The following is a 64,219-nucleotide window of genomic DNA, read 5'->3' as shown; positions in this document are numbered from 1 at the left end:
TTTGCACAATGGCTTGTTGGGGAATGGATGAAAAAATTATAATAGGTCCGTCTGGTTACTAAATAGTTTGCAACAATTTGTACAAATTGTTACAGAAAGTTGTCTGTTAACTCTTCTCTGTTCTTCATTGAGAACTTGCAAGTTTTTGCTGGAGAAATTTCTTCTAGCAAGAACTTGTAATTAACCAGACACACATAATATCAAAAAATTGCTCTGTTCCTTTACGCGCAAGAATCTTCAAGTTTTACAACTTTTTACTCGAAAAGCGTTCCTTTACTTCAGACACTATACAATTCATATGGAAGTAGATTACAACTTTTGCTACTTTTGCCAGTTTTACCATTTTCAAAAGTAAAGGAACAGACCAAATACATATGTATTAAAACCTTTTCCTTCTTATAAAATACAGAAGAAGATACATTCAGATTTTTTAGAAAGACTGCTTTTAACCATTTCTTGTTCATTTAAAAAGACTCTAGATGACGTCTTCTAACAATCGTATATCCTTGAATGACTGAAATGGTATTCTACCTTGGGAAATGGATTTTACTATTAGAACAACTTTTGATGGGAGATTTTGTAGTCTGCTAAGGGATATTTTTTTTATCGATCGATCTTATTTGGGGAGTCTTAAAAAATATATAATTCAAAACCAGTTGTTTTTATGGTGCATATATTTTTTATTTATTCTAAGAGTATATTTTTTATCGATCGATCTTATTTTGGAGTCCTAAAAAATATATAAGTAAAAACCAGTTGTTTTTATGGTGAAAACATATATTTTTTATTTATTTTTTCTTTTTCATTGGTTTAAATACAAGCATTTTTGTTGTTGATGTGGTACATTATTGTTGGGTTTTCTTTATTTTTTGGTTGTTTTTTGTTTTCTTTTATTACTAAACATTTAAAACATTTGATATAGTTTTTTGTTTTGTTTTGTTTCTTTGATTAAATAATTGATTTGTTTTATGATTTTGTTTTTTTATTTTTCTTTTAATAAAATTAAGCTACAATAAAACTTATACAATAAAGAACAAAATAAAAATAATAAATTAGAAAAATCTAATAATTTTTTTAAACATTCTTTTAATAATAGTACATAATAAATATAATGATAACATGTTTTTTTCTCTGTTATAAATAATTGATAAATATGTAGTTTATTTATGGCAGCAGTTTTATGTGTAGGATAAAATATGCATTGTATTTATGTATGTAATATATCTTGTTTAAATATGTATGTATGTATTTTTTGTCTTAAGATAAAAAAAGTGCTTAAGAAGGGACTTTTGTAAAATAATCATATTTGAAATCACAGCATAATTGAAATCAAAGTCTTCTGCCAGACTATGAAAATTTTCATGAAAATGTTTTGAGCTTATGGGTAAGAAGGGAGAAAGGGAGCTCCTTCAATTCCGCTCTCTCATAAAAGCTAAAATATTTTCATGTGTTATTTTCAGTGTCTGGCACAAGAGAAAGGAAATATGTCTTTAATAAATTAAAAAAGAGGTGTACAAATAACAAAAAAACTGGCAAATAAAAAACATTATAGTACGTTTACATTTACGAAATCCAGTGGTTTTCAAATATCAAATCCATTGTGTATACGTCAAATAAAATCCACTGGATTTGTGATGATGGTTTATTTGACATATACGCAATGAATTTGACATTTGAAATCCATTGTAAGTGTAAACGTACTATGATACTGTAAATAAAAAACATAAAATGCAATTTTTGTTTAATTAACATAACCAAAATATTGGATGGAAGGCCAAAAAAACATGGTTGACATTGCTTCAGCCGTCTTAAGATTACAATCATTGCAATTTTAAAAACTTTAATCAACACTAAAAAGTTTCTCCAATGTTTGTTAGGTTACTTAAGTGCCAGCTGGCTTATTGCATGTCACTCGTCTTGAGCCTGCATCCACCTATAGGGTATCTATAAGTACTCAACATATATGCTCTGTTCCAGAACCTGCAAGAAGCTACTATTTTTTACTACGATAACATTTTTTCCTTTATGTTATCGGAAAAGATAGTAAAAATTAGTAGATTCTTGCAGTGCTGGAACAGACCAATAATAAATACATACGTTTGGGCAGCAATTTTATTGCAAAAAATAACAACACTGTGTAAATCGACAATTAAGAAATTATTATAGCATGTTTACATTAGAGCTTTTTTGGCCGCCAGGGGTTAACCTCCTTTATGGGGATTTATTTGACGCAACGTAAACATACTATTATATTCGTCTGTGGTTGTTACTTTTCTTGTATAAGGTATATATTAATATGTCTGTCATAATTATTGGGATATATGTTTTAACCAACTTTTAACAAATAAACATTTATAAACAACTACTACACAATTATACTTTGTTTTTAACACTGAGGACTTATATTGGAGACTTACAGGAAAAAACTCTGTGTAACATATAGCAAGGTTAGCACGAGAAAATATATAGAACTACAAGATATATACTACCGTATCTACTGAGAGAGCCGCAACGATCGATAAGATAGGTCACAATTTTCCCCGGGTATGTCACAGTCTCATACAAAAGCTGCGACAAATAACAACTCTGAAGAAATACATATGAATGTAATGCCGATGCAACGGGTGCATTGCGGGCCAACCCAGTCGTACTAATAGACAATCAATCCATATATTCAAGGTAGATCGTCTCAGGAGAAGTTCGTAACATCAATATTAGTACGTTGAGTGCGTAAGAAAAACCTTGTGGGGGGGACCTCCTTTTCAATTGGAATGCTGGCTTCAAATTCCCCTTTCAGGTCACAGTCAACCCTGACTAGGTCCCATTTTCTTACAAAAGCTGTGACAAAGTTAAACAGAGAAGAACAACAGTGGATAGACTAAAACCCCCCAGGTAAAACTTTACAGAAACTTTGTGAGGCTGCTATGTTTGTGGATCACTACCACTGTAGGTAATAGAGTCTTCACTCTAGACATATCTTTGTAGAACCTTTCGAGACGAGAAATAAAACGTTAATCTTTGAATCTGGCTGGCAATCTCAGGACGCAGAACTACGTCCCTTCTCTCACTAAGCAAATCAGAGATTAGATTTGTTGTTGGGGTCATTACTGACCATTACAGCGTTAGTTCTATGATAAGTAAGTGGGAGGACAACATGGAGTAGAGACTGCAACATTCCATCCTAGACTCAATAATTCAATTAACCCCCTTTTTACACCCTCAGCATTTATGCTAACGAGGGTATATATTGTGATATTAATAGGCCAAATGGCTTCTTCGCAACAACAAAATAAATAAATAAATAAATATACACTTTCATACGGGCAAAATGTACCTCATCGAAATAATGGTTTTAGACCCAAAGTATGTTTGGACGAAATGTGTTTCAAATAATTTGGAGTCGATTGAGCAATGTCCGTCCGTCTGTCTGTCTGGCTGGCTGAAGCGCACTATAACTCTCGAACGGATCAACCGATTCGGTCCAAAATTTGGCTTTCGTAATATTTTGTCCAAACTTAGTTTAAGTTCGATGATGAGTTATATCGGTCCATTCTTTCCGGTACCTCCCCCACAAAAGTTCGAAAATGTTCGGAAAATTTGTACGAACGATAACTCTTGAAGGAAGTAACAGATTTGGTCAATACTTTGCAAATCGTGAAATGTCTACCAGACTTAGATGAGGTTCCAATGTGGACTCTATCGGTCCACTGCTTCGGGTACCTGCCACACAAAATTTCGGAAAAGTTCAGTTTAGGGCCATCTCTCGAATCGCTTTGATTTTTGTTTTAGGAACTTGTATTCACTGCCCCCCCCATACGACGGTTCAAGTTTCATTAGGGGCAAGTCCATACTTCCTGAGAAAATAGCATGAAAGTTTCAAAAAACCCCTATGACACCGCGTGAGGTGGTTGGAGAGCAAGATTACTTTAGAACGGATCTGCCGATTCGGTCCAACATTTTGTCTTAGTAATATTTTGTCCAAACATAGTTTGAGTTCAAAGATAAGCCATATCGGTCCACTCCTTCAGGTACCTCCCCAACAAAAGTTCAAAAAGGTTGGGAAAATTTTTTGTACGATAACTCTTGAAGGGAGTGACCGAATTTACTCCATACTTTACACATCCTAATATATCTACCAGATATAGACTATATTTGTCCACTCCATCCGCTACCTCCCACACAAAATTTCGGATAAGTTCACTTTAAGACCTGATATCGAATCACTTTGATTTTTGTTGAAGCCGCTTGCATTCGCTGCCTCAATTACAAAAGTAAAAATTTTTTTCAGGGGCAAGTCCATACTTCTTGAGAAAACAGCCCGAAAGGTTGAAAAAGCCCATAGGCACCATATGCAGTGGCTGGAGATCCACTTCCATAATGGTCAATGTCGATCCATTCCTTTTAGTATCTCCTCCGCAAAACTTTTGATCTTTAATCCTAATCAACATTTTTGTCGGTTCAAACGCCCAACATTTTTAAAACCCCGTAAATATTTTTTTTTTTTTTTTTTTTTTGGGAAATAATTGTTTCAATATAAACAGACTGAGGGTATATCTCTGTCTGCAAAGCCGACTGATACTTTTTTTACTTGTTACATATCTCTCTGTCACCTTTCGAGAGAAAAGTGGCTGCCTATAAACAACGGCAACTGCTCGTCCTAAAACCTAACCAAATCTTTGAATATATCATTGGAGAATTTGGACTAAGTTTTCGCAGTACAATTGACTTGTTATCATGTTTATCATTGAGAGATCCATAGAAGCCTAACTATGAAGTTGAAAAGAGAGGCTGAATGAACGTTGGCAATGCCGCACATCTTCAAATATCGACATCCAGAAGCATCACTTATTCTTTCTGATAAGTTGGTCTTAGAAACAACAGTGCATCTATAAAAGTGTTAACCAGCGGGACAGACAGTTGGAAAGTTGATTTGATAATTCCAAAATCAGAAAGCCTTTACAATGGCTACTGAGTTGATGAACTCGGCGTTTAAAATCCATGACAAAGTGTGGACTAAAGCAGTTTACCTGGCAGGAACTTACGGAACAAACTAATCGTCATTATAAACATCACTACACTTTCCATCTCTTAATGGGTTATGCAAGGCGTATTTAGGGTTACGATTTTTTTCCTCATCAATTGTATATACTCTTCCCCTATTGTTTCCTCGGCATGAGCCTACCAAAATAGGCGTTATTCGCTAGCTAATTCTTCTGAGGGTACTCTTTTTCACCATCAGATATGTGCAGCACTGGAAATTTTTCGTGAGGCCCCCACATATTAACACCAAATCCATTTCAAACAATTAGGAGTCGTTTTGTCCATTACCGTTGGTCTGGCTGGATGGTACACACGATAACTGTCGAAGGAAGGACTTGTACATCGATATATTTCTTCCAAACTTGCATAAAGTTCGAGGATGGACCATTTTGTTTTACTCCTTCTGGTACCACCCTCACCAAAGTTCACACATCTTTGATTAGGTGTAGTTTAAGATTTGTTTGGAATCGTTTTGGAACTTTTTCAAAGATAGTGTTCTTCTCCCTTCTAAATGTATTTCAAGTTCCTTGAATGTAAAAAATTTCCATTTATGTGGATTTTAAGGGCGGTTCGAGGATTGCGTTTAAATGTTCACGGAAGTTAGTCTATTCGGTCATTGTTTTAAAGATATACTTTTTTTTGTGGGCAAATCCATATCTTCATTACAAATGACCCGAAAATTTTTTATTCTCTTTTTCTTTCTCTCTAAATCCTACGATGACTAACTCTGGTAGGCATGCTAATTATCCATAGGAGTCACTCCCAAAATTTGATTGGTTCAAAGATGTACTACCGTCGGGCTATTGCAACAGGTACCTCCTCCATAAAAGTTCTACTCTTTTGCTCTTAAATTCAGTTTGGATGTCTTGAGCAGAGAAGTACATCTGAAGTTAACAGTTACAGTGTGTCAGTATTGGAAATGCTTTTTGTTTTTGCTATAAATATTTTGTTTTTGTAATAAATAATTTCTTTTTAAAATAGAATAAATTAGTGTTTAGTGTTTTTAAAAATACTTAAAAACTAACAGCGTGTTTTTGTAAAAACTTTTTGCCCATTCGTTCGTGGATTTCATGAACGAAGACACAATTTGGTTTTCATAGCGGTTGACGTTTGTATTCGTGTGACAAACAAATGAAAGCTTTTTATTTTCGTAATTTTTTTGGTTTTCGTAACAAAATCAGACGCACGAATACGTCAAAAATAAACGAATGGAAAAGACCCATCGTTTTGAATGAAAATTAAATAATTTGAGTAATAAATGGCACAAAACACACGAAAACTGGAAGGGAATGCAATTTTATTTATTTCCATAGAAACACACGCGTATATGTACATCCGTTTCTTCATATTATCACAATTATTTTTGGACACATTTGATTACATTTTCTTCTTATTTTTTGTTTTTCATCTGGTTATCGGGGTTGCCATCAAGTAACACATTTTACGTGCAGATGCCTATGCAATATTCACAAAATAAGTATAATGGAAACCCTGAAATATAAAAGCTTTTATGAAATGGACGAAAGCTTTCAGATAAAAACGAATGGTTCGTAAAATTTTACAAGAACCAAATTTTGAACGTATACGTTTTAGTACGAACGGTTCGTGTGACAGGCAAGCATTTTTACAAAAACACCCTGTTAGTCCCAATTTACATTAGGCAAGTTTACTTGCGGCAATTGTCAGTTTGATGGAGAGAGAGGTGAGGCATATGGTAACCCTTTGCCTCTCAGCCCCCTCTCTCACCTACAATCTGACAATTGCCGCAAGTAAACTCGCCTAATGTAAATTGGGACAAAAGAGAGAGAGAGAAAATATATAGGAATAAACATAGTTTTGTGACTCTTAAATAGGATATAGAAATTACTTAAGTTTAAATTAATTTAATAGATAATAATAATAATAGTTGTAATGATAAGGATAATGATAAGTTTAGTGTTGATAATGCAGCTTAGTGAGAAATGTATGATATTTGTTTGATGTGCTGATGTATAAGAGAATTTAAGAATTTCTTCTTGAAGTGAAATTATACCCTAGACAGATGACAGCGTTAATTTGCATTAAGTGCCTTAATCCAAATTAATTCGTGCATTAGGCCATGTTTATATTATAGTCTTTTACAGGGTTAACCTTCTTAATGAGGATTTATTTGACGTATAAGCAAAGGAATTGACATTTGAAACCCAGTGGGTTTGTTAAATACGGTTATATGTAAACGTACTATTATCCACATTCTTAATGCACAAAATCAAAGGAAATTTAAACTGAATTTAGGTATTTCAATATGGCAATGCTGTTAAAGGGAGCCCATATTCATGTAGGAGAGAGAGCATATTCATGCTCTGAGACACAATTTACATAGCAAACAACAAAAAAACAATTGTTTACCAGCAAACAGCTGTAAAAAATTAAATACAGTTCTTAATGCAAATTAACGCTGCCGTCTGTCTAGGGTATTAGTTTAAAAAATTAGATGCAAAAGGGCAAGTGATCATCAATAACAGAATGTGAAAAGTTTCAAAGTTTGTAGTGGCCAGCTAAGGAAGAAACACTTTTGAACAGTTCGAATGCAGACACAAATGGAAATTATATATGTTGTTGCCACAAACATTCCAAAAGGGATAAGGGAGAGTACGCCCCAATTCATATTAGCTCAATGACATGTAACCTAAGACGCCACTTGTCGAGTTTTACATGGCTGAAATACTCAGGAAATGTCGGCTACGCTCATAGGTATTTTTCACACCGTGTTTTGCCAAGGTATATTAAAGAAGTAGAAGTGACAATCAGTTAATCAAGTAAAGTGTTTCAAATGAATAAAAATACCTATTAAAATGTAAAGGTTAACATCTTTAAGGACCTCCCTTCATTAAAATCCATAGTGCTACGATCTTTGAAACTTTTCACATTTTGTCATTGTTTATTTTGTTTAGGTGTGAAGTTTGTATGATAAAGGTGAAGTTATAATTATATAAAAGATTTGTGTTGAAATGCAGGAAGATGGGACGATACATTACATTTAAATGTTGTTGTTGTTGTTTTTATAAAATACAAACTATTTACGAAAAATGCCACAATTGTTTTTTCTTCTTTCAATGTATTTTTGTTGGTAATGCTGTAAAGAAGAAAGCGGGAAAGGAGTTTATTAAAAATGTATTTAATAAAGAATCGAATTATCCGAAAATGTTTTTACAGAAAAAACAAATTTTGAAAAATGCAAGTGATAGTTCTTCGCGCTAAAATAAATATATATGGATTTTGTTAAATGGTGACGAGCATAGAAAGTTTTTTTTATGATGTCTTCTATTTATAGAAAGCTTCTTTGGGAGATCTTCTATCTGTAGAAAGCCTTTACGATATCTTCTAAGTATAGAAAGCTTCTTTATGATGTATTCTATGTATAGAAAGCCCCTTTAGGAGGTCTTCTATCTATAGAAAGCTCCTTTAGGATTTCTTCTAATTACAGAAAGTACTTTTATTATGTCTTCTAAGTATAGAAAGCTTCTTTGGGACTTCTTCTATCTATAGAAAGCTCCTTTATGATGTCTTCTAAGTATAGAAAGCTTCTTTATGATGTCTTCTATGTATAGAAAAGCTAATTTAGAAGATCTATCTTATGAAGGCACCTTCAGGATGTTTTCTATATATAGTAATACTCTTTAGGAGGTCTTCTATCTATAGAAAACTCCTTTATGATGTCTTCTATGTATAGAAAGGTTCTTACGAGGTCTTCTATCTACATAAACCTTCTTTTCTATCTATAGAAAGCTTCTCTAGGAGCTCTTATATTTATAGATAGTTCCTATGGGAGGACTTCTATCTATAGAATGCTTCTTTAGGAGGTATTCTATCCATATAAAGCTCCTTTAGGAGGTCTTCTATCTATAGAAAGATCCATTAGGAGGTCTTCTATCTATGGAAAGACTCTTTAGGTGGTCTTCTATCTATAGAAAGTTTCTTTGGCAGGTCTTCTATCTTTAGAAAGGTCCTTTATGATATCTTCTAAGTACAGAAAGCTTCTTTATGATATCTTCTATGTATAGAAAGCTCCTTTAAGAGATATTCTATCTATAGAAGACTCCTTAAGAATGTTCTCTATCTATAGAAAGCTCCTTTAGGGGTTCTTCTATCTATATAAAGACTCTTTAAGAGGTCTTCTATCTATAGAAATTTCCCTTAGGATGTATAGAAAACTTCTTTATGATGTCTTTTATGTATAGAAAGCTCCTTTAGCAGCTCATATATTTATAGAAAGGTCCTACGGGAGGTGTTTTATCTATTGAAAGCTCCATTATGATCTCTTCTAAGTATAGAAAGCTTCTTTATGATATCTTCTATGTATAGAAGGCTCCTTCAGGATGTTCTCTGTCTATAGAAATCTCCTTTAAGGGGTTCTTCTATGTATAGAAAGACTCTTTAGGAGGTCTTCTATCTATAGAAATTTCCCTTAGATTGTGTAGAAAACTTCTTTATGATGTCTTCTATGTATAGAAAGCTCCTTTAGGAGCTCATATATTTATAGAAAGGCCCTATGGGAGGTCTTCTATCTATAGAAAGCTCCTTTAGGAGGTCTTCGATCTGTAGAAAGTTACTTCATGATGTCGTCTAAGTAAAGAAAGCTCCATTATGATGTCTTCTAAGTATAGAAAGCTTTTTTATGATGTCTTCAATGTATAGAAAGCTCCTTTAGGAGATTTTCTATCTATAAAAGGCTCCTTCAGGAGGTTTTCTATCTACAGAAAGCTCCTTTAGTGTGTCTTCTATCTATAGAAAGCTCCTTTAGGAGATTTTCTATCTACAGAAGGCTCCTTCAGGAGGTTTTCTATCTATAGAAAGCTCCTTTAGGAGGTCTTCTATCTATAGAAAGACTCTTCATCTATAGGAAGCTCCTTTATGATGTCTTCTAAGTATAGAAAGCTTTTTTATGATATCTTCTCAGTATAGAAAGCTTCTGTATGATGTCTTCTATGTATAGAAAGCTCCGTTAGGAGATCTACCTATAGAAGGCTCATTCAGGAGGTTTTTTATTTATAGAAAGTTCCTTTAGGGATTTTTCTATCTATAGAAAGACTCTTTAGGAGGTCTTCTATCTATAGAAAGTTCTTTTATGATGTCTTCTAAGTATAGGAAGCTTCTTATGATGTCTCCTATCTATAGAAAGCTCCTTTAGGAGGTTTTATATCTATGGAAAGCTCATTTAGGGTGTCTTCTATCTATGGAAAGACTCTTTAGGAGCTCTTCTACCTATAGAAAGCTCCTCTAGGAGTTCTTCTGTCTATAGAAAGCTTCCTTATGATGTCTTCTAAGTATAGAAAGCTCCTTTAGGATTTCTTCTATCTACAGAAAGCACCTTTATTATGTCTTCTAAGTATAGAAAGCTTCTTTGGGAGTTCTTCTATCTATAGAAAGCTTCTTTATGATGTCTTCTAAGTATAGAAAGCTACTTTATGATGTCTTCTATGTACAAAAAGCTAATTTAGGAGATCTATCTTTAGAAGGCTCCTTCAGGAGGTTTTCTATATATAGAAAGCTTCTTTAGGGGGTCTTGTATCTATAGTAAGACTCTTTAGGAGGTCTTATATCTATAGAAAGCTCCTTTATGGTGTCTTCTACGTATAGAAAGCTTCTTATGAAGTCTTCTATCTACTTAAACCTTCTTTTCTATCTATAGAAAGCTTCTTTAGGACCTCTTATATTTATAGAAAGTTCCGATGAGAGGACTTCTATCTATAGAATGCTTCTTTAGGTCTTCTATCCATATAAAGCTCCTTTAGGAGGTCTTCTATCTACAGAAAGCTCTATTAGGAGGTCTTCTATCTATGGAAAGACTCTTTAGAAGGTCTTCTATCTAAAGAAAGTTTCTTTGGCAGGTCTTCTATCTATAGAAAGGTTCTTTATGATGTCTTCTAAGTATAGAAAGCTTCTTTATGATATCTTCTATGTATAGAAAGCTTCTTTAAGAGATCTTCTATCTATAGAAGACTCCTTCAGGATTTTATCTATCTATAGAAAGCTCCCTTAGGGGTTCTTCTATCTATAGAAAGACTCTTTAGGAGGTCTTCTATCTATATAAAGTACCCTTATGATCCATAGAAGGCTTCTATGTATAGAAAGCTACTTTAGGAGCTCATATATTTATAGAAAGGTCCTATGGGAGATCTTCTATTTATAGAAGGCTCCTTTACGATGTCGTCTAAATAAAGAAAGCTTTTTTATGATGTTTTCTATGTATTGATAGCTTGTTTGGGAGGTCTTATATCTATACAAAGCTCCATTATGATGTATTCTAAGTATAGAAAGCTTTTTTATGATGTCTTCTATGTATAGAAAGCTTCTTTGGGAGGTCTTCTATCTATAGAAAGCTCCTTTATGATGTCTTCTAAGAATAGGAAGCTTCTTTATGATGTCTTCTATCTATAGAAAGCTCCTTTAGGATATCTTCTATGTATAGAAGGCTTCTTCAGGAGGTTTTATATCAATGGAAAGCTCCTTCAGGGTGTCTTCTATCTATAGAAAGACTCTTTAGGAGCTCTTCTACCTACAGAAAGCTCGCCTAGGAGGTCTTCTGTCTATAGAAAGCTTCCTTATGATGTCTTCTATGTATAGAAAGCTCCTTTAGGAGGTCTTCTATCTATAGATAGCTTCTATAGGAGGTCTTTTATCTATAGAAGAATCCTTGAGCAGGATTTCTATCTAAAGAAAGCTCTTATAGAAGCTTTTCAATCTATAAAAGGCACCTTTATGAGCTGTTTTATCTGTGAAAGGGTTTTTTAGCAGGTTTTCTGTCTATAGAAAACAGGTTTTCAATCTATAGAAATCTGTCTGGATGATGCAAGATATTAAAGATGTCGTTAATTCATCAAAGTTCTCGTTAGTAGGCCATCTACTCCTTTAGGTAATGTTAGGAGCGAGCGGAATCTGCCAAGGGAGAAAGAAGACCTTAAATGGGGACGGTAATATCCTATAAGAGGCCTTCTGTCTATAGGGCCCTTCTTTAGGTGGCTTTCATCACCTTCTTGGTAATCTACCAGATGTATAAGACCCACTTAGATTTAAGATGTCGTCTCAATAAATAGAATTTCTATTGACATTTTCTTTCTTTAATAGAACCCCCCTGTTTGAAAGCTTAGGAGTTCTTCTGTATAGCTACATATTATGGTTGCTTTTTTATAGGGTACAAAAAATGCCACCGTTGAATATTGCAAAAAAAAAAAACGAAACAAAATAAATAAAACAAAGCAATTCTTTATAACTAGGGATGAATGATTCAATGAATGACACCTGTGATAAGATTGAATAAAGCAGCTAATAATGGAAGACTGATAATAAAGATAAGTTGGTGCTAACATAAATATACAGATAAATGACAATTGTTTATGGATGGGGGGGGCAGATAAACCCCAGACAACACCCTTTAACGTCATCAAACATACGTGAAGGGGTTCTCGACAATAGTACTTACATTTTGTTGGGGTTGTTTCCTTTGTTTTCTTTTTCATTTGATATTATTTTTTGTTGTTTGTAAAGAAATCCCTGTTTGTTGTTGTTTTTCTAAAGGATTATTATTGTTGTTGTATATTTAAATTTCCCACTCATTTAAGATTGTCTTTAAAATCTGTCATTTTTATTGCGATTAACATCAGCCATAGTATCTCCTCCTGCATTGGATTTTTGTTGAGTGCCGTGGCCCTGCTGTTGCTGTTGTCCTTCATTACCACCAGGTCATAAATCAGGAAACCGTCTTGAATCCTCAACATAATTCTTTGGAATTTCAAATAGCGTCGGTGATATATTATCACGAAATTCAAATTTTTGAAATGTAATCTTTGCCGTAACCGTGTGCAATACGGGTATTTCCACTTTAACTGGGAAGCCAGGGGGCAATTTCAAATTGACAAACTCTCGCAGCTTATTGATGTGTTTAAACGGTGCTATTACCTCAAGTATGTTCAGCAACATTTCGACGGATAGGGGGAAATCTTTGGACATGGCTACAGTGGCTTTCAGCGATTTATTGGATTGTTTATGGACGGGAGGTCGTCCCAACTGAGGACATTTACCAGTCTCGGCATTTATATATTGTTCCCATGATATGGAGGGCTTTGGTGGTGGCGGTAGCGATGAACGGCGTACAACTTCTATGGTGTGATTGGAACCATTTGTAGAAATGGCATCTGTTGAGTTGCTATTGCTGTTCGTGAGACTAGAACGACGACCTTGTGACATGGTGGCCAACATGGTTTTATTTTTTTGTATATCATCCTGGGTCAAGTGTTCGCGGCGTTTACGCTGTTTCAAAACCAAACCCTGTACTGAATACAATTCTGATGGATATTGCCCTCCAACCATTTCTTTGCGATCCTCTCGAAATATCCAACCTGTTTGGGCACGTGCAAATTGTATTTGTTTTGTGGACATGTGAGCTGCCAAAATATCACTAGACATAAGAATATCCACTTCATCGTCTATATCCGAATCCTCATAGTGGATGTGTTGATAACACTGATATTCATTATCCAGCACCGTAATGGAATGATTCATGGGATGATCACCGCGAAAAATAAATGAAATATCTCCACGTTCCCAGCGCATATCATTAAAATCCACCAAAGTAGTGTCTAAACGCAGAGAAGTACCACACTTGTGTATGCGACAAACATCAGAGGGTAACATTCTCGAAACCAAGGGCACCCATGATGTGAAGTCCCACTTAAGTTCCATATAGAAATCTTGTATTTGCTTTAAACCCTTAATCATGGAGGAGCGTCGTGACTCCAAATGAGCTCGAGATTGATGTCGCAATTTTTTCAACAACAATCCAATGGTATCTCTATCACCATATGAAATGGCCTCTGCCAGCACCGTCCAACCTTCATTGTTCTTAATTTTCACTGTAGCATCATAATCCAATAACAATTTAATACATTCCTTGCGGCCCAACATTACGGCCAAATGCAGCGGTGTATTACCATGTTTGTCTTTCAGTGATAGATTTTCCTTTTTACTTTGCAAAAGTTTCTTCAGCGTCTCGATGTCATTGAGGAAGATGCATTTATGCAACGGTAATTCTTCACTAGAACTTTTTGTATCGCCTTTTTCTTGGTGACCAGACTGTCTCTGGCCTTGTTGTTGCTGCGTGCAAAAATCCTTTAATGAATTATTTGATGATTTTGTAGGGGTGGTGGGGGCTGAATGGAACTGATCACTAGCTTCATCATCATCATCGTCTTCTTCTGTGTCCAAATCTTTGGCTAATTGCATGACATTCTCACATTTTTCCATTAATTTTACATCTGTTTTTTTCACTGTCGTCGATTCTTGGCCTTTAATACACTGTTTCATTGTGGTCTTGTTGGTGGTAGTTGTTGTATTGGTTTTATTCTTTTTTGCGTCTTTTGCTTTAGACATCGGGGAGTGTGTTGGCCTCGTCAACCACACAAAACAATAATTTATTAACAAAAACAAATATTTTTTATTTTATTTTCACTTTTATCTTTTGCCATTTATTTTTTTATTAGGTATCTTTACATCGATTCTTTAAAGCAGGCTAGACTAGAGCTGGCAAAGAACCGATGACATTTTCGACTATTTTTTAAAAATTCAATATCGATAGATAGTTTTGTCTATCGATATTGTCGGATTAAAAACCCCTAACCTAATGCCATGTTCATACCTAGACTTCAATTACGTTCACAAAAAAGTTTGGAAATACCCAGCAAAAAGTTTGCATCCGCGGATGCAGTTAAATCCCTAGAACAATTGCCGCTGGAGTACATCTTTTCCTATGAATTCACTTATGAATTTTACAAGAGAGCGCGCAGCTAGGATGCACTCCATTTTGCTTCCACGGCACACAGCTAGTATGCACTCCATTTTCGATCCAAATCACAGCCTTTGATGTAGTGTTTTGGATTGAATTTAAATGCAGTCTAAAGATGCTATAAAATGCAAGCCATTGCAAATATTCCAAAATAAATAAAATACATTGCTTATTCGTGTAAACAAGAATATTAACTTTATTACACTAAAACAAATTATAAAAACTCTCCATTAAATTTGATCATAACTGAGTTTACTTCCACTGCTCTGCTTTTTGTGACGCAACTGATATTGCTTCATCATCCAAATGGTTTTTCATTTTTCCTCCTACTTCAGTCCAGATTTCCAAAAAACTCCAACTCCACTTCAAAAATAATTTGCGTCTCGTGAATTACAGTAATGTTCATAACTTTAGTTTGCATTTCTTTATTTTTTATAAAACAAATTCTTCGAATTTTAATATGCTGTTAATATTAGAGCTTTTTGCAAGGTTAACCTTCTTTATAAGGATTTGTTTGAAATATAAGCAATGGAATTGACATTTAAAACCCAGTCGGTTTGTTAAATCCGGTTATATATAAACGGGGTATAACACTCTTTCTTGTGTTCATTGGCTTGCTTGACTAGGGATCTTTAAGCGAGTGCTTCCAAAATGTACAGAAGAAACGCCATTGATGAAAAGCTTCCTTGGCCTTTTTTCTTTCCTTTTCTTTTAACTTACATGGTGCCCCTAATTCTCGAGCAATGTTATCCCATATTGCCATACGTACAGGAGTTCGTCGATAATGAGGATGCATAACATCATAAATCGCTGGATTTGCCCGAACCAACTTTATTAAACGATCATCTAGAAGGGGAGATACAAGAAAAAAAGAAGCCAAGTTATTTTGCAATCTTTCCCCCGTTTCCCCTTCTTTAAGGGAGTTAATTGAGTTGTTCTCCAATATCTTACTCGAAAGCTTACTAAAATCTGGTCCACTATCTTCGTGACGAGCCATTGTTAAAGATTCCGTGAAATATTATGTGTTCTTTGCAATAAGAATAAAATTAGTTTCTTTTTTTCTCGGCTGATAAATTTCCTTTCCAAAAAGTCCTTCCTTCTTCAATCGACAGGCTCACTCACTTCCTTCTTGTTGTGCTTCTTCTTGGTTTTTTTTTATACAAGAAAAAAGAAGCCAAGTTATTTTGCAATCTTTCCCCGTTTCCCCTTCTTTATGGGAGTTAATTGAGTTCTCCAATATCTTACTTGAAAGTTAACCAAAGTCATGTCCAGAACCTTCTTTTTGGATAGGAGTTTTCTTAAGCTTTCGTCTGATATCCATATCGGTTCAGAAAAATCTGTTACGTATCCGGGTTTCTACCCGGACTTTCTGTTCAAATAACCGGTTGTGACCGCCCGCAAAATTTTACATTTTCATAATCGGGGCAACGAAATCTATGGTAAAAATTTCAATTCGGTCGGACCAAGACAAATTCATATAAGGTATACCGCATGAATTACAACAACTAACAGAATTACAAAAACAATATTGTTGTTATTGAAAATTAATTGTCAAAGATAAATATTGAATAATAGGGTCGTTCCAAATTTTTCTTCAAGGAAAACATAAATACATTTTGAAAATCATCTAAAATAGAACAAATTTGAATCAAAATGTAAATATAACGCATTCAGAACTCTCGTAGGTAATTTTTATTACACGTTTATTACACGAAATTTGGTAGCAAATTTCGAGGTATCAAATTTCACGAGTAGACCCTATTACATTTTGAAAACCAAATTTACAAAAAATGTAAAAATACATGCTCTGTTCCAGAACCTGCAAGAGGCTACTATTTTTTACTACGATAACATTTTTCCTTTATGTTATCGGAAAAAATAGTAAAAAGTTGTAGATTCTGACAGTACTGGAACAGACCAATTGCTGATTATCACTTCTACCTTCTATAAATGTGCCTTGGAACGACCCTATTATTCAATATTTATCTTTGACAATTAATTTTCAATAACAACAATGTTGCTTTTGTAATTCTGTTAGTTGTTGTAATTCATGCGTATACCTTATATGAATTTGCCTTGTAATAGTACGTTTATATATAAGCGGATTTAACAAACCCACTGGGTTTCAAATGTCAATTCCTTTACGTATACGTCAAGTAAATCCTCATTTAGAAGATTAAGCCGGCAAAAGGCTATAATATAAACATGGCCTAAATGTGCCTTGGGTCGGACTCATGGCAGAACTACCAGGTAGTGGTATCACACCAGCTGATCGAACATTAAAAGTCAAATCCCTTTATAAAAAAATATTTTTGTTGTAATTTCCCCAACAACATAAAGAAAGTTTTGACATAACATATTCAAAATTTTACGATGCCACTACCTGGGTAATTGTGCCATGGTCGGACTAGATTATCCAACTCTAATTATTGGTCTGTTCCAGAACCTGCAAGAATTTTACTGCGATAACAATTTTCCCTTTATGTTATCGAAGAAAATAGTAAAAATTAGTAGATTCTTGCAGTTCTGGAACAGACCAATAATTAGAGTTGGATAATCTAGTTCCTTGTACTAGTTCCAAAACGTATGAGTAACATCATAAAATGTTACGTGTGCTATTAAGTATACGCAGTTTGTTCATAGAAAAACGTGGGCCATTGGAACTGCGAAGTGAACTAGATAGTTCCATATAGTTCCTTTGGCACAACTCTAATTATAATGCCAGATCCAGAACCTACTAGAAGCTACTATTTAGAGCAGTACACATTGTCAGTTTTGAATGTCGATATTTCGCAGTTATCGATAACTGTCCAACCGTCCAGCAGCCACAAAACATTTTGTGGTTGCATGATGAATGACAAAAATGAACGGCCACACTAGCAAGCACCAATAAAGCTGTCATTCAAAACTGGCAATGTGTATTCAGCTTTTGTTACTACGATAACAATTTTTCCTTTAATATATCGAAAAAAATTTTAAAAATTAGTAGCAGTACTGGAACAGACCAATAGTTAAACTAGGAATGTTCCAATCCGGTTATGTACAAACGTACTATTAGGGCCATTATTATATGTCTTCTTTTACTATTGGATATATTTTAAAACGCAAAATAAACTAATTTGCAGTTATCAAAAATATATGGTCTGTTCCAGAACCTGCAAGATGCTACTTGATCTGTTCCAGTGCTGCAAGAATCTACTAATTTTTACTATTTTTTCCGATAACATAAAGGAAAAATGCTATCGTAGTAAAAAATAGTAGCTTCTTGCAGGTTCTGGAACAGAGCAACTATGTTTTACTACGATAACATTTTTTCCTTTATATTATCGACAAAAACTAGTAAAAATTAGTAGATTCCTGCAGTACTGGAACAGACCAAATGTGCTCCATGAAATTTAATGAACACATTTATCTTAAAGTTAACCGGAACGCTATAAATCTGTACGGAAAATCCAAACTTTAACAAAAGAAGACTTATAATAATGGAGGTTAGTGTATTAACTTAAAATTATTATTTATTGCTTTTACGCCAAATCGTCAATATACTTAATATTGCCAATAACTTAAATAATATAATTAGCAATATTCAGGGCACCTCTCGGATCGGGTTAAAATTTTTACCATAGGTAGCCCTTGGGACCTCATCAAAACAACATATAGTTTTCCGGGGGGAGCCCATGCTTCCCGAGATATGGGCCTTGACATTTCGGAAATGTCGTACTTGAGGTTGTTTATGGACACATCACGGATCGGGCTGAAATTTTTTTCCATAGGTAGCCCTAGGGACCCTCGCCGGGGATAACAATCTTGGCGCGATGCGGGGGCTAGACGTCACAACACTCTCATTTAACTTCTTGTAGTGTTGAACTGGGAGGTTGTGACTGACCAAAGGTTATCCACTCTCTGTCACGCACCAACACGATGCACTAGAAATTCATAGTGCATCTCTGGACTGAGTGACACATATTTGGTAGCGATCTCCTACCAAAATAATGGTGAGATCCCCTAACACCGGGGTGTTATGCGACCTCGTGCTCATCGGTGTTCCAAAGGTTTGCAGTTAGGGTACCAACTGTATTAGAACGGAGCCTCGCTGATACCTGGGCACCTCAGCGAGTAGTTCAGCTCTAGTCATGGTAGTGGAGGGCTATGCCATGATCGTCCTCATCTCCCCCATTTACTCCTTTTTCTCATGGACATCAATTTTAAAAACTTTAAACCCCCCAATTCTAATTCACCCTCGGTATCGACCAATGCAAATAACCCGGACAATGATGCACCTTGTGCTAGTACGACCCAATCCCTGGGCGGGGACGACAATAAGACACTTGACGCAGTAAGTGACGCCATTAACCAGCAGAGCAGGGAGTTGCTCGATCTCCTAAAGGATAGCGAGACCCTCCGACTCAGCCAGGAGAGCCCCCCTCCATGGGACTGGGAGAGCTGGGAGGACGATGAGATGGATATCACAATTATCCCGTCTCAATCGTCCAAAGTAGTTCTCCCATGTGCCTTGGAGAGCTCAAACCTCGCGGTTGGGGATCCTGCTCCCGCAGGGGATGAAGTGTCGGTCAATTCCGACAAACCTTCCTTATGCAGGCAAGATGCTTTGGTTGAGGAGGTTACGGAGGAGGAAACGACGACGGCCTCCCCCCTTTCCCCTTCAACCAAGTCAAAAAGGGCCAGGCTAAGGAAGGATAAATATAATTATCGGAGAGCCGTGTTCTACTGCACGAAATTTATCGGCAGGAATCCAACTGAGGTAACTCAGGCGGAATTCAGGGAGATTGGGTTGAAGATTCAATTTGTGAGGCGTTTCGAAAGGAAATATCCTCACATTGAGAAACTCTTCCTCCCAATCGACCGAATTCCAACCCCTGCGAAGGATGCTGTTTCCAGCTCAGCGGCTGTGAAAAGAGCATCTTCCTCAGGGACCTCGACTAAACCGATGGCGTCGAGTTGCTCGAGTCCTTTGCGGTCATCTTTGACTGCGGTAGGACCAAGCAGCTCGACCTCGTCGGCCCCTACCACGACGATCCGCTCGGGAATCACTGGTGTGAATCCTGGCGTTTCGAAGTTGGCGCAGGAAAAGACGCAGCCTCAAGCTAAGCAGCCGCTAAAGGCACCGCCTATATCGACTGCTTCGTCGGTGGCTGCGGCTGGACCTGCAGGGGATAAGAAGGGTGGAGAGCGAGCAGCGGCGACGATTGTGCAAAGGTCTGGTCAACAGACCATTGCAAAATCGTCTGCAACTGTCAGATCTCATTCTTCTGGAGGAAGGAAAGATGGAGCGTGGCACAGGGCTGACACGGCGAAGATGCATGTGGCGGGTTCGAGGGATGGCCCATCGACCTCAAAACAGGGCGGATCTTCGAGGACATCTGCGCAGGAATGCGTTAAGAGGGTTAGGTCCTCCGAAGATCCACATCCTGTTGCTAAGAGGGTGGTGGAGCATCAGTCGAACAACCAGGTGAAGTCCTTCGCAAAGGTGGCCGGTCAAAAGAAGGTAGAGAAGGCTCAACCGGGGAAGGCCGACCAAGCCGACCAAGGGCTGAAACCTTCTCAACCTACTGTTGAACGACCATCGGTGTCAGCGGGCTCCGAGGTGATGGTCGCTCCGGATGATCTTCGGGTAGCGATTATTGATAGAGCTGATCTGGACGGGAGGATCAGCGATTCACACTGGATAGAGGTGGAACGTCTTCTTAGGAAGATCATAACGTCCGACGAGGTAGACGCCAGGAAGACCGGCTTTGGCCGGGCAGTCGCTCATAGGGGCATCAAAGTCCTCTATTGTCAGGACGAGGAATCTAAGGACTTTCTCATCCAGACGATCGAGGGCGCTGGTGAGCTCTGGGAGGGCTGCAGGCTAGCCGCGGTTTCTGTGGAAGAGATACCTCGAAGGATCGTAGCCACAACATGGGTCCCCCCTCCAGACTCTGACGTGGAGGAGGTCATGAAGATGATCAGAAAGCAGAATAGAGGTCTCTTCATCGACGATTGGAGGTTGCTGAACTTCTTCAGAGAAGGAGAAGGCATGGTGATGAGATTCACCATAGATAGTGAGAGTGCTAACTACATCAGAAACTGTGGGGGAGTGCTGTATTTCGGTTCTGGTGGACTCCGGTTCCGGATCCCGAAGTCGCAGTGAGGTTGTTCAGCAGCATGGCCTGCGAGTGGTGCAGATTAATCTGCATCATTGCAAGGCTGCGGCTGCTGAACTCCTCCTCTCCCTCACAGTTTCTGATATAGATATCGCCTTGGTCCAGGAACCCTATTTATACAAAAATAGGGTTTCTGGACTAAACGATAAGCGCTTCTCACTATTCTTCGCCAATAATGGTGAGAAGGTAAGAACCTGTATTGTAGCCAAGAAAAGTCTTAATCTTATCCAACTCTACAATTACAGCGATGGAGATACGACTGTAGTGAGGCTAGACGAAGATACCGGTAGGGCTTTGGTACTAGCCTCGGTCTACATGCCGTATGATGTACCCGACCCACCAAACGGATTGGTGCGCAGACTGGTGGAGGAGACTACGGGCATTTGCAGGTTAGTGATGGGCTGTGATGCGAATGCTCATCATTTCCACTGGGGAAGCAGTAACACCAATGCGAGAGGTGAGTCCATATTCGATTTTATTTTAGCTAATAATCTGCGAGTATGTAATAGGGGTAATACTGCCACCTTCCATAATAGGGTAAGGGAGGAAGTCATTGACTTAACCCTTACAAATATGGAAGATACATCCATAGTAGACTGGAGAGTATCGGAAGAGTGCTCCTTTTCGGACCACAGGGCGATACACTTTCGAGTCTGCTATGAGTGTAAACGGCAACCGCCTCATCGCAACCCAAGGAGGACAAACTGGGAATACTACAACTCCCTTGTTTCCTCGTGGTTGTGCGAGTTCTCTGAACCACGCACAACGGAGGAATTAGATGGCCAAGTTGTAGATCTTACACGTGTCCTCAAGGGCTGCTATGAGAAGTCTTGCCCATTATCTTATCCTGGTAGGAGAACTCAACCAGTTTGGTGGAACGAAGAGTTAGCCAAACTTAGGAAGAATAGCCGGAAAGCTTATAATAAAGCTAATAACACTAAAGTTGATGCCGATTGGGATCTCTATAGAGAGAGCTTCAATAGGTATAAAAGTGAAATCAGGAAGGCTAAGAGAAATTCGTGGATTAGCTTTAGTGAGTCTATAGAGGGGGTTAATGCAGCAGCTAGATTCCGTAAGGTGATCTCAAAGGATCCTAAGCCCATTGGGAGCATCAAGCGGAATGACGGTACCTGGACTAACTCCGCTCTAGAGACTCTAGACCTGCTAACAGGAACCCACTTCCCTGGGAGCGAGGATGCCTGCTCGAGTAAACCCGGTGTGAACACGAGGAGGACCCTCACCTCAGAGGAGTTGGCACTTGTCGACAGGATAGTAAGCTATCACAGAATCTCATGGGCGATTAGCACTTTTCAGCCCTACAAGTCTTCGGGACCGGATGGTATTATCCCAGCGATGCTTCAAAACGCACCTGCCGTCTTGATAATCATTCTTCAGAAGATTTTTAGGGCATGTCTACGACTATCGCACATTCCGGCACTGTGGAAGGAGGTAACAGTGACCTATATTCCCAAAGCTGGGAAACCAAGTCACTCGTTGCCGAAGGACTACAGGCCGATTAGTCTCTCCTCCTTCCTTTTGAAGACTTTAGAAAGGTTATTGGATTTAGAAATAAGAACTTTCATAGGCCAAGACCTTATAAGCAACTCACAGCATGCTTATATTAAAGGGAAATCGACAGAAACAGCGCTACATAGTGTCGTAGGGTACATAGAGAAAAATCTGAATGATTCGAATTTCACTCTGGCAGCCTTTCTGGATATAGAGGGCGCCTTTAATAATGTGAAACTCGAATCCATTCATTCTTCTCTAGAATCATTGGGTGTCCCCTCTATCCTAATAAACTGGATCGATAGCATGCTTAGAAGCAGGCTAATCAATTCTAATATTGGGGAGAGCTCCATCAGGAGATCTGTTACCAGAGGCACTCCTCAGGGGGGAGTTCTGTCTCCCTTACTCTGGCTACTGGTGATAAATGGGATACTCACTGATTTCGACAAACTAGGAACTAAGGTAGTTGCTTATGCGGATGATGTAGTCATCCTCATTAGTGGGAAATTTTTGTCTACATTGTCTGATCTAATGCAGGGAGCACTTGCCAAACTCTCACGCTGGGCGCACATCAATGGCCTTGGTGTGAATCCGGCTAAGACAGAGCTGGTGCTCTTTACCCGAAAAAGGAAAACCGCCGAGTTCGTACCACCAACGCTGGATGGAGTACGGCTAAATCTCTCTAAGGAAGCGAAGTACCTGGGAGTGATTCTTGACCATCGTCTCAGATGGAAAAGGAACACAGAGGAGCGCACTAAGAGGGGTCTAGTTGCACTCTACTCCTGTAAGAACTCCATAGGTAAAAGTTGGGGTTTGAGACCGCATGTGATTCACTGGTTGTTTATGACAGTGGTCTGCCCAATTTTGACCTATGGATGTCTTGTTTGGTGGCAGGCCCTGAACAGCAAGCCAAACTTGTCTAGGTTAACTACTGTGCAAAGATCTGCTTCAATTCTAATTACAGGAGCAGTGAAGAGCACCCCTCAGGCAGCACTGAATGCAGTGCTGAACATCCAGCCTCTGGATATTCTTGTTCAGTACCAAGCATCCCGTAGTGCCTTGAGGCTCAAGGAGCTTAACCAGTGGCGCTCTTCAGGGTCTGGACATGCTAGCATTTTACAACAGCTAAGCAGTCAGATCGGACTAAGGGTTGGGAGGAGTGTAACCGATTACATTTCGCCTTCACTGGATTTCGATGTAGCGAAGGTGATTATCCCTGATAGAAGTGAATGGGAGCATGGCAGACCACTACCCGATAGCCTTTCCATCTTTACTGATGGTTCGAAGATGGATGTAGGTACTGGAGCGGGGGTGTACTGCGAAGAGCTAAACATTAAACGCTCGTTCAAGCTTAATGCAAATTGCAGTGTTTTCCAGGCTGAAGTCTTCGCAGTATTGAAGGCCTTAGAATTAGTAGCAGGAATGACGGACAACGCAGGCAGGACAGTTACAGTCTATGTAGATAGTCAGGCTGCCCTTAAGGCGTTAGGATCCTACACTATTAAATCTAAGATCGTTCAAAAATGTAGGTCCACCTTAAAAACTTGCAATTTAAGCGTCAACCTTTGTTGGGTTCCAGGGCACTGCAATGTTGAAGGGAATGAGATTGTTGATGAATTAGCAAGGCGAGGCTCCCAGTCCTCTGACCTTATGGTAGAGGACTATGTCAAGCCACCGCTCTGCTACTTCATAGGCAAACTCTGCCAGCTCTATGCAGAGAAAACCGTAAGAATTTGGCAAGACGCACCTGGTTGCAAGGTGTCGAAGTCAATCTGGCCGGCAATCTCAGGGCGTAGAACTGCGTCCCTTCTCTCACTTTGCAAGTCGGAAATCAGAATCGCTACAGGGGTCATAACCGGCCACTGTAGAATAAGATCTTTGACTTGTAAGTGGGATGATAACAACATTGAGTACTGTAGGCTATGTGAGGATGAGGAGGAAACGGAGACAATCGAGCACCTTTTATGTAGATGTCCTAGACTGATGATCAAAAGGCATAGACTATTTGGTGTACACGTGATTGACTCTCTGTCTTACTTCTCCTCTATTGACCCTACTATCCTGGTGGTTTACTGCAAGAGTCTAAAGTGGCTCTGGGGCGGGTCAGAACAGGCTTAGCATAGTATAGAAAAATAATCTCTTTCTTCTTAAAACAATCTGCTACTCTCCTTCACAATTACTCATCCTTCTTATTCTTGTCTCTTTTGTCTTAACACTTTCTCCTTCCCTCCTTTCCATCTTTCCAACCTAATCCACATTCTCCTTCCACTTAGCTCACCATATCATCATCATCTGAAGGCCCACAGCACCATTCAGAATACAATCTGCACTCTCGTAACATCGTACAGCATCGCCCATAGCAAAAAAACACACTACACCATCAGCACTCACGCACCACCGTATACCGTATGCACAAATCACCATATACCCATCAGTCACACATCACCACAATCTGTAGTGACGCAACATAACACATGCCCGCACATAGAAAGAAACACATCACACTTTCCGCTACACATCTACTGTGAATCTTCTTTTCAACACTATCCATCATCTATCCATAAAATCCACAACCGCACACTTCATCATCATCAATAGCCTTGTATCATCATATGCAGACAAAGGACAACATTCAGAACATACATCACAGCTCATGACTCCTGTACACCATCATCACACCACATAACATCATACAACCTCATCGATTACACACAACATATCACACTTCCACTTCACATCATCACCATCTACATTCACACTTCACCATATAGCCGCATCCATAATCACTTCATCAATAGCCGACTTAAACCCACATCATATCACAACAACATCAATAGTCAGGATGATCACAATGGACCTCAAGGTCTCCGAGTGGAGTGGCTGCCAGCACGGCAGCTGCGCATCCTAAACCTAGCCCTAGGGACCCTGGACACAACGATATATAGTTTTCCGGGGGGAAGTCCATACTTCCGAGACGATTCCAGAAATTCTTTTTGCATAAAATAATTAAATGTTGTGAAAGTAGACGCCAATAACTTACATTGTCTATTTAAAGATGCCCTCCTTTGGAATGGCTTCCAGCTATAGAAGACCGGTTTGGAGGGCTTTTATCTAAAGGAGTACTCTTGAGAAAGTCTTCCGTCCAAAGCAGTCCATATTACCCAACCTAAAATACGAGTTTTTATCGCTTATAAGGGAGGTATGTAATTTATCTATGTCCTCCCAAACAAATATTCAGTCCAATTATGAATGTCAACTCCCCGTGAGTTTTCTCACTTTCTCACAAGACTCTCGGGGAATTGACATTCATAATCACCCTGATTTTTCCCTGAAGAAATGTTCTATACTGATCTATTAACTATTCAGAGAAAAAGCAAATGAATTTATTTCTATGAAAATAAAATTTATTAAGTAAATTATTTTTTATGATTTGTACACTAATATTATGGTTGAAAATATCGGAAATTTTTTCTTACAATTATCTTAAATATAAGCATAAATATTTTTAAAAAGGAAACTTATTTATATGGCCATATATGTATATCTGAAAGTAAATACTTAAAATTTAAAGGAATTCCCAAAAATATATTTCTTGAATAGAAACAATAAGTTTTTTAGAGCATACATGATGTAAACTTATTGCTTTGTTCCAGAACCTGCAAGAATCTACTATTTTTTACTACGATAATATTTTTTCCTTTATGTTATCGGGAAAAATAGTACAAATTAGTAGATTCCTGCAGTTCTGGAACAGACCATATGTTTTTTTATACAATAAATGGTCTCTTCCAGAACAGCAAGAATCTCCTAATTTTTACTAATTGTTTTTTCGATATCATAAAGGGAAAATTGTTATCGTAGCACAAGTTTGAAGATTCTTGCAGATTCTGCAAAAAAACATAAAATTATACTTGCTACAAGTAATTTTGAGATGTGAATACTGATGAATTGAAATTTTGCGGCCTAATTTTATGATTGATCCATGTATTGAGCATCTTTAAGGATTTTGGAAAATTCAAATTTAACCCGTTCCCTTTCGGAACGTGACATGGCCCGCAAACAATCGACCAATGAAAGGCAATACAATTCTATGGCATCATTGATGGGTTGTAATGTGGGTGCTGCCTTTCGCTTGGCATAATGTTGCATTATTTCTTCGGGTCGTGTTGAGGAGGGGCGTTTCTTTAAGGATGTATTGGCACCCGATGAGGATGATGATGACGATGCTAATGGTTTAATGGTAACTTCTGATAAGGTAGGTGTTGCTACACCACCGTTAGTAAATTTTGAAATGCCATGTTTACCATCATTGTTGTTTGTTGTGTTGTTGCCATTACTATTCTCATTGCTACTGCTACCATCATTCATTGGTGTGAGTAGCGGTGATGAACGTTGTGAATCCGGTGAATTGTTTCCTCGTCCTCCTGTTTTTGTGTCTCGAGGACTTGAAGATGATTCATTTGGAGGAATATCAGGAGTTATTGTTATTTTAAAATCTTCATTGTTACTTGTTGTAGTTGTTGTTGGACTATTTCGTATATCATTTTTCGTTTCATCTAAATTATCTGGTCTGGCGTAGGGATCTTCGGGATCTGTTATATCATTCATTGGTGCCAAAAATGCCGATACATCAGGCATATAATCATTGTTGCCATCTTCATCATCACTCTGATCCAATTCAATTACTTCATAGCTACTGGACACAGCTGTATTGTAATTATCCGGGTACATATAACTCTTGGGATCATTATCACTGAAACGAAGGGAATGGTAAAGGTTAATGGACTGTTTAAGAAATTGAGAATCGGGTACATGAAGTAAAAAGATGTGACTTTAGTCATATTCTATAGTTAGAAGCTCCGTAAAGGTGTTGGTTCTATCTATAGAATATCAGTGTGGAGTAGCTTCTACCTATTGCAGACCCCCTTGGACAGGCTTCTATCCATAGAGGAGCCCTTTGGTGTGGCTTATATTCACAGAAAAATATATAAAAGAATATATATGGTAAACGTTCCTATTGTCGGCCGGTTCCAGTAGTCGGCCACATTTTTATATAAACGTAGATAGATAATAATACAGTTATTTTTATACTCAAACAAGATCACTTTTACACAAAAAAATATATTCCTCTCGTTCAACACAAATTAATAAAACCAATGATCTGAATGTAATGTAAATTTGTCTTATTTTAAAGTATGGTACAATAGGATCAGCAGATTAAGTGGCCGACTATTGGTGCACTTGCCATATATATAGGAGACCCCGTTGAATGGGCTTCTCCTCCCTTTGAAGGGACTTCTATCTATAGAAGACTCCTTTAGAGGAGCTTCTATCAACAGAAGACTTCATTAGAGGGTCTTCTATCTATAAAAGACTCCTTTGAATGTGCTTCAAACTATAGAAGACTCCTTTGGAGGAGCTTCTACCTATAGAAGACCCCTTTGGTTGGACTTCTATTTATATAAGACTCCTTCGGTGGAGCTTATATCTAAATAAGACCCCTCTGGAGGTGCATCTATATATGGAAGGCCCCTTTGGAGAGGCTTATATCTTTGGAATACCCATGGGAGAGATCTCTATTTATAGAAGACACCTTTGGAGAGTCTTCTATTTATAGAAGACCACTTTGGAGAGGCTTCTATTTGTAGAAGGCGTCTTTGGAGGGGCTCCTTTCCATAGAGGACCACTTCGCAGAGGCTTCTTTTTATAAAAACCCCTTGGGAGGGGCTCCTATCTATAGAATACCCGCTTTGGAGAGGCTTCTGGTTATAGATGACCCTTTGGAGAAGCTTCTATCTATAGAATACCATTGGGAGGAGCTTTTATCTACAAAATATAACTGCAGAAGTGATTCTATATTTTGAAGACCTTTCGTAGGGGATTGAAGACTCTTTGGAGAAGCTTCAATTTATTAAATACACATTTGAAAACAAAACGATTTCATTCTATACTCACGTCGTGCCAAGTTTATAATCTGCCACATTCGAATTTAGACTATCTCGACGATATGCGGTGTATTTCAAAAAGGATAAATCTTCAGTAAATCTTCGTTTCCGTATGTTTGTATTAAATGTTCCAGTTTCCAAACATTTTTGTTCCTGTAGATAATTGTAGCGGATATTCTTCCATTTCGTTTGCAGAAACCGAGCTATACAAAGAAGAGAATGCAAACAGAAAGATTAGAAACTACAAAGAAAACAAACCACCAAAAATTCAATCTGTATTTTGGCTGGCTAACAAAACAACAATAATATAGAAAGAGTGGACGGTTTCTTCAACTCCAATAGAACACAGAGGGCAGTCAGGCACACATTTACAAGCACACACACACAATCAAAACAATTTGTAATGGGCTGTGCAGGCAGATAAAGCAAACCACCCTCTTCTTATAGAGAAAGAATAGAATAGCGAACATAAATACTGCAGAAGAAACGCCATTGACGAAAAGCTTCCTTGGCCTTTTTTCATTGCTTTTCTTTTAACTTACATGGTGCCCCTAATTCTCGAGCAATGTTATCCCATATTGCCATACGTACAGGAGTTCGACGATAATGAGGATGCATAACATCATAAATCGCTGGATTTGCCCGAACCAACTTTATTAAACGATCATCTAGAAGGGGAGATACAAGAAAAAAAGAAGCCAAGTTATTTTGCAATCTTTCTCCCGTTTCCCCTTCTTTAAGGGAGTTAATTGAGTTGTTCTCCAATATCTTACTCGAAAGCTTACCAAAATCTGGTCCACTATCTTCGTGACGAGCCATTGTTAAAGATTCCGTGAAATATTATGTGTTCTTTGCAATAAGAATAAAATTGGTATCTTTTTTTCTCGGCTGATCCTTTCCAAAAAAGTCCTTCCTTCTTCAATCGACAGGCTCACTCACTTCCTTCTTGTTGTGCTTCTTCTTGGTTTTTGATTTTTTGCGCAAGCCCGATAATCGAATATCGTCGATAACAAAACAAATCGATGTAAGGAAAAATTAGTGGTCTGTCGACACGTTAGTTTTAGTATGTTTTAATTGTATTAAAAAAAAAGTTTGTGTCTGAGATAAATTAAGCATGAGCTCCGTTCCAGTACTTTTTTAATGGTAAAATGTGTTTACGCAAACATTTTTTTCCAAAATGTACGGGAACCATGGCACAATTACCCAGGTAGTGGTATCGTAAAATTTTGAATATGTTATGTCAACATTTTCTTTATATTGTTGGGGAAATTACAACAAAAATATTTTTTTTTTATAAATGGATTTTACTTTTTAGCAGCTGGTGTGACACCACTACCTTGGTAATTGTGCCATGGTGCAACTTTTGTCATTTTTGAAACACTTTTCTAGAAACAATAAGCTGTAGTGGAATTGTGTAACTCATATTTTGAGTTACCGACAAAAATCGTTAACACTAAAACGCAAAATTATGAATAAAAAAGTATCAATAAAAGTTGATAGCATTGTTGCTATCGGTAGAATTTAGCAACAGCTTTATTTTGGTTGTTAACTTACCGAAAAATTTCGTTAATTACCGAAATTATAAGCATTTTAATTTTACCGATATTTGTCGGTATCTCCAAAATTGAGTTACAGAATTGTACTACTGGAGCCTAGCTAAAGTATTTTTAACTTTTTACATTATTTGGTACTTTTAACATACATATAAACAGATAAGTTCTAAATTGCATACGTTTTTGTAAAAGGGGCTCACTATGCAGATACATCTACCTTTATTATTGTACCATGCAATTTGACGTTTTAAAGCTGAGTACACATTGCCAGTTTTGAATGACAGCTTTGTTGGTGCTTGCTAGTGTGGCCGTTCATTTTTGTCATTCATCATGCAACCACAAAATGTTTTGTGGTTGCGTGACGGTTGGACAGTTATCGATAACTGCGAAATATCGACATTCAAAACTGACAATGTGTACTGTACTTAAGCCATGGCTTCAGGGTTGTATTTTTCAGCGATTTTCATACCTGGGGCTGAATTCTTGTTCTATGAAAATTTGAAATGAAAAATCTCTATGCGTTCACCCAAATTCAATTTGTACCAAATTTAGTACCGTTTACAACTTTTCGTACCCATAAGTAAGAATTTCCAAAACTACCTCAATCCTTCACTCCATCAGTAGTCCTAATTCCAAAGTCCAGGTTTCCATGTCTATCTAAATCCAAATTGTACTAAATTTGGTAGCATTTAGTACTTTTCGTACACATAAGTATGAATTTCCAAAAGTACGTCCATATCTCAATCGTACGCTTTAACGGTAATCTAAATTCCAAATTTCAGGTTTTCAGCTCTATACGTTCACCCAAATCCGAATTGTACCAAATTTAGTACCATATAGTACTACTCGTACTATTTCCTTATATAAACACCACTTCCCAACCCTGATTTCCATACCAAATATGAACATTGTAGCTATATCCGCTCAAAATATACAATTGGTACCAAATTTAGTAACTTTTCGTACACTTAAAAGTCGAATTTCCAAAAACCCTTTGGTACATCTTTCTAAATCTACATCAGTTACCCTCATTCCAAATTTCAGAATTCTAGCTCTTCCCGTTTGCATAATACAAAGGGTAGTACTTTTCGTACGGTTCTAGTTCGAATTTCCAAAAACCGAGCCTTATCTCGCCCCTACACACCGACAGCAACCCACAGTCAAAATTTCAGGTTTCTAGCTTCAGCGGTTTCGTCTGGGCGATGATATACATGTCACTCACTCACTCAGTCATCACTAAGCTCTTTTATATATATAGATTTATTTATTTAGATAATTACTTACCACTGTTGGTATTGTCATCTGTCAACTCATCAAACTCATCATCCGATGTACAAGGCAGTTCAGGAGGCACAGCATTATATTGATTACCCGAGGTACAAGGCAGTTCAGGAGGCACAGCATTATATTCAATACCCGAGGTACAAGGCAACTCTGACTCAGGGGCCACAGTAACATATTCAATACCCGAGGTACAAGGCAACTTTGACTCAGGGGCCACAGTAACATATTCAATACCCGAGGTACAAGGCAACTTTGACTCAGGGGCCACAGTAACATATTCAATACCCGAGGTACAAGGCAACTTTGACTCTCTGGGCCACAGTAACGTATTCAATACCCGAGGTACAAGGCAACTTTGACTCAGGTGCCACAGTAACACATTCAATACCCGAGGTACAAGGCAACTCTGACTCTGGGGCCACAGTAACATATTCAATACCCGAGGTACAAGGCAACTCTGACTCAGGGGCCACAGTAATATATTCAATACCCGATGAATGCAATGCGAAAAAATTGTTCATTGCTTGGCATTGCTTTTCGAACGTGCTTTCCATTAAAGCCGTTTGGCTTCTAAACATGTTGTTTAGAAGGCCAGCTGCATTAGTTAAAAAATCACGAGTGTTCATTCTAAAATAACCAATGAAATTGAAGGTAAATTGTAAATATATCGAAATCTATTACATACAATTTAAATGCATTGTATAGTATAACATAAGAACATTTGATCACGGAAACAACCACTTGTCTCCCAAATCATTAATTAATTAAATTTGTATGACAATCCTTAAGTACAAAAACAATCTCCCCTCGGTTATGGGTGAAAATAAGTTAAAAAACAAAATTTGTATGTTTTCAATTTCAATCTCCACAGCAAACGCTATAATTACAAAAAAAAATCCCCCATAAACAACCAAATTATTGAAATCACTACGCAAACAAAAAATTCTGGATACTTGAGATATTTGTTTATAAGCGAGTCGCTTTGTTTACTTTCTCTTGAATGTTGAATCGTGGGAATAAAATAAGGCAACGTTTTAGTAACGTTTATACATATTTATTCAAACAAAGCAAATTCAAAATTATAAGTAGAAAAAGCATCAAAAGGGTTTTAGTAATCAAAGTTGGTGTGGAGACTTTTTTCACCGAATCGATCTAAGAAACGCGTTTTTTATGGTTGATCTGCTTTACAGCAAAAACAACACACGTCGTGCCATTGTCTTCAATTAGAAGCATTGTGGCGTTTTTTTTATTGGGATAGCGTTTGCAATTTTGTTTTTTCAAAATTATAAAGGAAAAATTTAATAAAATTTACAATTTTTGTAGTTTTTTTTATTTCCCCTCTACACCCGCGCCCATACTCTCTATTTACTTTCCCACACAATTTGTACGTGTGTATTCGAACTTAGACTAGGTTTACATTTACGAAATCCACTCGATTTCAACTGTCAATTCCATTGCTCAAACGTCAAATGAAATCTCATCTGAAATCCATTGGATTTCATTTGACGTTTAACCAATGGAATTGACAGTTGATATCGAGTGGATTTCGTAAATGTAAACCAAGCATTAGCTATAACCCTCATTTATGGTTAAAAGTTATATGTAAACGTACTGTTATATGAGGTAAAACACAAGAAGAAGAATGCAAAAAATTAGGAAATTACATTTATCATAATAAATGGTCCGTTCCTTTAATTTTAAAAATGGTAAAAGTGGCAAAAGTTGTGAACTGCCTCTTATACAAATTGTATGCTTACGTCAAGTAAAGGAACTCTTTTCTAGTAAAAAGTGGTAAAACTTGAAGATTTTTGCACGTTAAGGAACAGAGCTAAAGACTGCTAGTGTAATTGTCGTTTAAAAATGAATAGAATGAGTTAATAATAGCTTTGTTCCTTTACTTTTTTAATGGTTACAGTGGTAAAAGAGAAAAGTGTCAAAATTGCTCTCTCATGAACATTTTTACCAGAAAAGTACTTACTTACTTATTCCGGACCTCTTTTACCTTGCAGTGTAGAGGTTTTTGCAAAGATTTCTCCATTTTACTCTGTCTTGAGCCGCAGCTTTGGCTGTTGTGGGTTCTATATTACGTTTGGTTAATATATTGTTAACTGTGTCCATCCAGGTTTTCCTTCGTCTTCCTCTACTTCTTGTCCCAGTGGGTCTTGCTTCTAAAGCACGTTTTGGTAATCTTGTATCTGGCATTCTTGTCACATGGCCAAACCATCTTAGATTGTTTTTCTCGATTTTGTCGTTAAGGGGCTCGATTTCTAGGTTAGATCTGATTGTATCATTTCTAACCCTATCTCTCCTGGTTTTTCCTGCAACGCGGCGTAGGTACTTCATTTCTGATGTTTGGATTCTGTTCTGGTTTTTGGTTGTGAGTGCCCATGATTCACTTCCATACGTAAGTGTTGGAACGTAAGTTGATTTGAAAACTGCTAGTTTTGTTCCTTTTGTTACTTCTCTCTTACTGATGAAGTTTCGGTTGAGGCTATAGTAGAGATTTGCTGTTGCTGATATTCTACGGTTAAGATCTCTGTCGGCTTTCCCGTCTTCGCTTAGTATTGCACCAAGGTAGCAAAAATGTTTAACTTGTTTTAGGGGTTCAGTTCCGATGTGCAGTTGGTGTTCACATTTATTTCGGCTGATGACCATTGTTTCCGTTTTCTTGATATTAATGCGTAGACCACGTCTTGTCATTTCGTTTACGAAAATGTTTATATTTTGTTGTAGGTTTTCTTGATTGTTGGCTAATATAGTCACATCGTCTGCATAAGCTAGCATTGATATTTTAACAGGTTGCATTTTCCAATTTCCCATATTCAATGTTCGAAATGACTCCTTACACGTCTTTATAATGTCGTCCATTAGAATTATAAATAAATATGGGCTCAATATGTCTCCTTGTCTTACACCTTGGTTCGTCAGAAATTCTTCCGAGGTAGAGTTTCCCGTTCTCACGTAATTTCGGCATATTTTATAAAAACTTTTTATTCTTCTTATCAAATTACCGTTGCCCGCAGGGGCATTCCTAAAAAGGGATGACGGGTGTAACGACCTCGCGGACCCCACGTTACCGACCATGGGCGGTATAACCCTAATATACCTGTGAGAGCCAACCCAAATAGGTGGGGAATAGGGTCTCTAGGTATCTGCGTTGTTACGGCGGACAAGGCAGTAGGGATGGCAGCGGATGAGCCTATATAGGTCAACGGTGGCGCCCACAGACTTCCAAGAAGTGTACGCTCGTGCTTAGGCAAAAGGTTAATCCTGGGGAACCTTAATTGAGAGCAGCCCTCTCAACCAGGATAGGAGACAGTGGTCCAATCACTCACTTCTCCGAATGCTAACTGATTAAACCGAACACGCAAAGAGAAAATATAAAAACCAATCCGAAAAACAGATCACCGAACTGGCGACGAAATAGGACTATCGAGTACGGAACATGGAACATAAGAAGCTTAAATTGGAAAGAAAACGAATTGGTTGATTAAATATTGGGAACAAATGTTAAATACCTAGCCATAACCGAAACAAAGAAGAAGGGGTGCGGCTGTGAAATATTAAAAGACGGTTTCATTCTATTATATTCTGGAGTTCCGAAGAAGGAAAGAGCCCGAGCTGGCGTAGGCTTCGTAATTCATAAGGAAATGGAAGACTCTATCTGCGAATGGAAATTCATAAATGAAAGAATAATGGCTTTAAAAGTTAAAGAGGACACTTCACATACAACATTAGTTGTTGCGTATGCACCAACAGAAGACGCATCTGCAGAAGAAAAAGATACATTTTTTGACAATCTTCAAAACACTATTGACGACATTACTACAGATGTGATCCTAATGGGGGACTTCAACGGAAGAGTTGGAAGAAGCCCAGAAAATTATGAAAATGTTGTAGGGAAATACGGGGAGGAAGAAATAAACAACAACGGTACCCGATTGTTGCAATTCTGTATTGCCAATCAGCTAATAATTACAAACACAATGTTTCCTCATAAACACATTCATAGATACACGAGGGAGGAACCCGCACGACATGAAAAATCGGTTATAGACTATATAATTATTAGGAAAAACCAACTACCTAGATGCCGGGACGCCAGAGTCAAAAGAGGTCCGGAAATAGGCAGCGACCACTTTCTGGTCGTTTTGCGCAGAGCAATAACAAAAACCCCGCGAAAAGCAACCAGACAGAGAAATCTGCGAACAAAGATTAAAATTTCAAAATTAAAATCCAGGGCGGTCCAAGAAGAATTTGCTCGAAAGGTAACAGAAAAGGCAAATGAACTTAGAACATCGGCTCTAAATGAAAATGTAGATATCTTATGGACTAATTTTAAAACCATAATGATAGAAGCAGCAAAAGAAGTATGCGGCGAAGCGAAGTGCGGAGGACGACACGTTAAAGCAACCAAATGGTGGAACGACACTATTAAATGCGAAGTTAGAGAAAAGAAAACAAGATGGAAACAATACCTCAACAACAGAACGCCATCAAACTACAACCATTACAAAGAACAACGAATAAGAGTCAAGGAAATTGTCCGCAAATCGAAATCTGAATCGTGGGAGGAATTCGGAAAATATATGGAAGAAAACTACAATCAGAACCAAAAACTGTTTTATAGAACTTTAAAAAGCCTCAGAAGACCAAAAGAGTGCCCCATTAAATTTATCCGAAGTAAAGAAGGAGAGCTACTGAGGGACGACCAAAAGATAATGGCACGGTGGAGAGAGTATTTCAACGAGCTACTAAATGGTGATAGTACACCCGTTACGGAACAAACACCAATAACTCAAGAAGATGAAGGTGTAACAAATATAATAACAACCAGAAAAGTAAAGGAACGAAAAAATGGTAGATCTGGTAGCAATATCAAAAAAGAAACATAAAAAATCAATGTTCGTCTTTTATTTCAGTGTTTTTAATTTAGTTTTGTCAGCGTTCGACTTTTTCTTCTGTTTTTCGTCCATTTTTTTCTTCATTGTGAAATAATCGTCAAACAAAAGTCGAAAAATCAGTTCTACCATTTTTTACCTGCAGAAATTTTGCTGGTAGCCTGTGGTAGAAGAGAAAGGCATATGAGCTCTCTCGCCTCTCTCACTCTCTTAAAAATTGCTGCCAGTTTTGCCACTATTTGGGGTTAAGGAACGCTTTGCAGGTTAAAAATGGTACCCTCAGGTAAGTAAAGGAACACAGCTGTCAATTGTATGCTTACATCAAGTAAAGGAACACTATTCTAGTAAAAAGTAGATCTGGTAGCAATATCAAAAAAGAAACATAAAAAATCAATTTTCGTCTTTTATTTCAGTGTTTTTAATTTAGTTTTGTCAGCGTTCGACTTTTTCTTCTGTTTTTCGTCCATTTTTTTTCTTCATTGTGAAATAATCGTCAAACAAAAGTCGAAAAATCAGTTCTACCATTTTTTACCTGCAGGAATTTTGCTGGTAGCCTGTGGTAGAAGAGAAAGGCATATGAGCTCTCTCGCCTCTCTCACTCTCTTAAAAATTGCTGCCAGTTTTGCCACTATTTGGGGTTAAGGAACGCTTTGCAGGTTAAAAATGGTAAAAATGGTACCCTCAGGTAAGTAAAGGAACACAGCTGTCAATTGTATGCTTACATCAAGTAAAGGAACACTATTCTAGTAAAAAGTAGTAAAACTTAAAGATTCTTGCACGTTAAGGAACAGAGCTAAAGACTGCTAGTGTAAATGCCGTTTAAAAATGATAGAGGATAGAATGAGTTGATAATGAAAAGCAACGACAAAATTAAAATTAACGAATTTAACATGACAAGGTTCATGGGTCCTCTTCTTTTTTATCCCAAGTGAACATTGTATTACCTATCAAAAGAGCTAGTATAACCCTGCGTTTACAAATGACAGGACAGTTGACTTCATGTATTGATTGTCAAAATCCCACAACTTGCCTGTGTGACGTAGGCGTCCCGACAACTGCAAAAACAGTTGTAAAATTTTGAATGAAAATCGTCGATTTCTTTTTGTTTTCCGTTCACATATTTTGTTTTTGTTCATGTTCCTTTGTTTTTAACACATTTTAATTATTATCTCACTTATTTTTACAAAAATGTTAAAAATTTGTCTTCCCTACTGTCTGTTAAAAATGATGGACAGCTGGGAGACAAACGACAAATGTATGTATGTGTTAGTAAATCAGGGTTGTATTTGAAGACAAACTGTCTGGTGCAAACGCCTAGTAAGGAACCTCGATCATCGGTTCTCTAGTTGTCAAATGCATTACTGCGAATAAAATCACATTCAAATGGTAAACAAACTATTCACAGTAATGCGTTATTGTGAATAAATTTTGACGTTTGGTATGATTTGATGTAACACCTTATGCCGCCATGGGTTATTCTGAACGAAAATTCCCTGTGAGTTTTTCACTTTCTCCCTTAAGTTGAAATGGCGGAAAGACAACTCACGTGGAATTTTCGTTCAGAATAACCCCTATTATAGAAGTCCAAAAGATTTTCCAACAGACCTTATATGAAAGAAAGGTCTTCATATGGAAGTGTAGAAGGTGTTTTATGCCAGACCATTGTGTTCTCAACTCCAGTTACGATGGCAACAACAAATTTAATGAGAGAAATTTCTATTTCTGCTTTGAAATTCAAACTTTTTACAATTAAATTAATAGCTTAAGTTTAAAAACACTGATATTGAATGAATTTGACAAACATTTCCGTCGTTTTACTTATTTTAATTGTATGATTTTCTCTTCTGGCAACGCAACTACAGTTGAGTTGCTATCCATAATCGACCCCTAAGGCAACAAGTTTCCGGTAGAGGACGACAGGGGTTTCTCATAGCAGATTACAAGGGACATTTTTAAAGACTACAGAGAGTTCGTTCTTATAGAAGACCTTAAGGTCGTCTATACAGCTGCCTTCAGTTCGTCTATAAGGACTACCTTCAGCTCGTCTATAAAGACTCACTTCAGTTCGCCTATAAAGACTCCCATCAGTTCGTCTATAAAGACTCCCTTCAGCTCGTCTATAAAGACTCCCTTCAGCTCGTCTATAAAGACTCCCTTCAGCTCGTCTATAAAGACTCCCTTCAGTTCGCCTATAAAGACTCCCATCAGTTCGTCTATAAAGACTCCCTTCAGCTCGTCTATAAAGACTCCCTTCAGCTCGTCTATAAAGACTCCCTTCAGCTCGTCTATAAAGACTCCCTTCAGCTCGTCTATAAAGACTCCCTTCAGCTCGTCTATAAAGACTCACTTCAACTCGTCTATAAAGACTCACTTCAGTTAGTCTATAAAGTCGAGCCCATCTATAAAGACTGAATTCATTTCATCTATATAGACTCCCTTCAGCTCGGCGATAAAGACTCCCTTCAGCATGTCTATAAGACTTCCTCCCTTCAGCTCGTCTATAAAAACTCCCTTCAACTCGTCTATAAAGACTCCCGTTAGCACGAATGGAAAGACTCCCTTCACTTCGTCTATAAAGACTCCCTTCAGCTCGTCTATAAAGACTCACTTCAGCTCGTCTATAAAGACTCACTTCAGCTCGTCTATAAAGACTCACTTCAGCTCGTCTATAAAGACTCACTTCAGCTCGTCTATAAAGACTGACTTCAGCTCGTCTATAAAGACTGACTTCAGCTCGTCTATAAAGACTGACTTCAGCTCGTCTATAAAGACTCACTTCTGCTCGTCTATAAAGACTCACTTCAGCTCGTCTATAAAGACTCCCTTCAGCTCGTCTATAAAGACTCACTTCAACTCGTCTATAAAGACTCACTTCAGCTCGTCTATAAAGACTGACTTCAGCTCGTCTATAAAGACTCACTTCAGCTCGTCTATAAAGACTCCCTTCACTTCGTCTATAAAGACTCCCTTCAGCTCGTCTATAAAGACTCACTTCAGCTCGTCTATAAAGACTGACTTCAGCTCGTCTATAAAGACTGACTTCAGCTCGTCTATAAAGACTGACTTCAGCTCGTCTATAAAGACTCACTTCAGCTCGTCTATAAAGACTCACTTCAGCTCGTCTATAAAGACTCACTTCAGCTCGTCTATAAAGACTCACTTCAGCTCGTCTATAAAGACTCACTTCAGCTCGTCTATAAAGACTCCCTTCAGCTCGTCTATAAAGACTCACTTCAACTCGTCTATAAAGACTCACTTCAGCTCGTCTATAAAGACTCCCTTGATTTCGTATATAAAGGCTTCCCATATTTCCCAAAAATCTTTGTAGTTTATTTTTATTAAAAGCTAAAAAAGGTTTTTTTTATAAATTTTATAATTTTTATTTTTCCATTATTTCTTTTTAAAACTAAGATTTTTGTTGTTGTATTATTTTTCACATATCATTATTATATATAATTAAAATTAATATTGTTTTTTTATGTTTATATAATTAATAATTAAATGATTATTCAATTATCATTTGTTTATATAATATTTTGTTGTTTGTTGTGTGGTTGTTGTTCTTGGTTTTATGGATGATTGAAACAAAAATGAGAAAAAAAAAACTATTTTAAAGCAGGGAGAAATTTGAAACACAAAAATGGAAATAAACGGAATATGTTCTTTTATAAATAAATAAAATTAAAGAATGAAAATATCTCCAATTTGTTATATAGTAAACTATGAATACAAATTAAATATATAGAGGAATTATTAAAAAAAAATTAAAGTAAATTTTTATTTCTTTTTTTGTTTTGTGTAAAGTAAATTAAATACTTCATAATATAAAATGTTTTTAGAAAAATGAGAACCAAAACTAAAAGCAAAGAAAAGATGACGAGTTTTAGATTGCAAATTGATGGGAAAAGAATAATTTCAGAATATTGCAAAAAAATATGGAAAAGTTATTTTCAAAGAAAATTCAAAGCTAAGGCAATTTATAATATATGATTGGAGAAAGGAACAATAAAGAAAATAAATTCTAAAAAAATGTATTTTAAATTTAAAAGAAAAAAGAATTTCTTTTATTGCATCCAAAAAAATGGCATTGAAACGATGTCTTGTCATGATTACTTAAAAATGATGGTCGAATCTATCAATAAATATTTCTAATTTAGTTCCTTATTTTCCATTGCAATGGGATGGAGGGAGGATGTAAAAGAAAAAGTCTAACATAAATTGTTTGAAGGAGGGGATGAAAATATTACAACATTACATACAAATGTATATTCAGGATGTGGATAAAGAGAGAGTAGCAGTAGAGGGGATCTAGGATTTTATGAAATTATTGTTTTTATTTTTATTTGTGTGGCTGTACTTAGTGTGTTGTTGTTGTTGGCTTGATCAATAGGGGTATGTTTTATTTTATCTCAATGCGTAGCACAGAGTGTTCTGTTTATTTTGTTTTTTTTTCCTCCAAATGGATACGAAAATTTAAATTAAAAATAGCGTGTTTTGTGTTAATAGTTTTATGTATGTATGTTTTTGTTTGTTATGTAAGATTTTTTATTTAACTTAGTTTACCACCATCAACCCTCCCGCTTTATAGAACTGGGTGTGTTTATAGAACTGGGTGTTTCTGCCAGACCTTTCACTTTTAGGCGATCAGCTGTCTTTAGGAATGCAGGTAATTGCTCTTGTGACACATTCACTTCACCGGCATACATAAATTCTAGAATAGCTTGCAGATGGATATAGGAAACGTCCTTTAATATGATGATGGGATGTTTGGAAGGATTTTCCTGAAAGAAAAACGAATGCAAATTTTATTTTCAATATTTATGTGTTGTAATGTTGCTTAGTTACAAAAACACACTTACCTCTAACAATGCTTTGAAGTACGGGCTACAGGCTGATAGTACCATTTTGTGTGCTTTACATGTTTGTCCTTCACAGGCAAGTGTTACCTAAAAAAAAAAAATAAATTGTGAATAAGAGATGAAAAATTTTCTACGACAGGGGCATCTTTTAGGTCTCCAAAAAGGGACTTTACGTCGTCAAAAAAAACCCCATTACGTCGTCTCTAAAGACAGCTCTAGGTCATCGACAAAGATTCCATTCAGATCGTCTATAAAGACTATCTTCAGCTGGACCACAAAGACTGCATTTAGCTCGTCTATAAAGACTCCCTTAAGCTAGTCTAAAGACTCCATTGAGCTCATCTAAAAGACTCCCTTAAGCTCGTCTAAAAGACTCCCTTAAGCTCATCTATAAGACTTCCTCCAGACGCCCTTTAGGCCGTCTACAAAAAAGGACGTTACGTCGTTTATAAAAGACACCATTACATCGTCTCCAAAGACCTCTCTAGGTCGTCTACAAAGACTCGCTTCAGCTCGTCTTCAAAGACTGCGTTAACCTAGTCTATAAAGACACCCTATAGCTCGTCTATAAAGACTCCCTTCAGCTCGTTTATAAAGACTCCCTTCAGCTCGTTTATAAAGACTGCATTTAGCTCGTCCATAAAGACTCCCTTCAGTTCGTCTATAAAGACTCCTTTAAGCTCGTCTATAAAGACTCCCTTAGGTTCATCTGTACAGACTCCCTTTAGCTAGCCCATAAAGACTCCCTTCAGCTCGTCTATAAAGACTCCCTTCAGCTCGTCTATAAAGACTCCCTTCAGCTCGTCTATAAAGACTCCCTTCAGCTCGTCTATAAAGACTCCCTTCAGCTCGTCTATAACGACTCCCTTCAGCTCGTCTATAAAGACTTGCTTCAGCTCGTCTATAAAGACTCCATTCAGCTCGTCTATAACGACTCGCTTCAGCTCGTCTATAAAGACACCCTTCAGCTCGTCTATAAAGACACCCTTCAGCTCGTCCACAAAGACTGCCTTTAGCTTTTCTATAAATCTGCCTTCAGCTCGTCTATAAAGACTCCCTTCAGCTCGTCTTCAAATACTCCCTTCAGCTCGTCTATAAAGACTCCCTTCAGCTCGTCTATAAAGACTTCCTTCAGCTCGTCTATAAAGACTCCCTTCAGCTCGTCTATAAAGACTCCCTTCCGCTCGTCTATAAAGACTCCCTTCCGCTCGTCTATAAAGACTCCCTTCAGCTCGTCTATAAAGACTCCCTTCAGCTCGTCTATAAAGACTCCCTTCAGCTCGTCTATAAAGACTCCCTTCAGCTCGTCTATAAAGACTGCATTTAGCTCTTCTTTAAAGACTCCCTTCAGCTCGTCTTTAAAGACTCCCTTTAGATCGTCTATAAAGACTCCATTCAGCTCGTCTATAAAGACTCGCTTCAGCTCGTCTATAAAGACTTCCTTCAGCTCGTCTATAAAGACTTCCTTCAGCTCGTCTATAAAGACTCCCTTCAGCTCGTCTATAAAGACTCCCTTCAGCTCGTCTATAAAGACTCCCTTCAGCTCGTCTATAAAGACTCCCTTCAGCTCGCTTATAATGACTCCCTTCAGCTCGTCTATAACGACTCCCTTCAGCTCGTCTATAACGACTCCCTTCAGCTCGTCTATAACGACTTGCTTCAGCTCGTCTATAAAGACTTGCTTCAGCTCGTCTATAAAGACTCCATTCAGCTCGTCTATAAAGACGCCCTTCAGCTCGTCTATAAAGACGCCCTTCAGCTTGTCTATAAAGACTCCCTTTAACTCGTCTATAAAGACTTCATTCAGCTCGTCTATAAATACTCCCTTCAGCTCGTCTATAACGACTCCCTTCAGCTCGTCTATAACGACTTGCTTCAGCTCGTCTATAAAGACTTGCTTCAGCTCGTCTATAAAGACTCCATTCAGCTCGTCTATAAAGACGCCCTTCAGCTCGTCTATAAAGACTCCCTTCAGCTCGTCTATAAAGACTCACTTCAACTCGTCTATAAAGACTCACTTCAGCTCGTCTATAAAGACTGACTTCAGCTCGTCTATAAAGACTCACTTCAGCTCGTCTATAAAGACTCCCTTCACTTCGTCTATAAAGACTCCCTTCAGCTCGTCTATAAAGACTCACTTCAGCTCGTCTATAAAGACTGACTTCAGCTCGTCTATAAAGACTGACTTCAGCTCGTCTATAAAGACTGACTTCAGCTCGTCTATAAAGACTCACTTCAGCTCGTCTATAAAGACTCACTTCAGCTCGTCTATAAAGACTCACTTCAGCTCGTCTATAAAGACTCACTTCAGCTCGTCTATAAAGACTCACTTCAGCTCGTCTATAAAGACTCCCTTCAGCTCGTCTATAAAGACTCACTTCAACTCGTCTATAAAGACTCACTTCAGCTCGTCTATAAAGACTCCCTTGATTTCGTATATAAAGGCTTCCCATATTTCCCAAAAATCTTTGTAGTTTATTTTTATTAAAAGCTAAAAAAGGTTTTTTTTATAAATTTTATAATTTTTATTTTTCCATTATTTCTTTTTAAAACTAAGATTTTTGTTGTTGTATTATTTTTCACATATCATTATTATATATAATTAAAATTAATATTGTTTTTTTATGTTTATATAATTAATAATTAAATGATTATTCAATTATCATTTGTTTATATAATATTTTGTTGTTTGTTGTGTGGTTGTTGTTCTTGGTTTTATGGATGATTGAAACAAAAATGAGAAAAAAAAAACTATTTTAAAGCAGGGAGAAATTTGAAACACAAAAATGGAAATAAACGGAATATGTTCTTTTATAAATAAATAAAATTAAAGAATGAAAATATCTCCAATTTGTTATATAGTAAACTATGAATACAAATTAAATATATAGAGGAATTATTAAAAAAAAATTAAAGTAAATTTTTATTTCTTTTTTTGTTTTGTGTAAAGTAAATTAAATACTTCATAATATAAAATGTTTTTAGAAAAATGAGAACCAAAACTAAAAGCAAGGAAATGATGACGAGTTTTAGATTGCAAATTGATGAGAAAAGAATAATTTCAGAATATTGCAAAAAAATATGGAAAAGTTATTTTCAAAGAAAATTCAAAGCTAAGGCAATTTATAATATATGATTGGAGAAAGGAACTATAAAGAAAAGAAATTCTAAAAAAATGTATTTTAAATTTAAAAGAAAAAAGAATTTCTTTTATTGCATCCAAACAAAATTGGCATTGAAACGATGTCTTGTCATGATTACTTAAAAATGATGGTCGAATCTATCAATAAATATTTCTAATTTAGTTCCTTATTTTCCATTGCAATGGGATGGAGGGAGGATGTAAAAGAAAAAGTCTAACATAAATTGTTTGAAGGAGGGGATGAAAATATTACAACATTACATACTAATGTATATTCAGGATGTGGATAAAGAGAGAGTAGCAGTAGAGGGGATCTAGGATATTTTGAAATTATTGTTTTTATTTTTATTTGTGTGGCTGTACTTGGTGTGTGTTGTTGTTGTTGGCTTGATCAATAGGGGTATGTTTTATTTTGTCTCAATGCGTAGCACAGAGTGTTCTGTTTATTTTGTTTTCTTCCTCCAAATGGATACGAAAATTTAAATTAAAAATAGCGTGTTTTGTGTTAAGAGTTTTATGTATGTATGTTTTTGTTTGTTATGTAAGATTTTTTATTTAACTTAGTTTACCACCATCAACCCTCCCGCTTTATAGAACTGGGTGTGTTTATAGAACTGGGTGTTTCTGCCAGACCTTTCACTTTTAGGCGATCAGCTGTCTTTAGGAATGCAGGTAATTGCTCTTGTGACACATTCACTTCACCGGCATACATAAATTCTAGAATAGCTTGCAGATGGATATAGGAAACGTCCTTTAATATGATGATGGGATGTTTGGAAGGATTTTCCTGAAAGAAAAACGAATGCAAATTTTATTTTCAATATTTATGTGTTGTAATGTTGCTTAGTTACAAAAACACACTTACCTCTAACAATGCTTTGAAGTACGGGCTACAGGCTGATAGTACCATTTTGTGTGCTTTACATGTTTGTCCTTCACAGGCAAGTGTTACCTAAAAAAAAAAAATAAATTGTGAATAAGAGATGAAAAATTTTCTACGACAGGGGCATCTTTTAGGTCTCCAAAAAGGGACTTTACGTCGTCAAAAAAAACCCCATTACGTCGTCTCTAAAGACAGCTCTAGGTCATCGACAAAGATTCCATTCAGATCGTCTATAAAGACTATCTTCAGCTGGACCACAAAGACTGCATTTAGCTCGTCTATAAAGACTCCCTTAAGCTAGTCTAAAGACTCCATTGAGCTCATCTAAAAGACTCCCTTAAGCTCGTCTAAAAGACTCCCTTAAGCTCATCTATAAGACTTCCTCCAGACGCCCTTTAGGCCGTCTACAAAAAAGGACGTTACGTCGTTTATAAAAGACACCATTACATCGTCTCCAAAGACCTCTCTAGGTCGTCTACAAAGACTCGCTTCAGCTCGTCTTCAAAGACTGCGTTAACCTAGTCTATAAAGACACCCTATAGCTCGTCTATAAAGACTCCCTTCAGCTCGTTTATAAAGACTCCCTTCAGCTCGTTTATAAAGACTGCATTTAGCTCGTCCATAAAGACTCCCTTCAGTTCGTCTATAAAGACTCCTTTAAGCTCGTCTATAAAGACTCCCTTAGGTTCATCTGTACAGACTCCCTTTAGCTAGCCCATAAAGACTCCCTTCAGCTCGTCTATAAAGACTCCCTTCAGCTCGTCTATAAAGACTCCCTTCAGCTCGTCTATAAAGACTCCCTTCAGCTCGTCTATAAAGACTCCCTTCAGCTCGTCTATAACGACTCCCTTCAGCTCGTCTATAAAGACTCCCTTCAGCTCGTCTTCAAATACTCCCTTCAGCTCGTCTATAAAGACTCCCTTCAGCTCGTCTATAAAGACTTCCTTCAGCTCGTCTATAAAGACTCCCTTCAGCTCGTCTATAAAGACTCCCTTCCGCTCGTCTATAAAGACTCCCTTCCGCTCGTCTATAAAGACTCCCTTCAGCTCGTCTATAAAGACTCCCTTCAGCTCGTCTATAAAGACTCCCTTCAGCTCGTCTATAAAGACTCCCTTCAGCTCGTCTATAAAGACTGCATTTAGCTCTTCTTTAAAGACTCCCTTCAGCTCGTCTTTAAAGACTCCCTTTAGATCGTCTATAAAGACTCCATTCAGCTCGTCTATAAAGACTCGCTTCAGCTCGTCTATAAAGACTTCCTTCAGCTCGTCTATAAAGACTTCCTTCAGCTCGTCTATAAAGACTCCCTTCAGCTCGTCTATAAAGACTCCCTTCAGCTCGTCTATAAAGACTCCCTTCAGCTCGTCTATAAAGACTCCCTTCAGCTCGCTTATAATGACTCCCTTCAGCTCGTCTATAACGACTCCCTTCAGCTCGTCTATAACGACTCCCTTCAGCTCGTCTATAACGACTTGCTTCAGCTCGTCTATAAAGACTTGCTTCAGCTCGTCTATAAAGACTCCATTCAGCTCGTCTATAAAGACGCCCTTCAGCTCGTCTATAAAGACGCCCTTCAGCTTGTCTATAAAGACTCCCTTTAACTCGTCTATAAAGACTTCATTCAGCTCGTCTATAAATACTCCCTTCAGCTCGTCTATAAAGACTCCCTTCAGCTCGTCTATAAAGACTCCCTTCAGCTCGTCTATAAAGACTCCCTTCATCTCGTCTATAAAGACTCCCTTCATCTCGTCTATAAAAACTCCCTTCATCTCGTCTATAAAGACTCCCTTCATCTCGTCTATAAAGACTCCATTCATCTCGTCTATAAAGACTCCCTTCATCTCGTCTATAAAGACTCCCTTCAGCTCGTCTATAAAGACTTCCTTCAGCTCGTCTATAAAGACTCCCTTCAGCTCGTCTATAAAGACTCCCTTCAGCTCTTCTATAAAGACTCCATTCAGCTCGTCTATAAAGACTCCATTCAGCTCGTCTATAAAGACTTCCTTCAGCTCGTCTATAAAGACTCCCTTCAGCTCGTCTATAAAGACTCCCTTCAGCTCGTCTATAAAGACTCCATTCAGCTCGTCTATAAAGACTCCTTTCAGCTCGTCTATAAAGACACCCTTCAGCTCGTCTATAAACACTCCCTTCAGCTCGTCTATAAAGACTCCCTTCAGCTCGTCTATAAAGACTCCCTTCAGCTCGACTATAAAGACTCCATTCAGCTCGTCTATAAAGACTCCTTTCAGCTCGTCTATAAAGACACCCTTCAGCTCGTCTATAAAGACTCCCTTCAGCTCGTCTATAAAGACTCCCTTCAGCACGTCTATAAAGACTCCATTCAGCTCGTCTATAAAGACTCCCTTCAGCTCGTCCATAAAGACACCCTTCATCTCGTCTATAAAGACTCCATTCAGCTCGTCTATAAAGACTCGCTTCAGCTCGTCTATAAAGACACCCTTCAGCTCGTCTATAAAGACACCCTTCAACTCGTCTATAAAGACACCCTTCAACTCGTCTATAAAGACACCCTTCAGCTCGTCCACAAAGACTGCCTTTAGCTTTTCTATAAATCTGCCTTCAGCTCGTCTATAAAGACTCCCTTCAGCTCGTCTATAAAGAATCCCTTCAGCTCGTCTATAAAGACTCCCTTCAGCCCGTCTATAAAGACTCCCTTCAGCTCGTCTATAAAGACTCCCTTCAGCTCGTCTATAAAGACTCCCTTCAGCTCGTCTATAAAGACTCCCTTCAGCTCGTCTATAAAGACTCCCTTCAGCTCGTCTATAAACACTCCCTCCAGCTCGTCTATAAAGACTTCCTTCAGCTCGTCTATAAAGACTTCCTTCAGCTCGTCTATAAAGACTCCCTTCAGCTCGTTTATAAAGACTCCCTTCAGCTCGCCTATAAAGACTCCCTTCAGCTCGTCTATAAAGACTCCCTTTTTAGCTCCTCTATAAAGACTCCATTTTAGCTCCTCTATAAAGACTCCCTTTTCAGCTCGTTTATAAAGACTCCCTTTAGCTCGTCTATAAAGACTCCCTTTTCAGCTCGTCTATAAAGTCTCCCTTTTCAGCTCATCTATAAAGACTTTCTTCAGCTCGTCTATAAAGACTCCCTTCAGCTCGTCTATAAAGACTCCCTTTTCAGCTCGTCTATAAAGACTCCCTTTTCAGCTCGTCTATAAAGACCCCTGTAGTTTTTTGTTGTTGTTATTGTCATTAATACTTACATCTGTAAAACTTTTCTCATCCCTTAGGTGTCGAAACGACGTAACCATATTCGTCTGGAAATCGTTCCATTTTAAAAAGAACTGTTGATCGGACGACATCATTAAAAAGCCGTTTGTGTGAGATTTGCGCACGCGCTTTTGTTGTTTTGGTTAAAATAGAAGAGGAGTTTGGTGTGAAAGACGTACGTCTGTGGCTTTTGTTGTTGTTATTTTTTGTGTGAATATCGCACGGTGGGAGAAAGTGTTGACGTCTCTTTCTCTGATCTGCTGGTTAAAAGTTGACGCGGTTGTTGTAGTTTTAGTTTAGTGCTTTTGTTTTAGTTGAATTTGGCCAAAAAAGAAGATGAAACGAAAAAACGCAGACACACAACCACTAAGCCGCTGCTGTGCTATCGAGGCCCTTTTTCTGTGTCAATTGTAGTAATAGCGAAAAAACAAGGCCAAAAATACACAATGGTTGTTGCTTGTTGTTGTTGGCGATGATGTTGTCAGCAGTTTTTTTAGTTTTTTTAGAAGTAGTTTCTTTTGTTTTTTTGGTGTACTTTGTAGATGTCACGAAGAAGTAAGCGGCTTCATCAATTGCAAAAGAAAATCGTTGAGAAATGTTGATCTTTGGTTTCGGGGCCTTTTTTGGCAAAAATATTAGTCACCAATGGGAAATGCTAAAAAAGATAGAAAAATTTGTATATATTAGTTTTTGTAAAACTATTTAAGATCAAAATAATTAGGAAAATATATAATCGGCGGCTTTTCAATGTAAAACTAGCAAAGTCCATTCACAATGTAAACGGGCGGAACAAGTAAAGAATAAATGGAATGACCGATATTGATCATTATAGAATAGATCCAATAATACAAGGGGGAAATCTAATTTAACAGGCTAACCAAGTAGTGTTTAGTTGATAAATCTGCCACAACAAACAAAAATGATACCCACTGTAACCTTTTAATAATGAGCGTTATAAGTATCGTCGAGCCAACCGTGTGACCTTAGAGTTAGGGAGCTAGTTAATAGGTTGGTTGGTGAGCACAAGCGGAGCAAGTGGCTAGATCATCTAAAGAGTTGCAACATTGGAGCCTGAATAATAGAATTGTACGCAATGACTAAGTCACTCTCTTACCCTAGAAGAAGGAAGGTCACGTTTGGCGACATTACACTGACTGATCAGAAGAGATGATCAAGTTATTTTAAACGACAAAAGTACTCTTCTTGCCGAGGAAAAACCTGCACAATTTACAATGGATGATACTGCAAATTCCATTGGGAATGTTTCATCATCTCAAGCGTTAGGCCTGTTATCTCTATAATGCTGAAACTGAAGGATGAGCCGAGTGCTGAGTATCTCGTGAAAGTTACCAGGATGGTGGGCTACTAAAGCCAGGAAGAGCCTTCTCTCCAGTACAGAAATAGCAAAAACTCCTCCCCCGAGCATTTGAAATAGCTATCCAGTTGCCCATCATCAGCATGAGTTTTCGTAAGCAGCACAGCACTACAACAGAGCTGCACATGTAACCTCTACCTTTCCTGTATTCCGCCCCCTCCAGACGACATTGAGATCGTAACGTATGCGGATGATTGTATGATCCTGGCGTCAGGTACCTACCCTGATGACATCTGTGAGAGACTGGACTCCTATTTAACCGATCTTACCACCTTTTTCTACGCTAGGAATATGCAGATATCCGCCACGGCCACTCTGTTCACCACATGGACGGCGCAGTATAGAAGAGAGTTGAATATCAGGGTCGATGGTAGCAGATTTCCGACTACAAACTGCCCTAAAATTCTAGGATTCATATTCGACACCACTTTCACGTCGTCCTCGCATGCCACAGATATCTGCGATAAACTGAAATGTAGGAACAAGGTGTTCAAGTCCCTAGCCGGCAGCACTTGGGGTGCAGATAAAGAAACCTTCTTAACTACGTACAAAGCGATAGGTCGGTCTGTGGTAAGTTATGCGACGCCAGTTTGGTCCCCGAATTTATGTGACAAGCAGTGGGATAAGATTCAAATTCGTCAGAACGCCGCCCTGAGAACAACAACAGGGTGCCTCCTCAAATCTACAGTGGACCATCTACATGAGGAGGCAAAGATTCTTCCAGTACGGCAACATAATGAGATGCTATCGTTGCATTACTTGCTCGGGTGTTACCGTGAGAGCTATCCCAATCACCATCTGCTGGCCACCGATAGATACACCCAGGCATATCAGGAAGGATATTCATGCTCTAGAGACGGAGGTCCAACAATATAGGAGAGACCTCTAGATCAACAGGCATATCAGGCAGGTTTGAACAGCATTCACACGGACACTGTTGCCAAGGCCATAAGCAATGCAGAGCGTCAGCTGCCACGACAAACCAGAGTAGTTTTGATTCAATTACGCGGAAATAGACCGCGCCGTGCAAGATATTTGCCCAGTATGCGGCATGGGTCCGCACGATACTAAGCACCTATTCAAATGCCCCGCCAAACCTATTCATCTAATTACAGTGGATCAGTGGTTACATCCCATTGAAGTAGTCACTTTCCTGGAACTGGAGATAGACCCAGAGCCAGATTGAACAGGAGAACGAACATACAAACATAACAATAAAACACTGTTACAACAACAACAGCGCTACACGTCATCTCCACGCATATTAGCGGAGGACTCAGCCAGAACAGAACGCAAAAGCTATATGTATTTATAAACAAATGCCTCGGAATCATATGCAGGATATTCTGGCCGAACACCATAAATAACATAGAACTGTGAACTTAACAAACCAGGAACCCATACAAAAGCAGACGTAGGAAATGGAGTTGGATTGGTCACACCTTAAGAAAAAATGTTCATAGCATAAACAGGATGGCGCTTGAATGGAATCCACAAGGATCACGAAAAAGAGGTCAGCCAAGAAACACATGGCGATGAACAATAACCCAAGAAATAAGACAAAATAACCTTACATGGGAAGATGCAAAAACAACAGCAACTAACCGTGTAATATAGTGCTTTGTGCAAGCCCTGTGATCCCAAGAGGAGTAATAGAAAAAAAAACCATGCGATAGGGCAGTCTTGGTAGTGCTCGCCTTATCGAAAGCCTTTGATAATTTTATGCACTCCACGTTGTTTGAGGACATTGAGCAGAAACGTCGGATAATATTTAAATAAATGTGTGGATGCCAGTTGCAATTGGAATTCAGGAACAAGAAGCTGAAGCACTGTAGAGCGAAGGGGAAGATTTTCTGTGACTGTTTAACCTCTTGCTTTCATGTTTTCCATTCCGCCAGATGGCATTGAAATCGTGACGTCGTATGCGCTTAATTAATTGGGGTCAGATACTTTTCCTATTGCCATTTGTGAAATGCTGAAGTAACATTTGATCGACCTTACTATTTTGCCCGAACAAGGAATATGCAAATATCCGCCACTAATTCTGTTTACCACATGGACTACAGAGATGAACACAGGATTTAATATCCTGGTCGATGGCAACAGAATTCCGACCAATACATTCGGCAGTATATGACAAGCTGAGATAGAGGTACAGGGGGTCCTCGAGTCCCTGGAGCGCCAGTACGCGAACATGAGTGCAACGCGAAGGAACAATATTCAAACCTGACAGAACTCCACCCTGAGATTTGCAACAGGGTACCTCCTCATGTCATCAGTGGACCATCTACATGAGGAGACAAAGATTCTTCCAATACGGCAACACAATGGCATGCTCTTGTTGCAGTACTTGCTCGTGTGTTACCCTGTGAGTCATTCTAATCACCGTATGGTGAATAGGACTCTCCCACCCAGGCATGTCAGGAGAAAACTATATTATCTAAAGAGAGAGAGAGTGAGTCCTTCGATATAAAAAAATAAGGCTTAAATGTTGTATTCTGGATGCCAAGGGCTGTCTACTGTAAACATTTCAGCCCGATCCGAGAGGTGCCCCTAAACAACCTAAAGGTGTGAAAGTACAAATTTCCGAAATGTCAAGACCCATATCTCGGAAAGTATGGACTTCCCCCCGGAAAATTATATATCGTTGTATTCAGGATGCCAAGGACTATCTACTGTAAAAATTTCAGCCCGATCCGAGAGGTGCCCCTAAACAACCTAAAGGTGTGAAAGTACGAAATTTCCGAAATGTCAAGACCCATGTCTCGGGAAGTATGGACTTCCCCCCGGAAAATTATATATCGTTGGAATCAGGGTCCCAAGGGCTACCTATGGTAAAAATTTAGGACCGACCCGAGAGGTGCCCCTAAACGACAATTGTTCCAAAAAAATCCCTAGATCAGTAAGCCTAAAGAACCAATAGGTCTGCTGTAATTCAACTAAAATTCCTGTGCTCTGGGAAACCTGCCAAATATGTTTCGATTAAATGTCATCTATAACCGGCTCAAGAACACAATTCATTTACGTCTCCATTCTCACATTGGCAAAAATCTTGTGAATACCCCTAATACAAACACTTATGAAGCAACAAAAATAATAATAATAAAAATGAAATGTCATACAAATGCACACACAGCATTACTTACGAAGAGAAATAAGTAACAGTAACAACAAAAACAACAACAACATCAACAGAGTTTAGCACAATAATAACATGCCTTTCACTTTTCAAGGCAATTTCTGCACACACATTTTGATTTTAAACAGAGAAATAATAAAATTTACCTCATGCTATAGAGAAGGAACACAAATGAGCAGCAACGAACGAGCGCTGTTATGTTTTCAATTTACTTTGTAAGAAGGTATGAAAAAGAAGCATATACAAAATATCACACATGGATATAGCAGCAACAGTAGTACAACGTACCATCAGTAGTCGTAGAAGGGGGGTCTAGCAAAAAGACTTTTTTGCTTTTAAGTTTATTTCTTTCATTACGGTTGAGAATCTCAACATGCAAAAAATAAGAAAATAAATGGAGTTTTTTTTACCAAATCCAACAAGCAAGGCACAGTGGGGGATTTTATGATAATTTGAGGAGCCACAGAGGAGGCCAAAATAGTAAATTGCAAGTTTCTACATAAGAAGTTTGGGTTTAAATATCGTTTAGAGCCAGTTCTCGGGTCAGGTTAAAATGTTTACCACAGGTGACCCTTATAAAGGTGTTTAGTTTTCCGGGGGAAAAGAATAATTCCCATGATATGGGTCTTGACTATTGCACAAATGTTTAACTTTTTCAACATTACGTTTTTAAGGGACGTCACGGCTTAAATGTCGTTTAGCGGCAGCTCTCGGATGGGGTTAAAATGTTTACCACAGGTGGTCCTTATAAAGATGTTTAGTTTTCCGGTGGAAGAGAATAATTCCCATCATATTGTTCTTGACTATTGCACAAATGTTTATCTTTTTCAACATTACGTTTTTTATGGACTCACACTATCGGTCTGAAATGTTTAGCATAGATTTTCCCTTGTTATCCTGATAACAACTATATATAATTTTACCGGGGAAGATCATACCTCTCCCGGGAAAGGTCTTGGATACTATTTTTTACATTTTTAACGATACCCATAGTTTTAAAGCTTTCCTCCGGAAAACTACATATGGTTGTGATGAGGATACCAATAGCAGCTACCTATGGTTTATATTTCAAACCGATTTGATTTGAGAGGTGCCCCTAAACGACACTTGATTCGTAGTATTGATAATGCTATTTTTTGGCCTCTTTAGTATGGGATAAATAAAATAGGTTATTTAGAGAAACAGTACGCTCTATAGGTACCTCAAAAATTCATATTGAAATCTTACATCTGTGGTATCAAAAACTTTTCATTAATGTTTAAAATACCCAAAATCCTCCAAATCACAAAATTACCGATTGTTTTCATTGAACTTTAACATTCTTGAAACGTGTATAGAAACAAACCAACAAAGCCATCTTTTATGCTTGGAAAGACATTGCCACACACACCAAAAAGAAGTTAACGTAAATCGTATACACAAAAACAACATTTGCAAGTAAGCTGTATGGAAGTCTTGCTGGCAGGCAGGCAAGCAAACAAACCTACTACTTCTTCTCTACTCCTACTAATCTCTAGAAAAACATTTGAAGTTTCCTAGAATATCATAGTTTGAAATTTAAAATGGAATTTCGAAAAGAAATACAAATACTCTAGCAATATTATAGAAGAGATAGATAGCAGTAGTAATTGTATTGGATGTGGTGGCGGGCGTTGCTGTTGTTGTTGCTTTTTTCGTCATCGCGCCCTCGTCACCATCATCATAATGGTAGACGGACGTTAATGTTCTGCTGTTGACTATGCGGATGATGATGATGATGGGTAATGCTGATTTTGTTTGTAATATTGTTTCTTCATTTGGGTTGTTGTTTGTCAAATCTTGTCTTCTAGAGAGTCATGACTCTAGGAGTCATAGTGGAAGCGGTTTATGTGTTTTCGTTTTGTTAGTTTGTGTGTATAGTTTCTTTTTTTTTTTGGAATGATGTCTTCTACAATTTAGCTATGCATGCACACAACAACAATGGATGATGGTTCCTATGTGCGAAATTGTTACGTTGAAATTTTTGGTCTATGGAGAAGATGTGGTAGCGGCATTCTTTTGTTGTTTCAATTTTGTCTAGGTATGATTTTTCTACGTTTTTTATTTTCATGATTGAATATTCATCATTTATGGCAAGATTTCTAAAATTTGTTGCTTTCATTTGCATCATTGACTAAGGGATAAGTAAACGGTAATAATTATTTGAAAAAAGAAAAAAAATGTTATGAATTACGATTATAGAAACTATATATTTGAATCAATTTACCAGATTTCTCGGTTAAGAACTTTGAAAGCCCATATCGGGAAATATGGAAATCCGCAACAAATTATATAAATAGCTGTACTCAGGATCCCCAGGACTATTGATAGTAGAAACATATGTCAAAAAGATCCGCTAGGGGGGGAGGGGTTAGGTTTTAAATTGGGCTTGTTCCAATTTCTATATTTTCTTTATGTCACCAATGTTTTCCTTATGAAAGTACGGCATAAATAGAATACTCTACCAGCTGGCGGAAAAATCTGAAATGTTTACCACAGGTAGATCTTTACGTCCTGATTACAAAAATGTAAAGTTTGTTGGGGGGAAGTCCATACTTCCCGAGATATGGGCCCCTGAAGTTCCGAAAATTCCCTTGTTAAAGTAAGAAAAAAATTTAAATTAAAAAAAATGTTGTTTTCGTGCCCTAAATTGGCTCCTGTCCATAGGAGAAAGTCTTAAATCCCCGGCCAAAGGCCGGCAACTTAGAAAAAACTTACAATTTAAAAAAAAAAAATCAGATTTTTTCCGTCAGCTGGTAGAGTATTCAATTTGTTCCGAAAGTACATACAACTCTTTAAATATTTTCCGATAATCCATCAGCATCAATGCCAAAACTATCAAATTTACTGATACGACAGCAGCTTGTTTTTCTCATTTCTCCAAAAGTACCTATTAATCTGTCAATCTTTCAAAAAAGAGCTCAGTAATAGAGCTGCTTGATCGAGGTGATCTTGTCCAATTATTAAAATTGCTCAACATTGATTTAAAAACTAATTCTTATCACTTTGCAAATTTATAAAAAAAATGTTTTGATTAAACAGCTGTTTGTTAGTATCTTCTCTTAGTCTTCTTTTACCTCAAAAAACATAAGTAAAATGGAAAAATTAGCGAAAATTATTATCTGTTTTAAATATTACCTGTATTGGGGTTCTTTTATTAAGATCATCTTATAAAAAGCTTTGCTTTTCTACATTCCAAATTTGATTTTGTTTATTACAGTGGACAGATATAGTGTAAAACACAATTTCTCCCAATGCACTACACCATTTTCAACTGTAATTCAGAAAATAGCAATTGTATTTCAGAAATTCAGAAAATGGTGTAGTACTATTCACTACATTTTAAGTTTTGTTCATTAATTACAACAATAATTATCTACTTTTTTCCTATTTCTTCCAAAAATTATTTGATAAATTGTAAATTTTTTGCTAAAACAGCTGTATTTAGCTCTCTTCTCTCCAAATAATACTCATCTGTCAAAGTCTCCTTTTACATGAAAAGTAAACATAAAATGAAAATATTTATTTAAATTTTAAATCATTTCAAAAGAAACAATAACCAACATAAGCTATTAAGAAGACAAATTACCAAGAAACCAAAAAAGAAGTGGAAAATCAGTCGTGTATAGTGGGGTTATATCGCCAAGTAAACAAAACAAATGCCAAAATGCACTCACCACAGACCAGAGGCACACACATCGATACGAAAACATAAGATTTCCCAACTACTGCTAGTAATGAGAACAAAAAAGAGCATTGAAAACAAAACTTCGGCAAGAAAAAACAACAGCAAGTAAAAGAAAAAATAAGTTTTTTTTTGTATGCAGGAAAACAACAACAAAGAACGGTAGATGCATTTTTTCACCATAGAATACAATGTTGGTAATAGTAAATAGTAACGGCGTCTATAGTTTATAGATAATAGAATGTTTACATTAAGGGTGATTTTGTCGATTTAACCTACTTTATGAGTACTAATTTGTGGTATGTGCAATGAAATTGACAATTTAAATCCACTGGATTTACTAAATAAATAAATACTAAATCCGTACAATTTAAAAGTATACATGGAAAAAAAAAATACGAATTTATGGCTCTTCTGGATTTGACATTTTCTACTCTTTCCTTTGATTAATATTTCAGTTATGTAAACCTAGCATAAGTCTAGAAACTATTGGATTTCATTTTACATATAATGCTTGGTTTACATTTACGAAATCCACTCGATTTCATCTGTCAATTCCCCTGCGTATACGTCAAATGAAAACTTATCTGAAATCCATTGGACTCCATTTGACGTTTAAGCAATGGATTTGACAGTTGAAATCGAGTGGATTTCGTAAATGTAAACGTACTATTTATTATATTGCAAAATGATAACACTCTTCAAGGAATATTGAACGCATTAACGCATAACGGCGGCACGACGTTTAACAAAACTTTAGCGGCTTTGTCTATTGTTAACAGAGTCGTCTTTATAGAATTGAAACGTCTCAAAAGAGAGAAAACGAGACAGTATCATACGATAGAAAAGGGAAGAGAGTTTATTATTGAACAGTGTGAAGAAGAAAACATAACAATGAAAGTTGCGCCGTCGAAGGGAAGACGACAGAATAGAAGACAAAATGCAAATAAATACAACAACAATAAAACAAAAAATGGGGGAAAATAAAGTGTAACTGTGGCGGTGGCGGAGTACGCCAGAGAATGCCACAACACAAAGAAAGCAAGCATGGATTAGACAACTCATAAAGGAAATGACATATCAGAATTAAAGAAGGGAAAAAAGCGTGGGAATGCACTCTAAAGAAAGTCTCATAATAAATTAGTATTAATCTTGGCTTTTATTGTGTTTATTTATTACTATTTTATAGGACAGTTGTTTGATGGATAAATTTCTTAAATAGTTTGAATAATAGCGTTATTAAACATCATTTCATCTTTGGTACGTTCTTCATGAGACAAAGAAATTACTAGATCAACTTTTAGGGCATAGATTATTTGTAAACAAAATGTGTTGGTCCAATTCACATAAACAACAGTTATTCTAATTATATTTTAACACAAATATACTGTTGAATATAATGGATTTTTGAAAGAATTTTTTAGTAAAAATAACACTAACACTTGATATTTCATATCTCACCTTTCACCTTTTTTGTCTTCTTTCACTTACAACAAAAAAAATAAATACTAAAATTTTGTCTGGTAACTCTTGGAACGATCTCAATACTCTTTCTCTCGCGTTTAGAGTTTCCGAACAAATAAAAAAAAACATTTTTTTCTGCGTACGACTCCTATTACAATAAAAACACACTCATACACACGCACACATGCATAAATACAAGCCACTCACTCTTCTTTTCTTCAGCAACAACAACAACAGCATGTACAAACAACCAAGAAAAATCCATCATCTCATCCATCGCCAACTAAACTAACCAACGCTTGATTTCGCAATAACCAGACGATTTTTTCTTTACTTACTTATTTTTTGTAAGCGTGTAAAACTGTATAATTTTTATCTTCTTACCTTCTTTTTTCTTTTAGGAGTGATGATGAACCTTTTTTTCTTTTGCAATATTTCTCCCTTTCACGCAATTTCAATTTTATTTCTTTCCGATTCTTTCTTCCACTAATTTTCTTCTTTCTTGTATTTCTTTGCTCAGAAATTTCACAATTTCACTGTAACTTTCTTTTCCGCGTTCTTTATTTGTTAAATATTAATTATTTTTGATGTAAATTTATCTGCACATTTATTAGAAATTGATATTATAATTTATTTCCGATTTTTTGATGCTTTCTATTTTTTAAGAGCTCGAATTTTAATGCACTTGATTTTTTTCACCGCTGCCACTGAAGTACTGAGCCAGCTAAAATTGACGAAAACTTCGTCGTTTCGCTGTTGAAAATAAAAATAACGCCGTTATTAAAGTAAGTAACGTGGCAACTCTGTAAATGTTGATTTACATCTTATATGCCGTTTCCACGGTACGTCGCGTTCGTTCTCTATTCGTTGTTCGACCCATAACTACGAATAAATAGCTCTGTTCCTTTATGTGCAAGAATCTTCAAGTTTTACAACTTTTTACTCGAAAAGCGTTCCTTTATTTCAGACACCTTAACAATTCATATGGGAGCAGTTTACAACTTTAACTACTTTTGCCGGTTTTACCATTTTCAAAAGTAAAGGAATAAACCAAATGACTTATTTCCCCATATAAAATTCTGTGAGCGAACGATGGTTTTTCTACGTTGTTCAAGTAGAAATACTCTCGGAACGACGAATAAATATGTCCCATCCCTAACAAATGATAAAGTTGTTTTAATAAAATATTAAAACAACGACTATGTGATTAAGCCTGTCTATTTTTAAAAACAAAATAGAAGTCGTCATCCCAAATAAAAAACGCCAACCCTCCAAATTGTGAGACCGGGCACCGTCGAAATGTTGTTTACTGCTGTAGTATGCAATACCAACAAATTAGTTATGTGTTTTTCGCTGAGAATCAACGAACGCATAGCAGTGCGAAAGATTTGGTTTTGTTTGCAAGTGAAGTTGCTCGAGTTTAGGTAGTGCCAAAGAAATTCTCGATCAGAGTGTTTCATTGCACACGTATCCATTTGAGCGGGCAATTGACACTTGGGTATAAAAAGTTTCTTGTTGAAAAACAAGAAACAAGGGAACTTATGAAGATCTGTGGCGAGATCTGAAACTATAGTCTTCCCTGCCTTACCCCTTGGTAAACATCGCCAATTTTTTCCCACTAATAAATTAAAGTTGTTTTAATAAGTCCCAATTTACATTAGTCGATGGTCAGACTAGCACGATTTCAACATGGCGACGACAAGTTTATAGGCGAGGGGTATGAAGTAGTGAAACCCATGTACATGGTTTTCTGTGTTTGTTGTGTTGCCTCTTCTTGTTATTCGTTGCAAAACTTTTTCTTCCATTTTCTTTCATTTTTATTTTCTCAAGCAAACGTCTACAACAAAGCAAGCATAAAAAGATTTAATAAAAACATTTAATTAATGAAATAGTGAAAATGTAACTATTAATATTAATTTAATTACATATTAATGTTAATTATTTTGTGTTGTTTTTAGTTTATTTATCTTCGTTTTGTTTTTATTGGTATGAGAAACACAACAAACGCGAATGGTAAAATAAAGAGGACACGCAAAAATCTCAAATTTCACGTTAACGTGTGTGGACACTAACGAAACTTGAAAAGAAATTTTAACGAAATTGGTTTCAAGAAACCTTGCTAGTCTGACCATCGACTTAGGAGAGTTTACTTGCGGCAATTGTCAGTTTGATGGAGAGAGAGGTGAGGTATATGGTAACCCTTTGCCTCTCAACACCCTCTCTCACCCACAAACTGACAATTGCCGCAAGTAAACTCGCCTAACCCTGCGTTTACACATGACAGGACAGTTGCCTTCATGTATTAATTGTCAAAATCCCACAACTTGCCTGTGTGACGTAGGCGTCCAGACAACTGCGAAAACAGTTGTAAAATTATGAATGAAAATCACCGATTTCTTTTTGTTTTCCGTTCACATATTTTGTTTTGTACATATTCTTTTGTTTTCAGCACATTTGAATTATCATCTCACTTCTTTTTCACAAAAATGTCAAAAATTTGTCAACCCGGCTGTCTGTGAAAAACTGATGGACAGCTGAGAGACAAACGACAAATGTATGCATGTGTTAGTAAATCAGAGTTGTATTTGAAGACAAACTGTCTGGTGTAAACGCCTAGTAATGTAAATTGGGACTTAAATATTAAAACAACGACTATGGGATTAAACTATGTTTACATTTACGAAATCCACTCGATTTCAACTGTCAATTCCATTGCTCAAACGTCAAATGAAATCCAATCGATTTCAGATGAGCTTTCATTTGACGTATACACAAGCCCCGGTCCACACTAGCGTGAATTTCATTAAAAAATTTCATGAAATTAGGTGTTCTTAAATCGAATTCCCCACTACAGCAATTTTATGATTTTACTCTACTATGGAAGTCGATCTAGAGACGCATAATTTCATATCAAAATTTCAATGAAATTACTGTAGTGTGGCCCGGGACCAAAAAGGAACTGACAGATGAAATCGAGTGGATTTCGTAAATGTAAACATAGTATAAGCCTGACTATTTTGAAAAAAATAGAAGTCGTCATCCCAAATAAAAAACGCCAACCCTCTGGAAAATATAAATTATGACATGTCTAACCCTGCGTTTACAAATGCCAGTATTGGCAAGACAATAGCAAAAATACAAACCTTTTTCACAAATACATTTATAAATTTTTAAATATGAATATATTTTTAAGTATGAATGTATTGGTGAAAATGGTTCGTAACTTTGCTATTGTCTTGCCAATACTGTCTGTGTGTAAACGCCTAGTAAATTGAAATTTGAAAAAAATTTTGAAAAGACAATATTTTTTAGAAAAAAGGGAAAAGATGAATGAAAATTAATGAAGTAAACATTTTATATAGATGCAGAAGGAAGAAGATTGCGTTTCCTTCTTAATTCCACACACATTTCTTGTCCATTAGTTCAAAATCGTGTAAAAAATCAAAAACAAAAAGGAAGCAAATAACTGAAAGTCTGTATACACAAACATTAGCTTCGTTCCAGTACTTTTTAATGCTAAAACTCGTAAAAGAGAGAACTGCAAAAAAATTTTCTTACACACACGTTTTCTAAAATAGTTCGGGAACGGAAAAATAGAAAATACGTCAAAAAAACTGGAACCAATGTCAAAGTCGGCGTATCAGCCAATCAGACGCCGGTAACCATGTTACTATTTTTTTACTCGCCCAAATTTGTCGTGTAAAAAGTTTTTAAAGAGAGCGTCATTCAGCGCCATTTTTGTTTAAAGAGAAGTGAACATTTTACAACTTTTTTGTGTACAGGAACGCTTTTTCGAGTAAAATGTGTAAAAGTCGTAAAACTTGTAAAAACTTTTTAGTTCTGGAACACAGCTATTGCTTTGGCATGTAAGATTGCACATTCTGATATTACTAGCATTAATAATGGTGGTACTTACAAATAATCTTCCGTCAGTTTTTATACCCTCCACCATAGGATGGGAGTATATTAAGTTTGTCACTACGTTTGTAACTACTCGAAATAATCATTGTAGACCCCACAAACTATATATATTCTTGATCAGCGTGCTATTCTACATCGATATAGCTATGTCCGTCCGTCTGTGGAAATCACTCTAGCGTCCGAACGGATTAACGTAGGTGGATAACATTTTGGGAAAATCTATTATTTGTACGTAGGACTTTTGGTATTGAAAGCGGGCTATGTAGGTCCACGCTTTCATATAGCCCCCATACAAAATGACGCATGACGCGTCGTCGTTTTAAGGAATTTTTAAGATATTTGTCCCATTTTACCACCGAATTGGTTGTAATTTGGTATTTTGTGTCTCCAGAGGCCAAAAAACATTCCTACCGAAGTTGGTTTATATAGGTCCACGTTTTGGTATAGCCCCCATATAACGCAACATATAAAGTACGCGTCATTTTAATATATTTTGAATGTATAATACGGCGTTTATATTATAGTTTTTTGCAGGGTTAACCTTCTTTATGAGGATTTGTTTGAAGTATATACAATGGAAATGACATTTGAAACCCAGACCCACTGGGTTAACCTTGTTATATATAAACGGCCTATTAGTCCCATTTCACAACAGAATCGGTTGCAACTTTGTATTTTGTGTTTCCAGAGGCGTCGAAACATTTCTATCATAAAATTTTTATATAGGTCCACGTTTTGATATAACCCCCATTGGACGATATCTCCCGATTTTCTGTATTTTGACGGTTTTGGCCTCATTATCACAGCGAGATGGCTGAAATTTGGTATTTAGTCTTCGTTGGGGGTATAAAACTTCCCCCCAGAAATTTGTAGGTATAGGTCAGCGCCAACATATAGCCCCCATAGAACGGTAACTTCCGATTTTCGGTATTTTGAAGGCTGTGGCCACATTAATCCACCGAAATGGCTGAAATTTGTGGTGGAGGGTATAAAAAGTTCGGCCCGGCCGAACTTAACGCTTTTCCCACTTGTTACATTTATGCATGGTTTAATAAGAAAGGTTAGCTAAAGCTTTCTGTCAGTTTAATTTTTTTCTTTCGAGTGTACCTAAAACGTCAAAACAATATACACAATCTGTTTATGTGTGTGTGCTGTTTGAATAATATCCCAAACAATTTTAAAAACAATCAAATTCAATGATTTTTAAAATTGTTTTTAGAACATTTGTAGGGAAGAAATTCGTCAGCTTTGAAACAATCATTTTATCATATCCACAATTCGATTATGTGGAGAAACTTTAATGGCCCCGGCACATACGGTACGTTGTGCGTTGCGTCACGCGTTAGAAACAACAACCACATGAAAAAAATGTAAGTGATGCCAAGTTTGTTCTTGAAGTTTTCATGTGGTTGTTGTAACGCGACGCACAACGTACGGTATGTGCCGGGGCCATAACACTTCATCCATTTTTCGCGTTTTTTATAAAATGCTCAAAAAAGGTATTGTAAACAAAACCACTTGTTGATTTTAGCTCTGTTCCAGAACTAAAAAGTTTTTACAATTTTTACCACTTTTACACATTTTGCGTTCCCGTACACAAAATTTATATGAAAATCGTTTACGACTTTTACAACTTTTACGACTTTTACCACTTTATAAGGTACGGGAACAGGCCATTTGTGTTTACTAATTTTGAAGTTTTTGGAATGCAGGAAAAACAAGGGTTCTAGAGATTGTTTTCATTTAAATCTACCTTTTTACTTATACCATGCATTTATGCTTGTCAAGTTGTAGTTTGTATAAATAAAATATCACGACAATTAAACTAATGTATAAATGCAAAAATAAATAAATAAAATTAATGTGAAAATCACAATTCTTTATACTAGCTATCACAGGTTGTTGAGTACGACTAAATTATTGCTAAAGTGTAAACTGAATTCGTGTTGTCTTTGCCCTCTTTTGTATTAATTTTGTTTATAGCTTTGTTCCTTTACTTTTTTAATGGTAACAGTGGTAAAAGAGAAAAGTGTCAAAATTGCTCTCTCGTGAACATTTTTACCAGAAAAGTAAAGGAACGGAAAAATGGTAGATCTGGCAGCAATGTCAAAAAGAAACATAAAAAATCAATTTTCGTCTTTTATTCATTCATTTCATTTATTCATTTATTCAGTCTATGGAAATACAATCCTTACAGACTAGAAATTATTACAGTAATATAAATCTAAACATTCTTTAAATTTTTAAATTTTTTTTATTTCACAGTTTTTAATTTAGTTTTGTC

General features: G+C 37.0%; 4 protein-coding genes across 8 annotated transcripts; all 4 read right to left on the bottom strand.

Moving 5' to 3' along the window:
• Positions 1-12,522: 12,522 nt before the first annotated feature.
• LOC141405038 (ankyrin repeat domain-containing protein 13C) lies at positions 12,523-14,597 on the bottom strand. Its single transcript, XM_073988992.1, has one exon. The coding sequence runs from the start codon at positions 14,446-14,448 to the stop codon at positions 12,763-12,765; it is 1,686 nt and encodes a 561-aa protein (XP_073845093.1). The 5' UTR covers positions 14,449-14,597; the 3' UTR covers positions 12,523-12,762.
• An 11,318-nt stretch (positions 14,598-25,915) lies between these two features.
• Dlip3 (Dorsal interacting protein 3) lies at positions 25,916-29,466 on the bottom strand. 2 transcript variants are annotated; one of them, XM_073957312.1, is made up of 4 exons: positions 29,264-29,466; positions 29,021-29,146; positions 28,489-28,681; positions 25,916-27,286 (listed from the first exon to the last, which is right to left on the bottom strand). In XM_073957312.1, the coding sequence occupies exons 1-4, from the start codon at positions 29,295-29,297 to the stop codon at positions 26,503-26,505; spliced, it is 1,137 nt and encodes a 378-aa protein (XP_073813413.1). In that variant the 5' UTR covers positions 29,298-29,466; the 3' UTR covers positions 25,916-26,502. The 2 variants fall into 2 exon arrangements, with proteins under 2 accessions (XP_073813413.1, XP_073813412.1); XM_073957311.1 differs by having other exon boundaries at positions 29,252-29,436.
• Positions 29,467-40,735: 11,269 nt separating this feature from the next.
• Positions 40,736-41,857, bottom strand: LOC141405013 (longitudinals lacking protein-like). Its single transcript, XM_073988928.1, has 2 exons — positions 41,076-41,857; positions 40,736-40,997 (listed from the first exon to the last, which is right to left on the bottom strand). The coding sequence occupies exons 1-2, from the start codon at positions 41,118-41,120 to the stop codon at positions 40,785-40,787; spliced, it is 258 nt and encodes an 85-aa protein (XP_073845029.1). The 5' UTR covers positions 41,121-41,857; the 3' UTR covers positions 40,736-40,784.
• A 2,696-nt stretch (positions 41,858-44,553) lies between these two features.
• Positions 44,554-58,819, bottom strand: lolal (longitudinals lacking protein-like). Of its 4 annotated transcripts, none has more exons than XM_073988923.1 (4): positions 58,399-58,819; positions 48,327-48,988; positions 45,083-45,169; positions 44,554-45,004 (listed from the first exon to the last, which is right to left on the bottom strand). In XM_073988923.1, exons 2-4 carry the CDS (start codon positions 48,426-48,428, stop codon positions 44,792-44,794), a joined length of 402 nt encoding a protein of 133 aa, XP_073845024.1. In that variant the 5' UTR covers positions 48,429-48,988; positions 58,399-58,819; the 3' UTR covers positions 44,554-44,791. The 4 variants fall into 4 exon arrangements, with proteins under 4 accessions (XP_073845024.1, XP_073845028.1, XP_073845026.1 ...); XM_073988927.1 differs by lacking the exon at positions 58,399-58,819 and adding an exon at positions 58,222-58,379; XM_073988925.1 differs by lacking the exon at positions 58,399-58,819 and adding an exon at positions 58,012-58,097.
• Positions 58,820-64,219: the final 5,400 nt, after the last annotated feature.

This window comes from Musca autumnalis, unplaced genomic scaffold, assembly GCF_047663935.1.
Source record: "Musca autumnalis isolate F117 unplaced genomic scaffold, ASM4766393v1 scaffold_5, whole genome shotgun sequence".
Classification (NCBI taxonomy): Eukaryota; Metazoa; Arthropoda; class Insecta; order Diptera; family Muscidae; genus Musca; species Musca autumnalis.
Note: the sequence above shows the minus strand (reverse complement) of the source record. Positions and strands in the feature narration are given on the sequence as shown.

What these genes read in the sequence shown, in the direction of transcription:
- LOC141405038 (XM_073988992.1), bottom strand. Translation starts at nt 14,448, where the DNA reads ATGTCTAAAGCAAAAGACGCAAAAAAGAATAAAACCAATACAACAACT.
- Dlip3 (XM_073957311.1), bottom strand. Translation starts at nt 29,297, where the DNA reads ATGGCTCGTCACGAAGATAGTGGACCAGATTTTGGTAAGCTTTCGA. An exon ending in AGATTTTGGTAAGCTTTCGA is followed by an intron (nt 29,147 to 29,251) that starts GTAAGATATTGG and finishes CTCCCCTTCTAG; the next exon opens with ATGATCGTTTAATAAAGTTG. An exon ending in TCGAGAATTAGGGGCACCAT is followed by an intron (nt 28,682 to 29,020) that starts GTAAGTTAAAAG and finishes TTCTTTGTATAG; the next exon opens with CTCGGTTTCTGCAAACGAAA.
- LOC141405013 (XM_073988928.1), bottom strand. Translation starts at nt 41,120, where the DNA reads ATGGTACTATCAGCCTGTAGCCCGTACTTCAAAGCATTGTTAGAG. An exon ending in ACTTCAAAGCATTGTTAGAG is followed by an intron (nt 40,998 to 41,075) that starts GTAAGTGTGTTT and finishes TTTTTCTTTCAG; the next exon opens with GAAAATCCTTCCAAACATCC.
- lolal (XM_073988923.1), bottom strand. Translation starts at nt 48,428, where the DNA reads ATGATGTCGTCCGATCAACAGTTCTTTTTAAAATGGAACGATTTCCAG. An exon ending in ATGAGAAAAGTTTTACAGAT is followed by an intron (nt 45,170 to 48,326) that starts GTAAGTATTAAT and finishes TTTTTTTTTTAG; the next exon opens with GTAACACTTGCCTGTGAAGG. An exon ending in ACTTCAAAGCATTGTTAGAG is followed by an intron (nt 45,005 to 45,082) that starts GTAAGTGTGTTT and finishes TTTTTCTTTCAG; the next exon opens with GAAAATCCTTCCAAACATCC.